The following is a 72,089-nucleotide window of genomic DNA, read 5'->3' as shown; positions in this document are numbered from 1 at the left end:
AGAATAAAGCATGTCATGGGCCCAGCTCAATAACCTAAGGGCTAAAAACCTCACCTTGCATGAACTGGGATCACATATGTGCATCAGTTTGTATCCGAGCTGCCCCACTTCCTATCCACCTCCCTGCTTGTGGCCTGGGAAAGCAGTAGAGGATGGCCCAAAGCCTAGGGAAACTGTACCCATGTGGGAGACCCTGAAGAAGCTCCTGGCTCCTGGCTTTGGATTGGCTTAGCTTCAGCCACTGGCAACCACTTGGGGAGTGAATCAGCAAATGGAAGATCTTTCTCTGTCTCGCCTTCTCTCTGTACATGTGATTTTCTGATAAAAATGTGTAAATGTTAAAAAAAAAAAATGGAGTGTAGCAATAGAAACTTCTGTAGGAGATTTACCATCTCACCTTTTCCCTTCCCGTATATTCATTTAAGCCATCCAAGATAAAGTTTGACTGTTCTATTTTATGCTCAGCCACAGGGAAAACAAAATCACATCCCACCTCCTTGTTAATAACATGCATGAGTGCTGAGAAATTATTTCTCACATGTGACTCAAAGAAAAAAACTACAGAACACTTGAGCCCATCCCTCACAGTGCCTGACCCCATGCCTCTGAGACCAATCCTCAGCAGCGGCCTCTCGCCGGAGCCCCACATGGGCACATGAAGCACTCAGGGTAAGCCAAGCCTTCCATACATTTCCTTGCTCTTCTGAGAACACATTCCTTAAAGGATAAAGGTTCTATTTCAGCTGTGATATGTCTTCTCAAATCTTCCAGCTATCTGGATTAGAAGGTCCTGCCAAGTCCCATACTGGCCACATTGTTGATGAAGAGCTACAGAAAGAAGTAAAACGAGAGAGCTTGGCTGTAAGAGAAAAGACTCAAGAACACGAAATATGTCACTGAACATCCAGTTCCCTCCAAAAACAAACAGGAAATATTCTAAATAAGGAAAAATGTGTACAATTCTTTGCATGTAAAGTGCTAAGGAATGTAATGGTTACTTACGTCGTTATCCAGAGGAAGTCTGCTTCAGTTGCCTGGGGCGCTTAGAAACTTGCTGAAGTTTCAGTGAGGAATCTCCATTCTGAAGTGCTTGGAGACCTGCAATGCCATGCCAACGACGACGATGCTTTTCTTTTTAATCAAGCTATCGCCTCCATGCTTTGTTTTGCTTTGTTTTGCTTTGATTTCTTTCTCTGCATTTCCCATAACCACCTCCACCCATTATCTTTCCTATGTTTTCACTCCTACTCTTCCTTTCTCAAATCTCTACCCCTCCTACCTTGGTGATCAGAGACACTATCAGTCGCTCTCCCTTCTCCCCACCCCCTCCCTCCTGCATCCTTCCTGACCAGCTGATTCCGGAGAGGAATCCGATAGCTTATCAATAGCTCGCTCCATAGGAATATTGGCCAGCATCGGAAGCATGTTTTCTTTGAAGGAGAACAGATCAGAACTTCCGACTCCATGGCAAATGTTTACTCCTAATTCTCCAGTAAATGCAGCCACTTTCCATTGAATATACACAGATTCACTGTATCCTGTTTTCAAGGAAACAGATTCACTAACAAGTTAACAATGCTGGTAGAGATATCTGTGTACTCATTTGTCCTTTCATGTCTATGACTTCTTTTTATAGTGCCCCATCAACTTGGTAGTTAAGTACTCAGAAAAAGATATATTGGAAACAGAAACTTTCGGTCTTCATTTAAGCAACCCTGGCACTAAAACCTGTCTATCTCCATTAGATTTCTTTTTCCCTTCCAGATGAAAGTAAATTTCATTTATGCCAATTTTTTAATTTAAATTTATAAATTTAAAAACTCACAATACAATCTTTTGGAATATATGGGCACCTTTTACAACGATACATTTAGGATTTTAACACACATTTTGTCTAGAGCTGCTTAATGCATAAATCTGATTAAATATAATTAGAGGCATGAAAAGCCTCAAGTTATGATAAACTGTAAAATCTTGTACCAAATATATAAATAAAATCTTGTTCAAAGGATTTTCTTACTGTTCACTTTTGGCATATTTTGTATGTCTATAATATTCTTTCATCAAAAAATCTAAAACATGGCTACTTCTATTCCTAAACCAATAAAAAAAAATGCTTTGTTCAACCCAAGAATTGTATTTTAAGGAAACATTTCAAGAGAACAGAAGTTTTTGTTTTTCAAGACAAAGTTTCTACAAAAACCAACTTCGATAAGATGATCATGTTTTTAAAAAGTCAGATCTGCCACCGTAAATATGCCTCCAATATTAAAAGGACACTTAATGTTGTGAACTGCCAGGTCTGGGAAACTCAAGGAGGAAGACAAATGCTTCATATATGAGCATTACACATTTAGTATAGAGTTTTCTGAATGTTCATCAAGGTTTTCTGTTCATCAGGGTTTCTGCTTACCGTCATGACCATTTAGGGTTCCATTACTGTGAGGTCATTCACTGGTTGGAAACACTTTTTTTTTTTTTATTAATTTGGAAAGAGGAAAAAAAAAAACCTGTATAAAATTAATAGCATTGGCAAATGTTTCTAATCATTTCCCTAAAATAGCAAACCACCAATCTTTATTTACTACATTTTGCTTAGGTACATAAATCACAGGACAATAACAAGCCTAATGTCAAAGAACCTTTTTGTCACGTCATACATTTGAGCAACTTTAGCCGATAAACAGTTTAGATGAAGTTATGGTTTGAAGTATGTTTCCCAGGAGGACTGTGGTTCATAAATTGCTATCAGGCTACCTCTGTCATTATTGATTTGAGAGGTGCTCAAGGTACCCACAGCTATTACTAAGTTTAGCATTACTTTACCTGCATTGTTAGAGAATGATGCTTGGTTAGACAAAGACAACTAACCATCCATCCTATTAGAAACACACAGTTCGCTTGACATCACATATATTTTAAGAAATACATTCTACTTGAAATTCTGACCAATTAAGAAAGGAGGTAATAGAATCCTTTCTCAGGGATTAAGCAAGCCTCTAAACATTTTCATAATAATCTTAAAATTATATTAAATCAATAGTCATACAGTAACCACACTGGAAGAGTCTGTACTCTTAAATATTCTTTGCAGGTAATTAATTTTGATTAGCTAACTGAAAATAAAGAATGCAAAACCAAATATTACTTGCAGAGCATATGTGTGTATTCCTTTCCTTGCCTGTGAAACCCAACTCAACAGTGCTCTCAGTGACCGCCAAGAGTTATGGAACGGTTCACGCTTCAACTCCGCCTCGCCCCGTGCCTCATGGGTTCGGGAAATGTCAGAGAAGATCAGAGCAAGGATCCTGCTACTTTTTATTCAGATCCTCCAGTCTTCACTTTCAAGCAAACACTTTACAATTAGTTATGACTCGATCGTTCTGCATCATGTTTGTCATCGGTGATTAGGATTCCAAACGGCACAGAACCAAAGTTTCGGAAACGGACGTGAGGAGTGTCACCAACTGCCAGAGATGGGAGAAATGTGTAGGTTGCATGTGCCTTGCTTTCGGAGGGCCTGATGAATTAACCAGGCAGAGGTGGAGGTCTCCTGTGAGCTCTCAGGTTAGACAGGAACCACACAAACCAAAACTCCACCTCATGGATGTCACACACAGGGTAAGAGAAGATGTTTGTTTTCTCAAAAAAAAATTTTTTTTTCTCAGCTGCCTCCTTAGAACTCACTGATTTAAAACACTTTGGCTAACTGGAGGAAATACCCCTGGAGCTTCTGCCTCCTATACTTTCTGCAAACTTTCCTAATGTTTCTGTAGCAAACTGCTCATTTCACACACTCACTCACTTAGCTGAATAAAAAAAGAGAATAGATTTTGCTTTAGCAAACTCACATTTACTTCAGCCTTGACCTTTGGCTGGAATCCCTCAGGAACCAGACTGTCTTAGAAGAGCAAAGATCATTGTCCTTATTTTTAATTTACAAGGCTATTAATTTGCTGAACTTGTGGAAACAGCGCAGATGCTGGTGAGCAATGAAAAGGCACCTCAGATCACTATCTTCGCTTCATTCACCCAACCCTTGTTTTGAAAATATGAAACACCAGACCTCTTCTTCCATAGTGTGTTGCCATTTCTAATTAAAACAGATCTTCTAGTTACTATACATATATCATATCTGCCTGTATTTTTTTAAATATATTACATTTACATCTAGGTTATAAACTGCAGAACTCTTCTCTCATAGAAACTTTAGGAAATTTCCACAAAATTAGTTTGCTCCTCTAAAAAGTATCTAGAACTGCCCAGGGTATTTTCCTCTGATAAAGAGTTTCTGACACATAACCATTAACCTCTGAACAAAGGGCCTCCAGCTGTTTTTTGCTCTTGACCTCATTTCCCACAATCCTCTGCTGCAGTCTGGCCTTACTTCAAAGACCTGCAGGCCAGGAGGGGCTGCACTTCTTCTATTTCCTCTTCTTCTCCCACTTCTTCTTTTGTGCTTTTTTTTTTTTTCTTCTTTCACTCTCTTCTTACACTTAAATGCCTTTGCTAGAAAAAAAAAAAATTCTAATCTCTTTATCTTCTTACAACTTTATAGTTCGCCTAATCATATGCTTAGCTTTTTTCTTTTCTCCCCAAGCAAAACTCCAAAATTTGCCTATGGTTGTTTAAAATGGGAAACAGAATCCAAATTTTGGAGCTATCTCTAAGACACCCTTAGGAATGACAGCATTGTAAGTTAAATAAGGAAAACTTAACATCAGATTACCAGAAAAAGCGAATCATTGTACCCAAAACATGGTTTCTTTGAATCAAAGAATGTAAGAGTCCCAAAGGATGTTGGTCGCTTGGCTGCCTCCTCCTCCTTCCATAACTTCAGGCTCACGGAAGCCAGGCTGTCCGTCCAAAGCCACCGAGTGTTTGTGAACAACGCAGAAATCGCCCATCTAGCACAGCACTCTGTTTTGACACCAGAATTTTTCCACTGTAGAAGCAGACTCACTTCTTTTCGTGATGGTTGCTGGAGGAATAATGCCTCCCACCTGTCACTTTTGGACTACAAGAGCATGAATAAGATTGCTGCCTTCACAGATCCATTCAGAGCCGAGCACTTTGCGTTATTCATTCTGCTTTGGCAACACATTTGTTTCTATTCCTTTTCTCCTTCATCCTGAAAAAGAGAAAAACATAATCAAACACCTCCATGAAAGATTGATCTTACAGAAAAATTAAATTTAGGACTACAGGATTTCAGAGCTAAAAGGAAGCTTGAATTCTTAGATTCCATGTCTCTTACTTTGCATTTGAGCCAACTGGTCCCAGGTTCGTTGTACTGTTAGTAAACTGGCTGGCAGCTGCAGGGCGTGTTTATGATCCAGCCTGATTTTCTTTCTACTCACATCTATTGGAGACTCTGGATATTACCACACTTTTCTACTAATACATTTGATTCACCGTGTTTGTGTGATTATTTTTGTATTTCAAGTATCTAAGATATATAATAATCAAAATGTCTCATAAATTCACTTTAAATCATTTAGTTACTCCTAAGTTTTTTCATAATTACAACTTCTCATGCAATGCCTACCACAGTCTCACATATCAAATATCAAATTTATCACTCTTCTGGGCAATAGCCAAAGCATACAGAATTTCTTTGGTGCTATATTTTAAAGAAACTCTTCACTTTGGTTTTTTTTTTTTTTAACTTGTTCTCCTGTGTTAGCCATGGGTAATATTGGCTTAATTTTAAGAAATCTTCTAATAAATGTTTTTAACTAAAGGTTTAAGAATTTTCAAGGAAAACAACTTGTCTCTACTAATGTTTGTTTTCACCTTTGAGAACAAAGTCCCATGAGTCAAAGTTTATAGCCAATCAAAACAGGCACATTACTTTCCCTTTTAATAGTGGAACAGGGACCTTTAACTTTCCTGGAGGCTTTGCTTTGGGGCTTATATGGAGCAGAACTTCCTTAACATTGGTAATCAGACCCACAGGACATGTGTTAATTGTTCCTGACATGTAGAACTATCTACAGTACCTCAGCTAATAACACCACTACAGACATTTCACTTTTGAAAAACACAATATTGAAGCCAATTACACATCTGTTAATTTACCTTCTCCTACCTTCCCAAGACATTAGTGTGGCTCATTCCAATAATGTCAAATTTCTCATTCCAAGAGATCAGCGAAGGCTGAGATGCAGACCAAGTTATAGTGGATGCCAGCTGATGCGACTGTCAAGCCAAAATCCATTTAAGCACATTTGTGTGCCTACAGAAGCATATAACTGATTCATTTCATGTTAGCTGGTAGCTTCAAATAAACATTTTTTTAAAGGGTAAGCTGCTCTAAGTGATTACCATTGACTGTGGTGAAAATTCAATGTAAGATGCTGGTATGTATTTATTCATGGGCTTTGAAATGTGTTACATTAATGAAAGTTCTTGTTACAAGAAATAGAAACAAACTTTATCATGAAAGGAAAAAAGGGGTGGGAGAGTATTGAATAAGGTCCACAGAGGCTTGCAGAATTGGTGGGAACAGACTGGGAAAATGGTCAGGAGCCTAGGATCACATAAGCTAGGCAACCACAGAAATTCCACTGCGGCCACTGCTGTCATCAACGCACCCTCCATCAATTCCTTGCCTTAATATTTGCTCAAAACTTTGAATCCTAAAGATGGTGGTTCATTGCCCCAATTCAAACCACACAGGTGCCTCATGAAAAGGCAGGTGACAAAGAATGTGCCCTTAGCCAGTTGTGTAACTCCCCAAAAAGCTAAACAGTAAGCTTTCCCAAAATAGGACCAGAAACTAACAAAAAGTGAAATTAGTTAATGAAACCTCTCTCCTTCTTTCTCTCTCTCTCTCTCTCTCTCTCTCTCTCTCTCTCACACACACACACACACACACACTTGTTTTCATTTTTATAAAAGCCTTTAAAACAAAATTTTCCTGTTTTCTTGGGTTTTTTTTATTCCTTCTTTTTCCTTCAGTAAGGAACAGGATACAGGAAAAATAATATTCTATTTCTGGGGAAAAATCCATTTAAAGCTTCAAAAATTAAATGCTGTGTGTAGGATGCAAAAATCCCACATGGGTCTGCAATCCCATCACCTATATAACAAACATTAAAAGCCAAACAAATATTATTTTTAGAAAAATAGATGTCCCTCACACCAAGATTATCACTGCAACAAGTGCTATAACACAGTGGTTCCTGGATTTTGCCTAACTCCAATCAAAGAGGGACATGGTAAAGCAAAAACTAACCTACCCTGAGCTCTACCATTCCTCAACCAAAAAGTATATCTTTCAATTATATTCCCATGTTTGGTAATCTTGAGACAACTCTTTATCATTTTTCACATCAGGTGACTCTTGTTAGATTAGCTTGCTATTTGTATAGGATACAAAACATAAAAGCATTATTTGCACATTAACATTTAACAAATGATAGAAAAAAATACAATTGAACATGAAAGTACTACATTTTTGCCATTTCAGTAAACAGAAGTCAACTCTTTAAAAGCTCAATACAACATTTTATTGCATATTGGCTTACTGAAGTGAAGATGCTTCCCTCCACTAGGGAAATTGAGTTTAAATTAAGAATTCTGCCAGAACTTTGCATATTTTTAGAAGATGATAACACCTCTAAAAATGAGGCTCGCTGTGGGAAAGAAGCAGTGAGAACTTACTGTTAGATTTGTTTTCTTAAAGAAATGTTTCTGCACTCAGCACGGTAGCCTAGCAACTAAAGTCCTCACCTTACATGCGCTGTGATGGGTGCCAGTTCTAATCCCCGCAATGCCACTTCCCATCCAGCTCTCTGCGTATGGCCTGGCAAAGCAGTCGAGGATGGCACAAAGCCTTGAGACCCTGCACCCATGTGGGAGACCAAGAAACAGCTCCGGTCTCCTGGATTTTAAATCGGCTCAGCTCCAGCCATTGCAGCCACTTGAGGAGTGAATCATCGGATAGGAGATCTTCTTTGTCTCTCCTCCTCTCTGTATGTCTGACTTTCCAATAAAAGTAAAGCAAATCTTTAAAAAAAGAAAAAATGTTTCCCACAAAGACAATATAATAATATAGAAAGTAAAGCATAATAGTACACATTAAATAACAATATCCTTAATAAATACATACTAATTAAATGAGTAATTATTACGCTTATACTAGATATTATTCTTACCACTTCACTTCATTGCATCCTTACAACAACCTAATGAATTAGATCTTATTCTTACACTGGTTTAACCAGTGAGAAAGCTGAGAAATGAATTTAAGTAACTTGCTGAAGTTTCATAACCACTTTAAGATATCTGGTTCCATATCTAAGCTCTTTTTTCCTAATGATTTATTTATTGCAATGTATCTGACAGATACACATAGAGCAGGAGAGATAGAAAGGTAGATCTTCCATCTGATGATTCACTCCCCAAGCAGCTGCAACAGTCAGAGCTGAGCCAATCTGAAGCCAGAAGCCTGGAGCTTCTTCCACGTCTTCCATGCAAGTTCAGGAACCCAAGACTTTGCTCTACTGATTTCCCAGGTACAAGCAGGGAGCTGGATGGGAAGCGGGGCTGCCAGGGTTAGAATTGGCACCCATATGGGATCCTGGCACATTCAAGGCGAGGACTTTAGCCACTAGGCTATTGCACAGGGCCCAGATCTAAGCTCTTTAATAAAGTATACTTCTTTTCTGGCTACAACTTTTTAACATTTCTATTTGTTTGTTTGTTTGTTTGTTTGAAAGACAGAGTGACTGAGAGAGAGTAGAGAAACAGGGGCCCTTCATTGACTGGTTCACTCTCCAGTGCCTGCAACAGCAAAAAATGAATCAGGCCAATGCCAGAAGCCTGGGTCTTAATCCATTTCTCCCACATGGGTGACAAGGAACCAAAAACATAAACCATCACCTGCTAACTACAAGTCCATTAGCCAAACTATGTATTGGAAGAAGAGGCAGGTGTCAATCTTAGGCAACCCCGGTATGAAATTACTGCCATCCCAAGTAGCAGCTTAACTGTCTGAGTCACAGTACTTTGTTGCTATGGTTACAATTTGTGGTTTTTAAAGATTTATTTATTTCAAAGACAGAGTCAAATGGAAAGAGGAAAGAGAGAAAGAAGAGAAAGAGGGAGAGGGAGAGAGGGAGAGAGAAAGGGATTCTTTCCATCTGCAGATTCACTACCCAAATGGTTGTAACTGCTGAAGCTGGGCTGGACCAGAAACCTGGAACTTGAACCAGGTCTCCCACACGGGCAGCAAGGGCTCAAACACTTAAACCATCTTCTGCTGCTTTCCCAGGTAATGTAGTGTTAGGGATTTTGGTTGGAAGAGGAGCAACAAGGACTCAAATGAACATTCATATGGGACGTGTTGTTGCAAGCAGCAACTTATGTCACTGTGCTACAACACCAGTTCCTACTCCTGACTAGAGATTTTTTTTTAAGATTTATTTATTTTTATATGAAAGGCAAATATTACAGAAAGAGGACAGATAAGGAAGTTCTTCCATCCACTGGTTCACTGAGCCAATCCAAAACCAGAAGCCAAGAGCTTCCTCCAGGTCTTCATGTGAGTTCAGGATATCAAAAACCTTGGCCATCCTCCACTGCTTTCCCAGCCCACAGGAAGAGAGCAAGTTTGGAAGAGGAGCAGCCGGGACACAAACTGGGATCCATATGGGATGCTGGCACCACAAAGCAATGGATTAGCTTATTGCACCACCATGCCAGCCCCTGGTTAAAGACTTTAAAGAAAGGTAAGAAAAGTGCTCGTGTCAACATAATTTAAAGATAAATTATGTAATTAGTTGGGATCATTACAATAATTCTCCACCTGTGCTACAATTTCTCCCCCCCAAATTATACCCCATAAATCTGAAATAATGGACCCCTCCCCTAAAGTAAATATGTTTAGAAAATTGCCCTCAAGGTAATTATACATTCCTTATCCCATAACCAAGGGTGTCTTGTTTTCTCTAATATGAAGTGCATCAAGTTCCAATCTGTGAAATTTTTATCTGGGGTGCTGAGGTCACTCTATCTATTACAGAGTTCCACCAAGAGTTGACCCTCTCCATGGGAAATTAGTTCCAGCACTCTCTGCAGATATCAAAATCCATAGAATCTCCAGTCCATCATAAAATGGAATAGAACCTGAATTCATCCATAACCTATACTCACCCTCCCATATACTTTAAATCATCTCTAGATTACTTGTTTTACACAATAGCATAAAATGCTGTGCAAATTGTTTTTGCACTGTTTTATTTGGAGAATAATGACAAGACTGTACATGTTACACATGGGCACAGTTTCTTTGTTTCAAGTGTTTTCAGTCCATGATTGAAGCTGTAGATGTGGAAACCTGAGATATGGCAGATTCAGTACATGGATAGGTCAGCATGACCTGGTCAGGTGCACTGTTACTGTAGAAATTATTTTACTGGGCCCAGTACATTGCCTTAACTGACTAATCCTCCACCTCCAAGCATCAACATCCCATATGGATGCTACTTCATGCCCTAGCTCGACCCAACTTCTTATTTATGACCTGGCAAACCAGAGGATGACCCAATGCCTTGGGACCCTTCACCAATGGCTCCTGGCTCCTGGCTTCGGATCAGCTCAGCCCTTTGGAAAGTGAACCAGGAGAGAGAAGATCTTTCTGTCTCTCTTGTTTTGAAGCAATCCTTCTAGCAAAAATCAATAAACCTTTAAAAAAAGAAGAAATGGTTTTCATTTTATCCACATCTTACTGTAACTGCTGTAACATTTTTTCTTCCAACTGTTTTCCTTTGCCTGAAACAGGGGCCCAGATGAGACAGATGTTCTCCCTGACTTCTTTGATGTCTTGAACTGCTGGCCTAAGAGAACGAAGCAATATACAAAGATATACAATTTTTTAAAAAGATTTACTTATTTTATTTGGAAGTCAAATTTACAGAGAGGAGGAGGGAGAGAGAGAGACAGATCTTCCATTTGTTGGTTCATTCCCCCAAATGGGCTCGTTGACCAGAGCTGCACAAGTCTAAAGCCAGGAGTCAGAAGTTTCTTCCAGGTCTTCTAAGTGGGTGCGGGGATCCAATGACTGAACCACCCTTTGCTGCTTTCCCAAGCCAGGAGCAGTGAGTTTGATTAGAAGTGGAGCAGCCAGAATACAAACCAGTGTCCGCTATGGGATGCCGGTGCAATAAAGCAAAGGACCAGCCTGTTGACCCACTACATCAACCCCCAGAGACATCCGATTTACAGCCAAGAAATAGCTCAATGCATGAAGAAGGCAAATCTCAGACAACATGCTCAGCTGTGTGTTTAAGTGCCAGTATAGGGAATAGCAGAGAGTCGATCTTAAAAACAAAGAATGTGTGTGCTTTGAAAGTGGACTGAACAGCATCGGAGAGTATAGCAATGAGTGAAAGAGTTTCCAGACACAAGAGAGTTATTGGAGCCTGTTACAAACTCTAACTTCTACCATCAGTTACTGCATTCATTTGTGCCATTGAAGTCTGCACTCAGATCAACTGGAACAAAAATGATGTTTACATTTTACCAGTGTTTTATTTTCAATTAAACATCTTGGCTGCTATTTACATAGTTGAATGGCATGGCATTTATACCATGCAATTTGATGTTATTTCTTTGTAAATATTTCTCCAACGAGAGACCTAAGTTCAAATTAGTTGTGAAAATGTCATTGAAAATAAAATAAACTTTAATTTAACCTTGATCACAAATTACTGTTAAACTAAAGCTGAAAACCTGTAAAAATTAAAAATGGAAGGCCAAAGGAATTAACTGAGATGCACGTGTCCCAGGAAGTGACTTGTTTTTACTCTGCATGGGCCTCTGAGGGCATATACTGACTTAGCCACAGCCCAGTTAGGGGTGGTGAAAAGTGCAGATGCCAAAGGAGCAAGTGCAGAGACACAGTGAGGATGTGACTTTGTGCTCTCATCTCAGACCTGGGCTCCATTCTGAAATAGACCAAGAATAGGATGATTCACATTTCTCATCCACAGGTGCTATTTCCCTCCAGGTTCTTCCATCTGAGACATCCACTAATCTGTATGCATCTAAAACTGCTAGAGTTGGGCTGGTCAGCATCCAATTCACAATGGAAACTAAAATGTTTGAGGGTCTGCCCAGCTTCCTCTGCTTTCCATTCGAAAATATGCTAGGCAGAGATGAAACCTAAGTATAAATAAATATGTTTTAGAACTTCCCTTTTCCAACTTTAACTTGGTTTCTTCCAATTTTGTAGAAATCTGAGCTGAAGAGTGAACGTAAGTCAACTCTATGTTAACCTAAAGAAACATGAAGGCCAGTAATCACAACTACATCATTTGTTTGGTGAGACTTCAGTTATACTCCCAAAGTCATGCCCTCTCCAAAATCTCCAGAGTTTGCAGAGTGCAAGGCATAGTTGCCATCCTCTTTTAAGCTTTCAACTGGTACATTACTTTTCAGTTCAGCATAGATTCCTTTATGAGATTACATTCCCCCAGAGAATGCTAAAAGCAATAAAGGAATAAGAATTTGACAAACAAAAGGAGAAGAATCATTTTTGTATCAAGGATGAAATAATGTCGAAAACATTCAATAATTTTCCAATGTTGCAAACTTACCAAATTTGACATGGTTTGGGGGGAAATAAGATAATCCTTTCCTTCTCTGTTTAGTTCAGGAAACTCAAATGCCTTCATCAGCGAAACAGGTAACATAAATTATGCAGAATGAGTTCTCTGTAATGCAACAGAAGGTGGCAGAGTTTATGATGCATGAAGTAACACAGATAACATCACAAGAACTGCAAACTTTTAAAGTATATGTATGTAAAACCAGCTGGCTGGCCAGTACAGATCTATAAGAAGCGGCTAGTTTGTGATCCCTCATGTGGTCCAGTCAGAATGGAGTTCTACCTAAGAGTGACTTTGTTCAAGAATGTATTGAAAATGTGATTTAATACCTTGGGGATGCTTATTAAATTAAGAGGAGCTAGAAAGAACCCAAGAATCCAACCACCAGTCAGATTCTGCTTCAGATTTTTACATTTTTCTGATAATGATCTTGACGGTGATGCTGATGATTCAAGAAGTCTCTTGTTATGAAGAACGAATTGGCAGCAACTGAGAGGGTTGTAGAGGTAAAGTGCCAACTTAGATATGTGGAAACTCAGAATCAGAAGGCAAAGTGTCCAACAGCATGAAAATAAATGCAACTTTAAATTCTTTTATTTTATTTTCACATCTTCAAAAAGAATATTGACTGTTCCGGTGCCTACCTCAAAATGGTATTATGAATATTAATCATATTAGTGCCTTACAGATACTTTGAAGATCAAAAAAACTAATTAGTATCAAGCCATGAAGTGGCAGCCAAGACATCAATAACAATTAGAGCACACAGGAAGGAGGCACCACAAAGACACTTGGAAGCAATACAGCACTGTATTCGTTTCTGTGCAAACCTTTTTAATAATGAAAGTCTGTGCACTCCTCTTCAGATGAAAAGAGGCTCAACTGTGTATTTAATTAGATCATCCAATTGGAGCACAATATAGTGATAAAGAAGATTTAATAAAGCATTTTGTCTTTTTATTACTTTGATTTGATGCAACATATCTGCTCATCCAAGCAAGATGTTTAACTTCAAAAGAAGTTTTGTCTACCCTACCCCCAGCCAATAAATAACTCCAAGGGGAAAAAGCAGAGTATATTTGGAGCATCCCTACACTGCTAAGTAGTGAGAAGATTCATCATTTTTTTCCTATGGTGGAGGCAATTAGTTAATTAACACTTTATTTTTCCCCTGAAATTGGCAGAATTCATAAGAGTTTAAATTTTGCTAGTAATTGATTAAAACCTGATAAAGTGAATTTGGAAAAGAAAATCCAGGTACTCAACAACTATAGCTATTTCATGTGAAACTAGATATTCCTGTAGACTAAAAACCTGAAGAACAAAATTAAATCATAAAACTATTGGCTTAGCAATCCATATGTAATTACAAGCTTACTCTAAATATCTATTTTTATTAATGGACTTGTGAATACATTCAGTTTTAAATTTAAGAATGTTGTCAGACTAAGCCTAGAATGATGTAAATTATTTAAGAATTCATGAATTAACTTTTGGAATTTATTTGGTTTTTGTTTAGGATGTCTATATGTAAAATAAACTTCGACAAAGCCATCTCAACAAACTGGTGGACACTGAGTAAACAGCCAAGATAAAAATGAGAAGGTAAAAATGAACAAAATAAGGGAAGGAAGCTAATACTGGCAAAGATAGAAGGGGGAGTAAACACAATGCAACCAATTAATATCTATATTACATCTAGAAGCCACTTTGAATTTTTTTATCATTAGCAGACATTTGGCTAAATTGATGAATCCACAGACTCTCACTGAAGATAGCTTGAAACCTCAAGTAAGCAAATGAGAAGAAAATAAAATTAACTCCTCTTGTGAGGCTATAGATCATAATTGTTAATACTATAACAAAATACTTAAGTGATTTCCTAGATTTTTTTGCATGACAAAAACGGATTTAAATAATAGCATTCCCACCAGTTCTTTTCCACAAGAAATCGCTGATTATTTTTTTAATTTTTTTATTTACTCATTAATTTGAAAACCAGAGTGACAGAGAAGGACAGTGAGAGGACAAGAAAAGGCTGTTTTGCTTCCCCCCAGCAGCCACAAAAACCAGGTCTGGGCAAGGAGAAAGCCAGGAGCCAAAAACTCTATCAAGCTCTCCCAGCTGGGAGACAGGAACACACATATGTGAGTCACCATGCAACTGACTTCGAGTGCATTAGTAGAAAGCTGGATCAAAAACAGTACAGCCAGAACTTGAAGTGGCTCTCCACTATGGATGCAGATAGCACAAGCAGCAGCATATCCCACTGCACAACATTGGCCGCTGGTTTCTGTATTTACCAGCTTGAGTTCTTACAACTGTCCTCAAACTTTTGAAGCAGAGAGCCCTAAATTTAAACCCCATCTTTGTCATCAGCAGGGTCAGTATCCTTATCAGTAGCAACACAACACTCCTTGTGTCTTCTGAGGTTGGCCTTCGTGCCAGCATCTTAACAGTCATTGGATGTTCTGCTTCCATTTGGTCTGCAGTGACATGTATTCAAGATGACAATCTAATAAGATGCACATGTCTGGGTGAAATTATTTTCTATTTATTATTCATGAATTCCCGCAATGCAATTATCTATTTATTTGAGGAGTTTTAACCAGATGTTTGGAAGCATATAGACACAGTTTTAAAATGCAAGTTTCTAAGGAAGAAAATATGTCATATGGTAGAACACGGCCTGAATTATCATGCTTCTTGCAAATCAAAGGGTATGAGGTAGAAAATGTTACCTATCTATTCACTGTTGGACAGCTCCTGGGGTCAGGCCCTTCATTCAAGCAATGACAAAGGGGTCCTGCTGGCAGGAAAACATGACATCCAGCCCTGGGCTCCATACACCACACTGTCAGTGCACTAGGAGAACGAAGCCCGGCCTCCATGCAAGGAAGGCACCAAGATCTGAGGCACGTTACCAGAAGACAAACATGAAAGATGAAGTCTTAATCAAAGTTCTTGTGGCGACATGAAACAGAAATCAACTCAATCCAGCTTAAGCAAACAGGAGAAATTTTTGGAAGGAACTGAGATACTTAATGGAACCCAAAGATCTTTCCAGGGCCTGAAAAGCCATTAAGAACCCAAGCAACGAGCAGGTGTTTTGTCTCCTCTCTCCCTCCACTCACCACACATATACTGCCTTTCTGTTTGGTGACAAATGCTTATCCAATAGCAATGTTTGTGTTCCAAACCACTCATTCACAGACTGATTCTGAACATCAGTTTTCAGTTCCCTGGAAGATATTCTGAAGTTTTCTGCTTAGGTGAGCTGATGCTAACACATCTGTCAGAGGCCCAAAGGTTGTCAGAAAACAATCCCCTGGAATCACCAGATACCGCCTAAAAAACAAGAACTGCTCCTGGTTTAGAAACTGACCTAACAGGAAAAAGCTTGTTCTATAAGAAGGGGCAGAACTGGAAGAGGATCAAAGCTGGGAGAGAGTAGAAATGCTGTAAAGTATAGTGATGAAATCAGGGCCTCTGCTGTCCCAGGCTCTATACTGGCTATCTACACAGCTGGGTTTCTCCAGTCCTCCTACCAACTCAGCAAAGTAAGTGATGTTAGCTCATTTTATGGAGAATAAAAACAGAGCTTGGAGAAATTAAACATCTTGCTGGATTTATACCCCTAAAAACTGATTGACCATCATCCATCCTACACCTATCAACCACCATTGTTAGTTGGAATGGATTTACTTTTTAAGCCACACTAGAGTCTCAGCCTTTGCAGTGACTCTAATGGTAAAGTAAACCAAATCAATTCTGTGTCAGATGCAGAACACTTTTGTTGATGCTCGTGAAATACATGCGACAATAAAGAATATTTCAGGACATATTTTCTCCTGTTTGGGAAAATATCCAAAAAAGGAAGAGAGAGTCACTTGTGACTTTACCACCAACACCACTTTTACAAATATATAGACCTAAATGTAAAATATTCATATCCCTCAATCCCTAATTTATTAATTACCAAAACTCTAGTAAATTGAGGCTTAGCTTTTTTTTTTAATCAAGTGAAGATTCTATATGTGCAATTAGGCCAAGACTAAATTAAGGTGTTTGGGTAAGGCCATAGAATTGCACTGTTACAGGTGTTTAGGGAGACAGGGGAACATCTTCCTTATTTTGGATGTAGCACAATATGATACCTAAAAATCCTTCAACAAATGCATTGAATGAATGAATGAATGAATGAATGAATGGCTTTACATCTCTCTAAGTAATCTGTTTAAGAAATACACTTTCTCCAAATCACAGCAAGATTTTTGTGTAATTGTTTCAATTTTTGCTTAATTTTGGCTGAATAAAAATAATCTAAAACAAGTCTGAGAATGTATCATGTTAAAAGTTTTAAAGCAAATTTGTGTTGGGTGCATTGCGGTTTACATTAAGCAATGTACCCAGCCAAAGTAAATAAGCATGTGGCAACAGAAAGCTGAAATGCATTAATAAATGCATTTGTATGCACTGGACCAAGGGTAATAGTACACAAGGTCAGAGGTTAAACAGTTGGAGACCTTGGTTTAATAGCAGACTTCAACTGTTATTTAAATGTCACAAATGTCAGTGTTCGTCTTCAAATGGTATTACAGGAGGATTAGTGTCCTAAGCCTTGTTCCAATTTATGGAGAATCAGGGAGAATGATTCTCGTCAACTTGGTCCAAAGCAGGAGAAGATTGATTTTCCTTTACCACTCAGTCTGCTTTTATGAGTTTTCCAGACCCTACCTTTCCCAGCCTGCACCATGGATGGAAACTGCCAGGTCTGCTTGGAGGCCACATGTGAACAGTGAATCTAAAAGAGTTATGGCTCATTGGTAAAGCAAAGAAGAAAATCCTGCCACTCTCAGCTGCCTTCCCTCTGCCAGGGATCGCTACAATTACAAGAATCAGCAGTGGCTTAAGGTACAGAACAGGTATAGGACCAGTCTGCCCAGTTCTGCCACCCATAATGCTGAAGGCAGAAGTCAGCACAAGGAGGTTAAAGAGCTCCTGCTGCGTCTCCAGCAGCATTGGTTTGATTGCCTTTGCTTAGCTAGGAACAGACAGTATTCTGATGCTCCTCTAATCCTTATCAGAATTTATTTTTATTATTAGGTTAATGAATCAAGTGTATGTAAGCATCTGCAATGTGCCAAGTCAATATTTCTGGCACCTTATCTCCCTCAGTCCACATAGAACTTTGCAAGGTAGGTACAACTGAGCCCATTTCAGTGAGGATGAGGGCCAGCACAATGGCTCAATGGATAAAACCTTGCAAGCATCAGCATCCTATGTGGGCACTAGTTTGTGTCCTGGCTGCTCCACTTCCTATCCAGCTCCCTGCTTGTAGCCTGGGAAAGCAGTAGAGGATAACTCAAAGCCTTGGGATCCTGCACCCATGTGGGAAACCCAAAGGAGGCTCCTGGATCCTGGCCCCTGGCTTCGGACTGGCTCAGCTCTAGCTGCTGTGGCCACTTGGGGAGTGAACCAGTGAATGGATCCTTCTCTCGCTCTCTCTCTCTCTCTTTCTCTCCATAAAGATGATCTGCTTTTCCAATAAAATAAATAAATCTTTTGTAAAAAATGAAAATGAGCCCAGCACAATGGCACAACAAGCCTATCCTCTGCCTATCACACCAGCATCCCACAAGGGTCCCAACTCAAATGCCAGCTGCTCCACTTCTGAGTCAGCTCACTGCTGATGTACTTTGAAGGGCAGTAAATAATGGACCCAAATCCTTGGGCCTCTATACCAATATGGGAGATCCAGAAGAAGCTCCTGGTTCCAGGGTTCAGACTAACCCAACTCCATTTCGGCTATTTGTGGAATAAACCAGCAGATGAAAGATCTTTCTCTCTGTCTCTGCCTCTCTCTGTCTCTTTCTCTCTCTCTCTCTCTCTCTCTATATATATATATATATATACATATATATAACTTTTTAAGTAAAATAAATAATTGTTTTAATGAAGACAACACTAAAAGTCATACAACTTGGCAAGGATCACCAATGTCATTAGCCTCATTGCAATTATGTGAATATGGCAACTTGCAGAAACACAAAAGGCAAAAAAAATTTCATTGTTTCATTCTTTAAAGTAGTGCCCACCAGAAACCAGGTGACCTGGACCAAGGAGTTGTGGCATCCAGGATGTCGGCTTCCATCCAAACACCAGCTGGGAAGAGGGATGGTATCTAGAATATCCTATAATCTCCAAGGATGGACAGGTCAACCTTTGATCCAATCCTTTCTGAACTTTGGAGAAGCCATGGAGTGACTTTCAAATAGAGGGCCAAGTCTTCCCGTCACAAACAGGGTCCAGGGATGTCAGGGGAGGACATGGAGAGTGAAGGTGGGCCTCTCAAAGCTCTCAGAGCAGACAGGCGAAATATTGGAAACCTGGTAAACAAAGCGAAGTAGCCCCTCTCTTCTCCAGCCCTGCCCACCTCCCAAGCTCTGAGATTTTCTGCAATTTTAGAAAGGAAATGAAGTGGTTGTGCTGGGGATTGAGGGTGTGGGGGTGGTGCGGGATGGACACAGGAGGCCCCAGAGAGTCAACAGTAAAAACACTGGAGAAAATGGCCACTGCATGGAAAGAAATTAGACACATATTAAACTCTCGGAAAGAAAACACAACTGCCAGGCCCTTGTCCGCTAAGTTTCACAAGAAGTGCACTATTTATTATTTCTCTCCTGATCTGAGCTTCATCAGATGATGCAAATTAACCAAAATACAGATAGTTGCTGTTGGACCACATTGAGATCAATGAACTAAAACACAAAATACAAATTAATGCCATTCTGTAGGAAAAAAATAGCTGAATGATCAGCAATAACACCCTTCAAAATCTGTAAATGTGAAGTGTGCTGAGTATCAACCAAGTTCCAGGCCTTATTAGGCACTTTTACTTTAGTTAATTATTTTCCCTCACAAAATTTCTGGAAGGTATGTGACTCACCCGCTTTGCAGAAATATGATTGAATCTCAAGGAAATGGCATGTCATGTGTCACAGGTCTGAGACTATAAAGTTCTTTGAATGTAAAAATCTTGTACTCCTTTCATTTCAGCATCCTGGCAGTTCTGCAATGCATGCAGTCACATGAGAAATTTCAAAGATAAGGATTATGACAAGATCATTACTACGTATCAATTTGCTTCTAACAAAACCTTGTCTGGACAGATTAAGCTTACTACCATCAAATAGCGCCCAAGGCCTAGAACTTACAGTTGGAGCTACATAAAGATTTACCAATACAAGTTATTGTTGCCTGCTACTGTGGATGCAGGGGTGAACTTCGCCGTTGGTGAGCGTGTAGGCCAGTGCAGCAACTACAGAAGCAAATATGGAGAGTGCTAAGACAACTGAGAATTGATCTAGCATATGATCCAACTATCTCACTTCTGGGAATATATCCAAAGGAAGTGAAATCTGCATATGAGATATATGTACATGAATAAAGAAACTGTGGTGCATCTACTCCATGAGATACTACTCAGCTATTAAAAATAACGAAATTGTACCACCTTTCACAAAATCTTCCCAACTAGAAGCCATTATGCTCCATGAAATAAGCCAATCCTAAAAGGACAAATATATATTCTCTCTGATATAGGGCAACATTTCTTCAAAATAGAAAACAAGTAGATAGGAACAGGAAATCCCTGAGCCCATGGAGCTGTATCATGAAACATAATTTTGAAAAAAGAACTTACATCGCAAAATATGGATTTGTAGAAAAATATTAACATTCATATATTCTCATCATGAACTGTGTAATGGAGACTAGCATATCAGGAAGTGAAGATAATTGTACTATACAACTCTACTGTCAAATAAAAGAAGTCTCCCCATGAAACTAAAATATAGCTTGATATTATGATACTAGATTTGCTACTTTTTCCTATACCTACAATGCCATGATACACTTAAATAGCAGAATGTTGAACTTGTGACTGTTGTAACAATATGAGGGAAAATGGTGTGGGGGAGAAATGGGGAGGAGGAAAAAGAGATGGAGGGGAGAATCCTTATAGCTACAAAATCATATGGAAAATAATAATGATAATTTAAGAATACAAAAAAAGTTACTGTTGAAGGCATTGGAATTTGCTACCAAAATCAATGACTATTTCACTCAATGCATTTCAAATTTAACTGACAATTTTATCACACTGACTCTGCTCTTTTTTTTTTATTAAAGTATCATTTTCAGACTGGTGCAACAGCTCAATGGCTAAATCCCCATTTTACAACCACCGGGATCCCATATGGGGTCCAGTTCACATCCCAGCAGCTCTAATTCTTATTCTGCTCCCTCATTGTGGCCTTGGAAAATAGTAGAGGTTCACCTAAAGCCTTGGGACCCTGAACCTGTATGGGAAACCCAGAGGAGGTTCCTGGCTTCTGGCTTTGGATTAGCTGAGTTTTGGCCATTGTGGACATTTGAGGAGTGAACCAGCACGTGAAAGATATTTGTCTCTCCTCTCTGTAAATCTGATCTGCCTTTCAAATAAAACAAATAAATCTTTTTTAAGATTTATTTATTTTTATTACAAAATCAGATACACAGAGAGGAGGAGAGACAGAGAGGAAGATCTTCCGTCCAATGATTCACTCCCCAAGTGACCACAATGGCCAGTGCTGAACTTATCTGAAGCCAGGATCCAGGAACTTCTTCCAGGTCTCCCACACAAGTGCAGGGTCCCAAGGCTTTGGGCCATCCTCAACTACTGGATGGCAAGTGGAGCTGCCAGGATTAGAACCAACGCCCATATGGGTTCCCGGTGCGTTCAAGGCAAGGACTTTAGCTGCCAGGCCCCAAATAAAACTTTTAAAAAAGAAAAACCAAGTGTTCAAAAGTATCATTTTCAATAGTCCATGCGTGTACACAAGCCCTACACACGTGAACACACACCAATTGGATATGAGCAAGAGCAGGGACAACACAACTCAAACAACTCTTGTTTTATGTTTTGAAGGTTGGAGTTAGTTCATACTGGTTTATTTATTTTTCAATAATTATTTTCTGAGTTTGAAGAAATTTTGAACCTCCTGTGCTACAGATTGTATACAAAGAAAGCAAAAACATCACATAGCCCACAGATGTGTTGAGAAGAAAAACATTTAAAGCTTTGATCTGGATTTTTATGCTAAGCATGAATATTTGAAAAGAACTGACTACAACGTAATTGACTACTTAGGGGAAGAAGGGAAGTCAAGTCTTTTTTAGCTGGGGTTCAGATGTGCGTTGTGAGCAACCAGAGTTCTATTCTGATGTCTGTGCTGCAGAACTTCATGACTCATCAATTCTTTTCTCCTCTGCTGCCATATTAGACATCTGCTTCCCTACTAAAACGTTTGGGAGTCAATTGGTCCCAAAGACTGAGTATCTATAAGGGTCCTTCCAATGTGTGTTGGAAAATGCAATTAAAAGATCGGGCTCATTCTTTTGTGACTTTTTCAAGGCTCTTCATGATTTTCTAACAAAATGGCGACTTTACTTGTGAGAAGTGGAAACAAAGGGCCAGAGGAGTCTCGTTTAAGGGAAAGAGGTAACAGGGGGAGTCATTAAGAGTCCAGGGGAGAAACTGTTCTTGGGCTACAAAAAGGCTTTTCAGTTTACAACAAAAATCCAATTCAACCTACAAATTAGCTTCACTCAATAGTAATGTGAAAATAATGTCTACATTAAGCTAGGAAGTAAAATCATTCAATTAAGAAATTAAAAATATCAATATGAACTAAGAACTTTCTGATGGTAAACCTACAATAGCTCTTCTGTTAGTTTGTAAAATAAGTCCAGGAAATATTTTGATAGATTAATACCCAAATGAGTAGCAAGTTAAATTTTTCCCGCACAGTAATACAATCTGTTTTATTGAGTACCAAACAGAAGGTTGCAAAAATACCCGCTGGATAACAATCTCTTCTCTGTTAAGTTTTAGCAGGTGGAATTTCAGCTTGCCAAAAATTCAAAATTAGGAAACTGCTCTTCCAGGCATCTCCAGACTACTAATTCTTTACTTGGTGAACTGAAAACTGTAAGAATATTGTCTTTAAATATCTGATCAGCTCTTGAACCAATCCTTTGTTTTCCACTGCATTCCAAAGAAGTTTTTATGCTGGGCAAAGAACTCAACAATACACTATAAAATATTGAGGGCGGAATGACAGAATGTCACTAAATGTCAATCAGAAGATTTATAAAGCCGGAATCTTGCTTTTGCATATTTATCCAGTTTATTTAAAAGGCAGTCATGTGAATTACTGGATAAATCAAAGAGACGCATTCCTTTATTGAAGGAAATAAAGTAAAATAACTAGGCAACACAGAGATTCACTTCACTAAAGTTATTTTCTGCTACTAGTATGTCTTAAAATATTTTTATTAAAATATTAAATTTCCTTAAACAAAACAAAGAGGGGGCTTTTTTGCCCTTCATGTACACACATACAATCATAATTGCTATGTTAGCTCAATGAGCCATGAAGAGCTGTAAAACATTTAATATAAGACCACAGCGATTATTCACAACTGAATAATGAATTACGTGTCACACAATGCATGATAGTTATCTTTGTTGCTAAAGTTATAGCTGAGGAATTATTGGTCTCCCTTATCTGAAGGGCCAAATGTAGTGTGAGATCAAAGAAGGCAATAATTGTGCAGGAAACAACATCTTTTTTAAAATTCCTCTGAGAATGAAATTCTGATTTATAAAGTTCAAGATTAATAAGTGCTGAATATCCAACCCGAGACCAAACATTTTTAACTATTTTGGACAAGTCATTTGCAACAGATGCAAACACTAAAAAAAATTCCTCCTGAGGACTAAATGAAAGAGCATATGAAGCTACTTTCAGCCATTTACAAAGCATGGGAACAGTCCATACAACACATGCAACACTATTCCATAAATCCACTTCATTGACAAGAGAAGAAGACCCTTGAAGTCTACTCCAGAAGCCTGCCCGTCTGGTCCCTGCTGACTGATGACTCCCAATATTTTCTAAATCAGCATCCTTTTTTGACTCAAATGTAGACACAAAAAGCACTTGAAGCAGATTGATGCTCGGTTCAAATCAGCAGCTAGTCATTGACTCAGGACCAAGCTGGATTATTTTAACCCCTTACCAAGGCAGGCCAGCAAAGAAAACTTTTGAAACTCATTAACAACTGATTACAAGACATAATTTACTACTACATTTAAAGATCTCCAGAGGCAGGGAATGCCTCATCATTGCTCTCCCATCTTGCATGGAGTTCTCTAGCAAAAGCTTCACTCTCCAAAGAAAACTTTTGCATTTAAACTTCAATTAAGGGTAAATGAGAAATTACCACACAAAGATTTGTCCTGCTGGCCCCTTAAGGCCTGAAAAATCATTTGGTTTAGCCTTGCCAAGGCAACCAGAGGCAGAACTCGAAAATCAATAAAGCTATATAGCAGCCTAATTTTTTAGGCTGAAAAAATTTTATAGTCCTCAAATCATGTTATAAATATTCAAATAGCCCTGGTCAGGGGAAAAAAAAGTTCCCTACCCATGCAGTAAACACTTAAAAGTTAGGCTAGCCAAGAAGATAAAAAAAAAGATTAACAATGGTTATTAAATGATTAAATAATCCTTAGTTTCTTTTTAGTTTTTTTCTTTTTTTTTTTCCTAAATGAGTACAATAAGTATATATTACTTTTATAAAATCAGGGGAAACACTTAAGGAATATTTGTAATGGAGACTTTAAGTATAGATAATAGATGACTTTTCATTCCTCATTTTACTTACATTTATGTTCCCTTTCCAAACACAATCGTGTTTCTAATAGTTTCCATTTCTCTCTGTTGACTCTTTGGAATGTTCTATGAGCACTTGTGCTTCATTTGTTTTGCCTACCAATGGGAAAAAATGTGTGGCTTCATTGTCATGTGGCTCTACGTTAAGACTTTAGTAAGCAAGTGAGAATTTGGTCTCCCAAAGATGCCTACAGGATAAGAGTAACCAATACTTTCCTCCAGACTTAAATATGTAGGGTTTTATTTTTTTATTTTCATATTTATTATAAAGGAGATTATTATGGTCAGCTTTTAAGACCATTTACCTCCCAGTGAACTAAGAATGCAACTTTAATGCTAATTCCACATACTTCTTAGTACCCAGAAAAATCATTTCCAAACATCACTTCCTTTTCACATTTGGAAACTCTAATGATAATATAGCTGATGACAGTAAACATATAAACATTTACAATTATCAAACAAATCAATCATACAAAATGAACTATGAATCAGAGGTTTGTTTCATACAAACCACTGACACATTTGAATAACATTAGTGCTTATACTTACTTTGTTAGATACTTTAATATAGGTCAAATATTGTCCTTGAAGTTATCCATAACAGCTTACCCCCTGCAAGCCCCCCTAAACTTTTATAGCCCTACCTGGGGTTTGCTCATTGGTCCATGAACTGCCTTGTACCTCTGGCAGTTATATAAAAGGGGTGTTCAAAATGTCCTAGAAAATGTGCATTGGCAAGAAAATACACACTAATGGATTTCAAAAAATAATCTTATCTTTCATTGCATTTTCCCCACATTTATTTCTGAAATGTTTAATTTTTTTTATTTGAGATACAGACAGAATGACAAAGAAAGAGCCACAACACGAGCAAGAGTGAGAGAACTCCCATCTGCTACCTTACTCCCCAAATGCCCACAATGTCCACAATGAGGCTGGAGTCTGACGGAAGCAAAGCTTGGATTTAGGGACTTAATCCAGATCTCACACAGTGTGGCTGGAATACAATTACTTGTACTATTACCACTGCTTCCCAAGGCCTACGTTGACAGGAAGCTAGAATCAAGAAACTGAGCCAGCAATCAAATATAGGCACTGCAATGTAGTACATAGACATACCAATCAGTATGCAACTATTGGGCTAAAAACCCGTCATTCCACAAACTTTTTGAACTACCCTCAGCAATATCCCCATATTGTTTTTTCAAAAGGATTCTGTCATCATTATGCCACTTTTTTCAAGATCTACTAATTTACTTATTGAAAGGCAAAAAGCAGGGGGCAAAGGGAAGGGGCTAGGAACTCCCCAAATGCCTGTAATAGCTAGCACTCTGCAAACTAAGGACACAGTCTAGGAACTCCATCCAGGTTTCCCAGATGGGTGACAGACCCAAGCCTTTGAGTCACCATTGGCTGCCTCCCAGGTTCATCAACAGGAAGCTAGATTGGCAGATGGAGTCAGGACTCAATCCCAGGAACTCTGAAATGGAGTGTGGTTGTCCCAAGCAGCAGCTAAACTTACAGCACAACAATGCCCATCTTGTTTACACCACATTTCAGTACTCCCTCCTTACCTTAATGCCTGCCAGCATGTTCTGCAACTGTCTTGTGGATGGTTGATTGGAAGGTAAAAGCTTAGCCTTACTGGATCAGTGCACCCACCCAATTTTAGTAGATCAAACTGTGGCTTTGCTGTCAGAGCTGGAGAGATGGTCGAGTGGAATCACAAGACCACAGGTTCCGTGTCCGGACAGCAGCGGCCCAACCTCCCATCTACCCTTGGATAAAGTGCTTCACCTTCTGGGGTTCAGTTTCCTGCTTTGTAAAAACAAGTACCAGAGCAGGTAAACTGGAAAGTTATTTCCAACTCTTAAATACTGTGATTCTACATGTTCAGCCCCTTGTTTGGGGATGTGACTCCCAATAAAGTGGCTACTCACTAAGATGAAGGGACTTAAATTCAAACTTGAATTAAGTAAAATCAGACAAAATTTAGTATTTAGATCCTCATTTGTATTAGCCCCATTTCACACTACACATGACTAGTGGCTAATGTATTTGATCACAGATAACGAACTGTCATACGGTGGCTGGATCCATGTTCTTGTCTCAGGTGCAAAGCAAGAACTAAAGGACAAGATGTAGGTAGAGGACATCAGATAAGCCAGATTTATTTGTATGCAGAGAAGAAGTACACACTCACAGAGGAGTGCCAACATGCTCAAGAGATGGCTGCACCCCATGAGGTTTGAGTCCATATATTTTTATGAACTGAAGACTTAAGGAGGCAGTTTGGGTGGGACTTGGCTGCTACCCATTTCTTTGTCCTCTTTTGGAAAACTTGGAAATGTCATGGTGTCAAGTATGCCATGGGAATAGATGAGTCAGCAATGATAATTGCTCAGACATGACCTTAGACAAGAACTGAAGGTCATTATGAGTCATAGGCAGCTACCATGTTGGTTGTTTTTAGCTGCCACCAATTGCAAGCAACAAAGTTATGGAAGCCAGAAGCTTCAGATTTTCCTGCAAAGATGAGAATTAAAGATTTGGACATGCAAATGGGGCTGCAGTGCAGGTGAACTTGGAGGAACCCCCAGCTCCTCCTTACTAGACATCTCCCTCTTGCCAATAACCTCCCTGCCCTCATCGAAACATGTCTTTTCTGTTATTACCAGAAGTTGAAGTGTAAAGACCTAGTGTAGAGTAATATTTTAAAAATCAGTGTTTTCTTTCTCATGGTAGTTTAACAGATCCAGTTAAATTTGTTACCCTCATTGTTAATTTTAATATTCAGGTCCATATATTACAAATGCAACATTTGCAAACTACACCTGTCTTTTGTTCTGGGAAAATGTAACCAAAAGCATCATGGGTTTGCAGCAGCAAGTGGAACAGTAGAAGCCTAAGATTACCATTCCCATAGAAGTTCCCTAGTTGCTGGGCTGAACTGTTTCCCCACGTCCTCACACCTGACAATTTCCTGTATGCACACCTGTGTGGGAAGCCATGCAGTTGGGTCGGGTGGCATGGGTCTGTGATGAGCACCACTCCTGGGTTTAGCAAGGCTACAAGGAGTTTCTGGCTGGGTGGCAAAGCCTGGCAGAATGTCTCTGGTAACCTCATTGCTGCCTCACCCCATTGTGTGGACACTCAATCACCTCTCTGATGTTTCATAGAATTCTCCTGAGGGTGTTGTTATTATTTTTCTGCTAATGTAAAATGATTCCTGTAACTGGCAAAACACCTCAAACTAATCAATCATGTTATGATAAAAATGTCTTTAGTGACATAAAGCAATGACACAGAGCTAAAAGCATACAATAGTACAATTGAGCCCACAATGCCTCCAAACATTCTGTTATGTGCCCACCTTTGTCTTGGAGCTTGCCCTGATATAAGTAATATTTTCCTTAAGAAACGGCTTGCTAATATCTTAGAACAGATGGCAATCAGGGAGGCACAAAGAGGTGTACCATGTGCCTTGAACTGTTATAACACATGATGTGACGTATTTTGATTTCTCACCATGGAAAGCAGAAAGTATATGGTTTGACTGGATTTGTGATCTGTTATTTTAGTATGTTCTGTTAGCCTGGTCCCTGTATACTGCTTTGATTGGACTTGTGATCTGCTATCTTAATATGTTCTGTTATCACCAAGCTTGGTTAACAAAGACTCCTTAATAAAACCTTAGTCATGTCTGGTGTGATCTCGCTTGCACCAATAACATCTTCTAAAGGGAGACAAATGTGAACCCCCCAAAAGTGGCTTAAAATTTCTACCTCATATTGGCACTTATATTTAGGGAAAGAAAACAGTTTATAAAGATAAAAGGAAGTTTCTTGTAAAGGCCCTTTGTTTGTAGATTGGCTGAGTTGCCCTGATCCCTTTCACTGCCCTTTAACAAAAGAACAAAAAACAATTGAATCAGCACTAGGTGAAGGTGGTGATAATTAATGCATGATCGATTATAGGATTTAATAAAGAATCTATGTTATATGCTCTTATAAATTCCTTTCATTTATGATCTTTTCTTTTAACTCTGTACTTTTGATATTTTAGGCAACATAATTTTGTGTTTAGTGAAAATTGATTTTGAATATAAGTAAACCACTTGTCACTATGTAACTGAATGTGCGGCCAACTTGGGAGTTTCTGGCTTCACCCAGGTCAGTGCAGGTTTGAATGAGTAATAGCTTACTGAAAATATTTTCTCTGAAGCAAAACAATAATCATATTTTTAGGATTGATTTTGTAATCATTCTTTTATAATGAAGTAAAAATGAAACAACTGGATGTTGTGCAAAAGCTTGTGATGATTTATGTATAAAGAAGGCAACTTTTCTGAGTTGTCCATTATGAGCATCATGCCATAGTGGTCCATGTCTCTTCTCCTTACCGTCTCGCTGATCCATGCATCCTTTGCAAGCTCTTGAGTCAGCCGGAACTGGTCTCCAGCACACCTGTGCTGTGCTATCTCTTGCACTCACATTCAAGTTCAAATTCTCCATGATACTTTTTACCATTAAGTCATGGCAACATCTAAAAGAACACCATCCAGATACAGCCATGTCAGCTTAGCAAAGAGCATCAGAATGGGAGGCTTAAAGAGTTGAATAAAAATTAAAAAAAAAAAAGAGTTGAATGAGGAACCTGCGCCTTAGCATAGTAAGCTAAGCTTCTGCCTTCAGAGCCAGCATCCTATGTGGGCACTAATCCAAGCCCCAGCTGCTCTACTTCTAATCCAGCTTCCTACTTATAGCCTGGAAAAGCAACAGAGAAATGGCTGTGTTCTTGGCCCCCTGCACCCATGTGAGATACCTGGAGGAGGTTCCTGGTTCCTGGTTCCTGGCTTCAGATTCGCCCAACTTCAGCCACTGCAGCCATTTGGGGAAGTAAATCAATGGGAAAGACATGAACCAGAGAAACTGACAGAAGGATTCCTCATTTCCCAGCGCTAATAAAAAGCACTTCTGAAAATTATTCATAACCGAAAAGTATTCACAGCCAAACATTTCACCCAAGCAGTTGTCATGGGCTCACATTCCTCAAATAATTCACTTTTTATAACTTCTAATAACCTATACAGACTTTTATAACTTTAAACATATTGGGTAATCATAACCCCTGTCACATTCCTCTAGTTTCTTTGCTGAATATTTCTAAACCATTTCTTTCAACTGGATAATCTTCTACCTGCAAACATGATATCCCATGGGTGCTGTTTCATGTCCCAGTAACTCCACTTCCCATTCAGCTCCCTGCTTGTGTCCTGTAAAGCAGCAGAAGATGGCTCAAAGCCTTGGGACCCTGAACTAAGTGGGAGACCTGGAAGAAACTCCTGGCTCCTGGCTCTGAATCGACTCAGCTCTGACTGTTTTGGCTATTTGGTGAGCCAGAATATGGAAGATCCTTCTCTACTTCTCCTTCTCTCTTTCCTTTAAAGTAAATTTGCCTTTCCAATAAAAATAAATAAATTTTAAAAACAAAAGAATTAATGTCTTTCAAATCTCAAGTAGAAAATAATTATTATAAAATATGGACTAGGCATAAAAGGAGCTTGAAAATGAAAATATTTCCCTGTGTAATATAATGGCAAGTATCTGATTAATTTTGCCTCATTGAAATTTCAATTTTTATTAAAAACTGATTCCTACATATTATGTCTACATGTTCACTTGCACACATGTATTATACGTACAAAAAGTTACTAATTATAACATTGCATATAAAATAAGAGATTAGAGACTCAGAATCCACCAATAAGGGCTGAGACAAATCATAATGGAATTATATGCAAATATTAACAAAAGAATGAAAATGTCTTCTACATAACCTAGCACTTCACAGTAATTCATCACATTCATGAAAGGAAGAGCTGAAGCTATATCTGCATAAAGAAATTTTGGAAGAATACACTAAAGACTAATGAAAATGGCTAGACACGGGAGGTAGAATTGGGTACATAACGAAGGAGAGAGCAAACTTCTTCATTGTACCACTTTTTACTTTTATCACATGAATGTATTGTCTATTTTTAAGTTTTTAATATATTTCTATTATAATTGCTATAATGTGTAGTTAATAAATAGGTTTCAAGAGAATCCCTGATATATAATTCTTCATATCATTCTCTTGTCAAATTTCTCTTCTGTTCTCTGCTGCCTTCCCCACCTCCAACCACACATACACCAGACTTTTCAACACTCTGGAAGACTCAGCTGATGGGAACAGCTGAGGCAGAGCACTTTGGAACTGAGCTAGTTTTGATCCAATTTGACGAATCCAATGCTAAATAATAAAGGGCTTTGGAAAGCATGCTTGCCCAAACATGAGAGCTAGAATGTCTGGGTTATGCAATAGCCAAAAATGTGAAAAAATACAGCATTAGTTGTGCATGCTTCTCCTTAACATTTAAGATTCTGATTATCAGAAATTCAATAAAATATTTTAATTAATGAATGAAGGGAAAGACTCTCAACCTCTCTCAGAAGAGTTCATGTGCTTTTTGTTTCACTAGTCTAATCAACTTTTAAGAAACAAAGAAGGTAAAATAATAGCCACAAAAACTTCCCTTCCTAATAGTAAATGACAAATATTTAAGTCATTCATCTGTATCGGAGAACTTGCAATCATCTGAGGTCTTGCTCAGTCTTCCAATATTTAGAAATGAATCCACACAACAACAAAAAAAAAGCAGCAATGCTTAAATTTGGTGTTCAAAAGACTCTGTCCTCAAGAGGTAATAAAATGTCAACCTCATTTAAATGAGACATTATTGACCCCCATTAGTAGGACACGTGCTTGGCTTGGCTTTTCTAATGGTGGTGACGGATTTGCTCTTGTCCATCTATACACCATTGCCCTGTCCTCTTATGACCTGGGGCAGACATATGCTAGACAGCTGGCTGGACCCGGTCTGTGGCCACTGAACAAAGCAAATCTTGCTGGCCCACACAAAGATTGAACCTGTGACCTTATTCTCATTAGTTCAATGCCCTAACCACCTGAGCTAAGCAGCCACCCAAAAAAGTGGGTGTAAATTGAATACTGTGTAGATAGAGGTCTGTGCATGTAAAAGCCAGATACAAAAGAATACACAACAATGGGCATAAAACTGGTATTTAGACATTAAAACAGGTTTATATCCTCCTGTAAGTTTTTTAGCTTGTATTCCATGACCCAGTGGCATTTTTCAAGCTGAGGATCAAAATGTATTCACCTTAAAAAAATTTTTTTATTTCAATTCTGTGTCACAAATCAGTATAGCATCAACTCTGAAATAAAGAATCTGTCAATTGATATCAGTAGTTAGCATTTGATTAAGGTCATTCTGAACCTTTGGCTACAAGGGGAAGCTGAGACAAGATAATACTTGATAAAGCTAGGAATAAGAACAAAAGCCTGGAATCTGTGACTAGAAGATGAAGAAGTTGTTTATCCAAGCAGTTTCATAAAATTAGATCTATCATCAGTCAAACTGAAACTTGGATTGTGTATCCATTGCATCGGTATACCTCAAGACCTCTGTTTACAGACATCTGTAACAGGAAGAGAAACTTCATTCCTAAAACAGGCAATATTGGAGAAAGCCACTGAAGTCTATAAATGTAGATTCACAAGTTTCTCCTAAAGCCGTAGCTCCCTGGCATTCTGATACTGATTTCTAACAGTCATTACGTCTATAAGTTTAAAGCAGAATATTCCAGATTAGATGCGAAATTGAACCACAAGTGAGACAGGAGCAGTTTCAATGCCGGATTTTATCACAAAGAATGAGATCCCTCTGTTTCACTTGAATGCATTCTATCCTAGTCACATTGTGTCTTCATGTTAATCTGCAACAACCAGGAGACAGCAATTTCACTCACATCTGTGAGAATCTATTCCACACTAACCACCCAAAAATACCACTTTCTTACTCTTTTCTTTGGAAACACACACGTCTCTTTTGTTTAAAACTCCAATGCCTTACCTTGAAATTCAGCAGAAATTCAAGACTAAGTCTTCTTCATATTTGCATTCCCAACCCAAGCAAAGTGCTTCCCACAAAAAAGGCAGTCAATAATTTAATAAACAGAAACACAAGCAAGTGACAGGATCTGATTTCACCTCTCTTTCCACATTATCTTACTGCATTTCTCTTCGTTCCTTGTCACCTCATCTTATCATGACTCTCTCATTTCCCCAAGAACATGGCCTGCCCTCAGCCTTCTGCCTGTTAGCTCAGTACATCTGCTCCAACTGAGGGGATTCTCCATTATTAAGCACAATGGATGTTATCCCACTGAACTCAAAAATAAAGTAGTAGTCATTAGTACATCCACTTTGCAGAGGATATCAGAAAAGCTGAATAATTTCCCACAATTGGAGTGATTTGTCTCCAGATCTGTCTAGCTGCAGAACTCTCATCTCTAATCATCAAATTCTACCTTTCCAAATTCTCTCCTTCTCTCTCTATCTCTGTGTGTGTGTGTGTGTGTGTGTGTGTGTGTGTGTGTGTGTTTGTGTTTTGTGCAAACTTCAAGCAAAGGAACTCTCTTGGCCACTCCATCCCACAGCTGTCTTTCACTCCCTTAACTTAGTGTTATGAGCTTAATGTATCAGATAACAATTAACCACGGTCTGCTTCGACACTCCTGTTGTCCTATTTCCCTTTTAACTTTTCATTAGCTCACTCCTTCTCAGTCTAACTAAATCATTAACTGACTAAGCATAGATTATACACATAGCAAATTGCTCTCTCTTTCACATTCACGGAAGAGACTTCCACATGTGGCTAGCACTCAACAAATACATTTTGACTGGTTAATGTCAACGCCTCCATCTTCCCCAGAGAAATCTTTGCACCAATGCCTATTATTATAACTAAATGCTCCTTGAAGTTCTAATGTAGTTGTCATAAAAAGAGGAAGAGACAGAAAGCTTTTAAAAAGTAACTGTATTTTTTAAAACATTTTAGTTTTTAATTGTTAAACCTCTGGAGCATTCCTGTTTGTGAGAAGTCTGCCACATCAGTGCAAGTGAGATCATCATGCTAAGACTTTCCTTGCTTCCTTCAAATTCCCTCATTTCAAATGGTTAATTACCTGGTTGTAAAAGTGCACACCAGAATGAAATTTAACCTATGAGTTCTCCATCCTGAGGTGAATATTCTTTGCAGTTTTTTTTTTCAAAAATAGAGAGCCATCTGTTTAACCAATCTAAATACATTCTTATAGAAGAATTCTAAAAAATAGGAATACAAAGGTACATGTATTTTTAGCACTTCTCAGTATTTGTAAAACACATTATGACTTTGATGCTTGGAAAAAATATGAAGTGGTGTTTTCAGCCATAAATCGGCACCAGCAAATAAAGCTGGGCTGGAAGTGGGGATATCTTTATGATAAAACTTTTTTGATCATTCAAAATGTTGATCATTTGTGGGACATAGAAAAGAAGGATTTATTATTTTTAAATGGTTCAATTTCTTAGGAAGATAAAGAGCATATAATTTGAGAAAACATCAAACAGAATGTGGTTCTTATTAATATCACATAACTTTTCCTACAAAAACCTTCCCATATCCAGCCTTAGCTCCCCTTAGAAACAAACTGAACATGTTGACAGCTACAAGTTAGAAGCTGTTAGACCAATAATCTCCCCTTTTGAAAAACTGGATCATAAGTTCAATATCACTTTATTAGTTTTCTTCAGGAAGCAAATACATAGGGACAGACTCTATTCTGCAGGGCTTAATCATGCACAAGTGATGAAACCACAGAACACAATTCTTAATAAGTTGAATTTTCAACCATGAACCACTTTGATATATAATAATCAGTAAGAATAGAATTCTAATGTCTATATATTTGGAAAAGAATAATCTCAATGTTTGTGGTCTGGAATGTTATCATAAAAGCACAGTCTCATTATCAAATATGTTATATACACATGCATACATATGCAAGCATATAATCAGAATGTTTAAGAATCAAACATTCTCAAAGGGCAGTGCTGTAGGACAGCCAGTTAAGCTTCCACCTGCATTGACAGAATGCTATATGGATGCCACATTGAGCCCTGGGTGCTCCACTTTCCAATCCAGCTCCCTGCTAATAAGCCCCCAGAAAGCAGCAGATGATGGCCCCAGTTTTGGGGCCTCTGTTTCTGTGCAGGAGACCTGGATGAATTTGCTGGCTCCAGGCTTCTGCCTAGCCAGCCCTGGCCAATATGGCCATTTGGAGAGTGAGCCAATGAATGAAAATCCTCTGTCTCTGTGTCTTCTTACATAACTGGTTTCACTTAATTCTGACATCAAACCCAGGAACAAATATTTTCAAAGACTCAGAGAGAATTGGTTAGGCTCAAAACAATGTGACTGAATCTTTAGAAGAAGTAACCTGACCCTAGCTTTCTATAAGAGGGCCACTGAGGCTGTCGCCTAATCCCCTCCTGAATTGGTGACTCAATTACCAAATTCAAGAGTGAATTGATCATACATGGAAATAAAGGAATGATTCAACACCCAAAATACACACTAACATTACCTCACTGCAATCCCTACCACATTTCACTCTGCCACAGTATATGCCACATATCTATTATTTCTAACACCATCATATTCAGTGGTAAACTTACTCAGGTATCCTGGAGCCCCCAAGATACCAAGAAAACAACAAGGCAGGAGCCTGACATTGAGGTCTCACACTTAAATGGGCTGACCTTCCTACCCATTCAGACAGGAAACAGAAGGCAGAGCATAAAGAAAGCCATGTGAAACCCAGGCTGTTTCTTTTTGGGAGCTTACATAAAAATCAACATACTACACATAATACATCAGGAATTCAGAAAATCAATAACACTCAAAACATCATCCAATTAGAAATGGGGGTACTGATGTGATGGTTCAGTAGCTAAATCCCTGCCTTGCATACACAGGGATCCCACATGAGCGCTGGTTTGAGTCCCAGCTGCTCCACTTCCCATCCAGCTTCCTGCTTCTGGCCTGGGAAAGCAATAGAGGATGACCCAAGGTCTTGGTACCCTGAACCTGGATGGAGACACAGAGGAAGCTCCTGGCTCCTGATCAGCTCAGCTTTGGCCATTGTGGCCACTTAGAGAGTGAACCAATGGGCAGAAGATATTTCTGTCTGTCTCTCCTCCCTGTAAATGTCACTTTCCAAAAAAAAAAAAAAATCTTTAAAAAAAAAATTTTTATTTTCAAGGCTCTGGACAGTCCTCAAAGGAAGAAATGAAAGATTCATAAAGTTACAAAGAAAAGGCCCAATAGCAACACCTATCAAGAAAATTCCTATTAGAATGACTATTATAAAAAAAGAAGAAGAGAAAAAACAAGTGTTAGTGATGAAGAGGAGAAAGGGAGGGACACTCTCTATTCACAGGAATATAAGTTAATACATCCACTAAGGAAAACAGAGTGAAGATTTCTTTAAAAACTAGAATTAGAACTACTGTTTGTATGACCCAATGACTGCACTCCTGCGTGTCCATCCAACAGAAGCACAGAAGCAACAGCATGGTATCAAGGTGACACCTGGTCCACTGCAACCACACAGCAAATGTTCTCAAAAGCCAAAACATGAAATCAACCAAAGTGTCCATCAACAGATGAAAGGATAAAGAAAATGAAATACTCTTCAGGCAGCAAAAAGAAAAAATGGGATTATGTCATTTTTTAAAAAAATGGATGAAACTGAAGGACATCAGGTCAAATGAAATAAGCCAGGCACAGAAAGAAAAATAGTACATGCTCTTCCTCATATGTGGAAACTTAAAAATAAAACTGAAATTGAACACAGAATTATGATTGCTACAGGACATAAGCAATAAAGTCTTAGTGTTATATAGGACAGCATGGAGACTACAGTCTACATAAATTTATTACATTAACAAATAGGAAAATGATGCTCCAATTTGCCAATCATAAAATAATATCAGAGAATTGAGAATTTTGATGATCCTGCTTTAATCAGTGCACATTGTATGCATGTATTGAAATATTGCACTGCCATCCATAAATCTGTACCATTTATTGCTAACAAAAAAATGTTAATTAGCATACCATAAAAATAGTAATACCTTTCACAATGTTCTGTTCTGTTTTAAAGATTTGTTTTATCTATTTAACGGGTAGATTTACAGACAAGAGGGAAACACAAAGAAAAAAAAAGAAAGATTTCCATGGATTGGTTCACTCCCCAAAGGGCTACAATGACCAGGCCTGGGCTAGACTGGAGCCAGGATCCTGGAACTCCATCTGGGTATCCCATATGGATAAGGATCCAAACACAAGCACTTAAGCTATTTTCTCTTTCTCCTCCTCCTCCTTCTTTATATCTGTTAGTTTTTATTGAGAAGACAGATTTACAGAGGGAAGGAGAGATAGGAACATCTTCCATCCACTGGTTCATCCCCAAGTGGCTGCAACAGTCAGACCTGAGCTGACCAAACACCAGGAGCTAAGAGCTTCTTCAGGTCTCCCATGTGGGTGCAGGTCGCAAGGCTTTAGGCCATCCTCTACTGCTTTTTGAAGCTACAAGCAGAAAACTGATGAAAAATAAAGCAACCAGGGCACAAACTTGTGCACATGGGATCCCAGCTCATGCAAGGCAAGGATTTATCCACTGAGAGCCATCATGCAGAGCCGTCTTCTGTTGCTATGCCAGGTACATGAACAGGCAACTGGATCAAAAATAGAACAGTATTCATATGAGATGGAGCAGCTTAAACCACTGTGCCATAACTACAACCTTATGTTCATTTTTTATTATTGATTGATTTAATTTCAAAGATAGTGATATAGTGAGGAGTAGATACACACACACACGCGCACACACAGATTTCCATCTTCTGGTTTACTCTTCAAATGCCCATGACAGCAAAGGTTGAGCCAAGCTGAAGCCAGGAGCCAAGAACTCCATCTGGGTCACCCTCGTGGGTGACAAGTACCTAAGCATTTGAGTTCTCTTTCATCCTCCCAGGCACTTTAGCAGGAAGCTGAGTGGAAAACAGAGGAATGCATCAACACTTCGCATTCTGATATGGGACATAGGCTTCCAAGCAATATCTTCACTCACTAAACCACATTTGCTTCATGTTCAACATGCAGAAAGTTGTAGCTTTATATCCAACAAGCTGCAAGCTCAAAGAAGACAGAAACATCTACCTGAATCCACCAAAGTATTGGCCAAACAAAGCCCAATATTTTCTGTATAGTAGAAGCCTAATACGTTTTTGGTAACTGAGTGAATGAAGTGGATAGGAAAATATACTAAAGTGTTAGTGTTGGTTCCATTGCTGCCTGCTTCACCATATGACACTTCTTTGAGACTCAACTTCTTATCTATAAAAGCAGAATAATAATGATATCTGAGAATCAAAATGGCAGAATAAGGTAAGGACATATTTAAACAGACAGAGAAATATTAGCCAGTGTGAAGCAGAGAGGGCACATTCCAGGAAATAGAAGAGGACAGAATGACAGTAGAGGAGTACCTGGAGACCGACAGACACAGGAAAACAATGGACACAACAGTGTGGAGTTGCAGTGACTGATACCCCAGCGGCATTCAGTGAACGGTGATCTGAACTCCACCAGCAGCCAGAACTCCACCAGCAACAAGGTGGGAAGGGATGTTTACTGGGAGTTCCAGAGGTGAACCTAGACAAAGAACTGCATGTCCTGCTGTTCTGTTTGATTTCGCCAGGAGCAGAGACAGAGCAGCAAGTCCCAGATGGGCAGTACAGGAACAGGGTGCATTTGGAGAGTCTCCAAACTGAAGGAGGCAGAAGAAAGAACCTCAAAATTGGAAGATTTTTCCTGTCATCAGGGGGAAACAAACAAAAAGCTGGAAGCAGAACTGGATCAGGCCAAAGAACATATTCAAGAATTGAAGGTCACTATTAAAAGGCCAAATATAAGAGTTATAGGAGTCCCAGAAGGTGCAGAAAGAGAAGCTGGGTTTCAAAATGTATTTAATAACAAGGGAAAATTTCCCTAATCTAGAGGAAGAATTGGGAAACAACATTCAGAAAAGGCACAAAACTCCCAACAGGTTTGATTAAAAGCAATCTTCAACAAGATACATGATAATCAAGCTCAAGTCGAACATAAGGAAAAGATCCTTAAATGTGCACGTGAAAATAAAACAACTAACATATAAAGGAATGCCAATTAAACTCTCAGGAGACCTCTCACAGGAAACTAACAGGCAAGAAGAGAATGGAGCATGTATTCCAGATTCCAAAAGCAGAAAATTGTCATCCCAGGATAACGTGCCCAGCAAAGCTTTCCTTTGTCTTCGAAAATGAAACAAACAAAAAAATAAAACAAAATTCACCCACAGTAAAGAAAAGTTAAAAGAACATGCCTCTTTCAAATGTGCCCTACAAATAATACTGAAAGATGTTCTCTTGACAGCGAAAAGGAATAACGCCCACCAAAACCAAAGGCAAATGCGAAGAACATCCCGGTAAAATAACAACAGAAGTCTAAATCAATGAACAACCCATTACTAAAATGACAAAACCAAATTACCACCTATTTCTGTTAACCCTGATTATAAACGGCTTAAACTCATCAATCAAATGACATAGATTAGTAGATTGGATTAAAAAAGAAAACCCATCTATTTGTTGCCTACAAGAGACACATTTCATCAACAAAGAGCAACAGAACCTGTATCTCATGGATTTTGATTTTTTTTGTTAGTTTCATCTCTTCAAAACACTTTCTTCTGATTAAATTCTTCAATGACTCATAGATCATACAGTAGCATTATTTTCTTCAAGAAAGTTCTTGACTTTCTTTTTCAATTCTTCAACGACACATTAGTCATTCAGTAGCATGTTATTTAACTTCATGGCATTGTAAATTTCTATTTTTCTTCCTGTTGCTGATTTTGTATTGTGGCTTTTCATTTAAGGAAATGTATAGTACCTGTGTAATAGAGACTATCATACCCAGATGTAAGAATGCAATGCAGTATGCATCTCTACTTCCAGTCAAAAATGGATTTCCAACGAAACTGTTTACTATATCTTGACAATAGGATGCTGGATTCTCTGCCATTGTCCATGCTCACAATGATGGGCATATGATTGTGTATGAAGAACTATACCTTAGTAATGATATAGGGGAACTCAGTTGGGGGAGTATTTGGGGCGGAGATAAGGGAAATCCCATGATCTATGTAACTGCATCATAAAATGATAATAATAAAAAGAAGTAAATTTTTTAAATTAATGAAAAAAATAGTGCATGGATGGCCAACAAACCTGTGTCCAAGTGGGATATTGGCACTGCAGGTGGAGGCTTAACATGCTAGACCATGGTGCCAGCTCAAAAGTAGCTTTGAAAATAAAACATTAGTATTATGTTCTTTGTGTATCAGGAATTAATGATGTTTGGCAGAAATAAAGATGAATGCAAGAAAAAAACAATATAATGATAGGTTAGTGGGTGCTGGCGAAAAAAAAAATGAGTTACTATGAAAAATGTACTTTGACTAGGGCCTGGCTCAAAATAAGCACTATTATTATCATTATTATTACTATTGCTATCACTAGTTACTATTATTTTTACTGTTCCCATATTATTGTGACCTCTACTTTCTGATGCAGAATAAAGTACAGTTTTAACCAACCTCCAGAAACTCCTGCAATTCTCTAATTTCCCTACAAGAATGTTTCCTTCCACAATAAATCATCTTCCTTTTGTGAATAAAAGTCAAAATTTCACTACCCATCAAAATGAATTCCTCAAAAAGCCTTAAATTTTTGGACTCAGCGTGATAGCCCAGTAGCTAAAATCTTCACCTTACACATGCCAGGATCACTTAAGGAGTGAGTCAGAGGACAGAAGATCTTCCTCTGTATCTCCTCCTCTCTGTATATCTGACTTTCCAACAAAAAATATATATATTTTTTAAAAGCCTAATATTTTGAAATGCTTAGAAAGATCCTCCAAAGTGAAAATCTTGTCACCATCCTTGCTCTTCAGGATTTAAAGACGCTCTAACTAAATACCTAGCCAAAGTCCGTTACTGCTTATCAGGCACAAAAAGAAATCCCTACATGTATAATTTGCACAAAATGTCATCAGTCTGATCTCAACAGGTACAAGGAGACTCCTGATATTGCTAATTTCTCTCTGAGCTCAACTCTAAGTGGTGAGTCAGCTGGATGCCATACAAGATTTTATCGTTTCCTTTTCCCCTGCCCTAGTTGGAAATCTCGAAGGGATTTACAGTTATCTAACAGGGACTATGTGCCTGGGCATGTGTACTTGTGTCGCAATGAAGGGCTAAGTGGAGCAGGAATGGTAACATCTTAAACAGAAACAGCTGCTTTAGAAGTGGTTGAGGCTCTGCTGCAAAGTAATAGCTGCTGTTAAACCCCACTTGGAGCTTCTCTCAACTTTGATGAATTCTTGCTTCCTCTCAAAAGTGTATCATTCTTTTCCTGACTTCAAGACAATCTGCTGAAATCAGCCCGATTTCTGTTTGGGTTCTTATTGAAGTTCTAGATATTCTGTTGCAAGTTTCTCATTTTGGATTGTCTTACCTTTTTGGTTTTCCTTGATCGTTTTTGATCAGAAAAAAAAAAAAACTATAAAATGAGGTGGACCAGCCACACTAAATTCTCCTAACGGAACCTGCCACTAAGTGTTTTTGTTTCCCCATGTTCACCTGTTTCACACCCCTGCCCTCCTAGGTACTTCCTCTTAGTAAGCACCTGGAAATGCCTATATCTGCTGTAATTTTTTTATTTCCAGGCTCTGGTCCCAGTCTCACCTTGACACCTCTCCACTGCAAACCCATTGACCAAGAAAAATCTCATTTCCATATCCACCAATAACATTTACATTTAAGTAAAATTTATAATTCCTTATTTTAAGAAAATGAAATTTTAAATGCATCATTGTAGAACAATTTTTTCATTCTGATAGCTCTGAATATAATTTACTTCAGTTTCTGAAAGCAGTCCTGAGGTCATCTAAATCTACTCTTAGGGAAATTATTTAATTAAATATTCACTATGTTATTATACCCTAATTTCACCATTGTATTTACCACAACCTTTTCTTGGGAAAAAATTAATAAACCATCACTTAAAGATTGCTTAATGGCTTTGAAATTAAGCCTAGATTCAGCCAGACAATTCATTGGGACTTTTTCCAGCTCCTAACAACCACCTGGGATTCATCTCAATTCTCTGATTCTGTGTTTCACATCAGCCACTCAAAGATACTATTTGCTGTCAGCAAGTCCCCTGATTTATTTAATCCTTCCCAAAAATGTCCTGAAATTCTCACAGTTTAACCCCTATTTGTCATGCCAGCAGTTCCCCTACAATGACTAAGTTACTCTGTAGTCTTGTCAGGTGTTCATAAATGGCTCTGTGATGACAATGGTGGCCTAGAAAGGCATGACCAATCATATAACATTGCTATGACTCTATCTTCTCAACAAATCACCAATAAATTTTCTAAGTAACATTTATAAGCTTCATTACTCTTTGACAGAAATATCACCTACACATACTGCATGAATTTAACATTGCAGACTCAAGGTATCTTTATATTTCACATTTTAAGAATGGTGTTATTAATTTAGCAGTGTACATCCTTACTCTCTTTTAGATTAGACAATATAGCATGGGAAACTATGAGCTCAAACAGACTAAAAAGAAAATGAAACTAATCAGGAAGAGATGAAAAGACTAGAATAGTAAAAGATAAAACTTCTCTGATGTCTTTAGAAATAGATTGTGACAATCAGACCAGTGGACTCTAATTTCGACTTCTAATTCATAAATATGTCAGACTTAAAACTCCTACAAAAAGTCTCTCTGTGACAGAGAGGTGGCAGCTTTTCCTTCTCCCACACCACCCCCCCCCAAAAAAAAAACAGTAAGAATGTACACAATCATAATAAGTAGCAGAAGGAAAAAATGCCAAAGAATTGGAATAACATATCAAAGTTTATTTTTAAATTTGGGAATCCTATTCTCAATCTCATACTGCTCCTATTTTGAGATCGATTCTGGAAGGCATGGAATTGGTCTCCCTGAAGATCAGTTGGCTTTATTAATAGGCTTTTGTAAGAATTGTAAGAAACGGCAGAGCTTTCAAGCAACCTCTACCCAATTTCTCCCTATGTAAAGATAGGATAATATCAGGATTAGGAAAACAGACATTGATACAGCTAAGGTACAGAACACTGTCATTACCACTAGGATCCTTGTTCTTTCCCTTTTATAACCACACTCACTTCCCTTCCACCCCCACTGTTCCTGAACTCCACTTCTCTCCTTTTCTCTGGTTTTGTCATTTCTAGAGCATTATATAAGTGGAACCCGACCCTTTGGGTTTGGCTTTTTTCCCTCAGCATAATTCCCTAAAGATTCATTCAGGTTGTTCCCATTTATGAATAATTTATTCATTTATATTATTGAATAGGACTCCAACAATAGTAGGACTCCACATAGGATACTATGGATATACTATGATTAATGTTACATTTATAAATGGTAACAGAATAGTTATCAGCTTGTTTTCTTCATTTAACTAAGAAATGCTCAGAAGTACAATTGCTGCGTAATATGACAGCTGCTTTTTTAGTTTTCAGGAAGTTACTAAACTGACAGAGGTTATACCATCTTACATTCTTGCCAGCAGTGCATCAGCAATCCAGTCTCTGCATTCATACCGACATTTGGTGATGTCATCATTAGTTTTTTAGCCCAAGCTAGAGAGCCAACATGGGAGAAAAGAAAAACTGGCAAGAGACATTAACACATATTCTGTTTTGTTATTTTAGCATTATCTAGATGCTTAAAATATGTGTGTTTTCAAATTATCAAATGTTTTTGGCTTAAATTTGACAACTTAAAAGCTATACCCTTCAGGCAAATTATTTAACTTTTCTGATGGTTAAATTCCATATATGTAAAACTCTCAAAGTCAAAAACTGTGCATAAAGAACATAGGACACAACAGGTGCTTAATGACAGCCAATTCCTTTCCTCTGCATTATTATTCTTGACTCTTAAATACTCTGATATATGAGCTTCCTCCTTATCATTCCCAGCACCTCACAGAGCCATCACTTCTTCTCAGTTTAACAATTCTGTCTCCCCTTTTTTCAGACAAGTATGAATATTTTTAACGTTAATGAACTGGGCAGCCTTTTGGCCTAGTGATTAACACATCTGTGTCCCACATTAGAATGCCTGGGTTCATACATACCTGGCTCAAGCTCCTGCTTCCAGCTTCCTGCTACTGCAGACTCCAGTAGGCAGCAAGAAACGGCCCAAGTAAGTGGTTCCTGCCGCTGATTTGGGAGACTAGGATTGAGTAGCTAGCTCCCAGATTTGGCAACACCCAACCCCAAGCTTTGCAAGCATTTAGGGAAATGAACCAGCAAAGGGAGCCTCCTCTGTCTGTTTTTCTTTGCCTCTTGAGTGAATATTTTGAAAAGCAAAATTAGATTTTGGAGACCATAGCAAGTTAAGCCACTGTCTGCTGGTTCTAGTCCCAGCTGCTCACTTGCCATCCAGCTCCCTGCTTATGTGTGTAGGAAAACGTGTAGATCTGGAACAAACCCCTGCTCCTGGCTTCAGACCAGCTGAGCTTCAGCCATTTTGGCCATTTGGGGAGTAAAATAGCAGTTGGAAGATCTCGCTCTTTCTCTTTCTGCAATTCTACCTTTACAATAAATAAGTATTCTTAAAAACAAAAGAATGTAAAGATAGAAAAAATAAACCTTAATACGTTCTAAGTCTAAAAGAGCAGGTGCACCCAGAGAGCGGAATTCTGGAAGGTTATGTTAGAAATTTCCTATTTATTTTCACATAAACAATAAGAAATGAATATGTTCATATTCAATGTAATCACTGGTATCAACACTCCCACTTGGTCCTATGTCAACAACTGTCTTGAGCAACAGGTTGTCCCCAAGTCAGGGCAAGACCATGTCTGGCAGAGGGCTTGATAGCCACTTGCTGCAAAGTGTGCAGGAAAGACATGTGTTACCAATGTGTGTCGCTCACTGAGGGTCGAAGCAGACTAGTTGCCCAGTTTTAACCAAACTAATATTTCCCAAATGGGCAAGAAAGGCTTAAACTGATTCTTTCAAAAAGCCTTCAATTAATAATGCAAAATATGTGAGCAGAAATTATCAACAAGAAAGTGACAGAATTAATATTATACCTCCACATAGGTAAGAAGTTTTGTCAGTTATAGAACAAAACAGAAACACTGCTGACATGCATTCAACAGGAAATCCACCAAATCATTTTTAAACAAATAAGAATATTTGAAACTTGGATTTCTACTTACCATTTGTATCTTACAGCAAAGTGTGTAAACCTATTATCTAATTCCTCTTACCCTCTTTTTTAGTTCATTTTTAGAATAATTTTCAGACTAATATATTTGTACTTAAACTGTTTTAATGCTGACTTGCATAAGAAAAACAATGACTGGGTTATTTACTCTATTGCTTTAAGGTATTATATTCCCTGGTTTAGACCTTAGTGTCAAGCACCCAACTGAACACACCACAGATGAGGACAGAATAAAACTAGATGTCCACAGCCAATCTGCTGGATTGCTATGGATTGCTATCCCTGCAACTTCCCAGAGCCTCAAAAGCCCCAAATTCTTGTCTTCATCCTGTCAGCCCTGAGGTCTGGAAGGCAATGCAGGCTCCTTGTACACATCTCCGAAAAGTACGTAGGCTGTCAACATCCCCACACTTAGTGGCTCTTGGGAAGCTTGCTGTGGTGTGCCACTCTAAAATCATAGAGTGATGCCAAAGAGAATAGCTGACATTTATTAAGCACTTACTCTTTGCCAGACCTTCTACCAAGAGCCCCACATGAGTCATCTTACTGCATGTTCACCATGACAATGTGACAGAGCTTACAATTATGATCCAAGCTTTCCAGATGTGGTAACTGAAGCTGACCATGGTTAAATAATGTTCCCAAGATCATCCAGCTAATAACTGTTGTAGTCAGGATTCAAAGATAAGATCTGGCTTGAGGGACCCTTACTTTCCTCATTCTGTTATGCTCATTTACCTGCATGGTCATAGCTTTATGAAATACCATTATTGATATTTTTGATAAAGAGTAAAAACTAATTTTAAAAATGTGTCACATTTCAAATGTGATTTTAGTTCCTCTTGGGATCAAGACTATTGATTAGAACTAAACACTGAAAGTAACTTACAAATTATATTTACAGGATTTCTCTAAATATGTTTTGAAAACATGTTTTGCTAATTCTTGAAGCAAATATGTTCAAGAAGCAGAACCAAGTAACAGTACAATACAATGTATAGGGCTTATTATTTCTTCAAAGAGATGGAGGTTATATGTTAGAACTTCTGGCAACCAGGGCAATCAATGGATGTCACCCAGTCATTTCCAGATATTCAGACCATTGTTTAGAAAAAAAGAAAAAGCGAGGACAATTTAGCTGAACATCTCATTGTCAATGTAACAATATTACTACTGTGTGATATTAAAATACGAAAGCAGAGAAAAGCCCAGGGAATTGCAACAGCCACTGTTGATCTTTCAGTTTGATAAAAAAAAAAAAAGAAAAAATGATACCAAGTGGAAATATTGCAAAGAAAAAAAAAGAGAAATGAGAATGTTAGTAGAGAATTCTTTGTGAGGTCAACTTTCAAAAAGATTATATGTTCTTAGATGTGTACATTACAAACCCCTGAATTTCTTTTCTTGGATTTTCTGCTATTACAAATACCTGGATTGTATTTTTTAAAAGCCATAAGAAGTAAAAAGCATAAACTCAAATGCTGCTTCATTACCACAACTATTTTTGATTAGCCACCATAGTTATCTTTGCAAGAATTTCATAAATGTCACCTATCTGAAAAAGTAAAATTCATTGTTCCAACAACCCAGTATAATATATAGATTTTATAATAAAGCAAAAAAAAGTCACTTGATTAGATTCTATAATTTTATTATTGACATCATCCTAACTTGAATAGCACAGGATGCATAGCACTTAACAACATTTGGAAAAGCAAGAAAAACATTACTGACAATGCAAGAAATCAGTTTCTGCTTTATTTACTCTAGATTAATAACAGTTAAGCTGCTCAATTGTTTAAAAAAAAAAGACTTCTACATGTCTTTCTCTGAAAGTTGAAGTTCATCAAAATCATGTCATGGATACACATTATAATTCCAGTTCAACTTCCATTTGAAGAAAATTTGACATAAATTTTTATATTACACATTCATTTAGGAAGAATAATGGCACAGTAGTTAAGGGTATTTCTATTTTAACCTAATATTTTAAATCACAGTAAAATAATATTTTCCCATATGCAGAAATTTACATATATTTCCTTGGTTGAGCCTCTCCAGCCAGGAGAGATTCAGTTTGAATGTCATTGAATCCAAGAAGCCAAAGGCAATATTTTAGGTTATGTAGAACCATTCTTCTACCAGATCCTCTCAAATAAATTCATATTTTGTTTCTGAATGTTTGTTGCAGTCCTCCTAAGTCATCACTTAACACAGTTAGAAAAATAGTCACTCATCTTTGATTTTACATTTTAAAACCTTAATAGGACAAAATCTTTTCAATGAACCACAGGCAATCTCATTTACAAAAACCCTGTATGCTGGTATGTCCTGCAGAATGTAGGCAGTCTGTCTAGGACACTGTCCGTTTGTCACCCAACACAAATAGAGACTCCGATTACCTACAAAGGCATTAGGAAAGTGCTCCCAGCTGAAAGCATTTATCCAATTCCAATTGTTTTTTTGAAAGTCTAAAATACTAAAAACGATATTGTTCCAGGAGCTACTGTTGAAAACAATATAAGGCCTGTTTAGGGTGAAAAAAAATCAGTCATTGAAAATCTGAGTTGGTTTAAAAAAATCACTGTGCATCCAAAAAGGAATTCCTAACTAAGCATTTATATGCCAGGCACATGTTTTTTATTTTAATAATATTGGCTTACCTAAATAAATATGTAGAACTTAATAATTGTTCTTTATGTGTTTATACTTTTTAGCATTATTCTATTTTAGTGAGTTTGCAAAGAGGCTAATGATTAATAACGCAGGAAAAATATGTATCTGTCAGTATCAAGTTGCTGTGGTTTACACTCATTGCAAATGTTATGCTGAAAAATGGTCTGTTTAAAAAGTAACTGAAAATTGCTCTGATTTTAAAAGAAATGAATGTAGCCATTCCCTTATAGGATAATGTCAGATAAAAAGTAATTGTGTTCCCTCTACAGTTGTGTTTGTTGGCGTTTATATGAGAATAATGATGCTTTGAGATTATTACCCTACTTGTTCACTTAACATGGGATTAACATCAAACTCTTCCTAATTATCTGCGATCACCCATTTGAAAGTGTGTGGTAAAACACGCTAACAGTTAAGACACTAGCAGTTTTAATATTAAACATTAGCACACATGAAAGTAATATTATAATTTGTGCATTGAATAATATGCCAGGCCAATTTCTTTTGATGAAAAGATTATTCTTATGAATTCTTTCTAGCTATATTAACTTCTTAGCTCTTGAGTTTCTAAAGTAATCAACTGTGAGAAAGATACGTGAGTAAGCATGACTACACGGATTTAAAATATTATTCTGTGGCCTTGTTGTACAATTTAATGAAACAATCATTTCTGATATTTGCTTAAATAAGAGTGAGAACCAAAATCTTACAATAGAAGATTGACTCAGAATAGTGAAGCCCAGGTGGGATTATAAACTAAAGAAAGAGATTGAGTACTGGTTAGAACAGCTGTGAATTTATCACCATCAGCAAACAAATGTAAGTTTACACTTTACACACCCTTTACAAATAAAACAGTACATTTGAGTATGTACTCAAGTCTCACAAAAATATTTCGGTGCCTCAACTTCCCACTCCTTCAGAAACTGACAAGTGAGAGAAATGAGTATTCATTTAGAAACTAATCTAAAATCATAAAAGAATCACGAGTCACATCTCTGTCTTGAATCCACCTGAGAAATACATTTCACATGCCAGGTCTTATCACACAATGGTTCCTCTTGTTTATCATACTGGTTGGCGTAGAGGGTGAAACCTCTGAAACTACACTGAATGTAACAAATGCAGGTGCTCCCCCCACACACACACAGAGACCACGGAGAATGTGCAAAAGGCAGTATCTGTGTAACTTCAGCTGTGCCTATAAAAGGAGGTGGGGTGTCGGACATTTAAATCATGTTGTTTCCACTTATGCAGAGAGAATCCATAAAAAGAGATTTATTATCATATTTTCTTTCTGAAATGTAACATTTGTGTGGTTTTTTTTTTTACTTCAAAAGTTCTCCTCTGTATAGAACAGAGTAAATATTACAGTTTTGTTCAACAGCAGCCAAGATTTAATTGTCTGTGAAACGTAGGCTTAAGACTTGATTTAACTACAGTACCGCCGATACACACTGGGCTGGCCCGCGCAGGGTCCTAAGGCACCGCAGAATGATTTACTCAGAAGAGCTATCCCGAAAGAATTCCAAGTGGGCAGGGGGCAGCCGCACGCCTGCAGCCACCCCATCCAAATGGCTGCGAGCATTACTCGTCCTGCAGCAGATTTAAAAGGACTTCGTACAAAAAGTCAAACAAGAATAAGCAGCTATGGAAAATATAACAAATCATGTTAGCAGTTTCACAGCGCGAGAGAAGGAGCGATCCAGTCACCGCTAAGCCGCAGAGAAATGCAACGCGGCACGCGCGCGCGAGAGAGGGGGGGACTTGCGGGGAGGGGTGCAGGGAAGACGCCGGGAAGGCCACGAAAGCGACTCCCACGTGCGAGTTGGAACTTCGTGGCGTGGCTGCACACACGGCCGGCGCGGTCTGCGCTGCGCGTCCTTGGCACCCCGCTTTGGCGCTCCCACGGCCGCGCGTCACCTGCAGCCGCGCCACCCCCTCCTCTGCCCGCAGCCGGCTCCGCGGCTCGCTGCCTCCACCCGCCTCGGGTGCGGAGCAGGGAGCAGCCGGCTGCAAATTGGCCCCGGTGGCACCGCAGCCACAAGCCAACCCGTAATTGCTAAGCAAACAAGGCTGAAATATTGGATTGGTCTCAATCGTGACAAGATCTACGCTTTTGCCGCCAATTTGTTTGTGCAGCTCTATTTAAAGGCACTTGATTGAGGAAACGTTGAAAATAGCGGTGAGGGTTTCCCTAATGAGACCTCTGGAGGGAAACAGTGGCCTTCGCCCAGCACCGGGGGCTCCGAGGTGAGGGTGGGAGAGGGGCGCGATTAACCCCTTCTTGCCCGCCTCAGACGAAAAGTTCTTGGAGATGCGCTGCCAGGAGCCGCGGCTGCCTTCGGAGCCGCGACCTCCCCCTGGCTTGTGCTGCGGAGAAACCAACTTGATCCAACTTTAAGGGATGGGGGAGGGGAGCAAAAGGAGAATTTAACCAGGATGGAAGAAGGGGCGGCCCCGCAGCCCTGGCAGTGTCTGCAGAAAAGGCGGTCTAAATGCGGGGCGGCGTCTCTGGCCGCACCCCCGACCCCTAGCAGTGCGCGTCTCGTTCTGCAGCCCCCGCGGTCCTTCCAGGGCCGACCCGGCCACCTCCGCCAACAGCATTTTTGCGGGGCTCCAGGGAGCCTGGGAGGGGCGGTTCGAAGCGGTGCAAGGAGCCGCCCGGGGCGGGAGGCGCAGGAAGGACACACCTGTCGGAGCTGACACCCACCGCTGTCTCGCTGGTCCTCCGAGCAGCTGAAACAAAGGGACAAAAGGAAGGGAAAGCTAGATATTGAGCACACCTGTATATCTGCCGCCTCTCTGGGGAGGGCGCCTTGAACACATCTCCCGCAGCCTCCGCACACGGAGGTAAACGTCGTTATCGCCACTGTTCATAACAGGGAAATTAAAACCTGGACTCAAGGACAGCTTGTCTGTGAGACTCTGCCACTCCAGGGCTTGAGACCTTCGGAATGGGCGCACCAAAGGGCCAGATCGGGCGAGGCCTCCGAAAAGCAGGCCAGACTGATCCCCCGGAACTTTCTAAGGACTTTCAAAATAAAGGCAATGAATACCCCCAATGCAATTGGGATGCTTGGAATTCACTGGGTTTCTCTAAATTATCTGTTGAATGCAAGGCTCACTGAGCCATGTCCAGAGAGCTGCAAAAGAGAATGTGGGTACAAGCACCAGAATGTTCAGCAAAAAGATTTGATGGGCCGAAAGGGATGGCGGGGGTGGGCGTCAAGGTTGAGAAGCAATTTTTGGAAAGGATTCCCAGAGGAGGTGACATGTAGCCTGGGCCTAGAAGTTTAAATGTGGAGTCTCTCGCTCCAGTTGGGTTGCCTGCTAGAGAAGGCACAGACGGGATGTCAGGCCCACCCTTGGCAACAGTGCAGAAGTTGCACTTTACCTACCTGCTACCACCTTCCTATCCCTCCAACTTGAAGAACTTCAGATAGATACAGCTCTGAGTCAAAGTTCTAGTCCCTCTTTGAAACAGAAACCTTGGGTTTGGACGTGATATACACGAACCCACTCCGGAGCGGGACTTGAGCCAAAAACGACTGTGGAAGGAAGGAGCAGGAAAATGGCGCTAGGGGCGCTCTCACCTGAGCCATAACTACCAGAGTCACACCGTCCCAAGGTTTCGCAGAGGGATCTTGCTCTGAGATGGCATCTCGGCCAATCTAAAGTTGGCCTTGCTGAAGGCATGGGCAGATGTAGACCGAGGAAGTGAAGACCCACGGGGGAAAGGAGATGGACTGGTTTCAGCTGTCCTTCCCTAAGAAGTGCGCCTAGAAAACAGAGTCAGCAAAATAAAGCATCAGTCACACCGATTTAGTGAAGTCTCCAAATGCGCCTCTGCATGAAATTTTGCCTTTTCTGTATGCAACCAATTCCTTCGTTTGAAGTCAGATGCTTTGCAAGCAGAATTCCGTGTGTGTGTGTGTGTGTGTGTGTGTGTGTGTGTGTGGTGTTCCTCAGGCTCTTGGTCTGTGTTAACTTAAGTGGGAACTCACACAAATACTAAAAAGAAAGCCATTCTCTTCTGATATATGGAACAAAGTAGCGCCTCTCCAATCACAGTGCAGATATATAATCTGTAACAACAAATTAGCCTCCTGGTGCTGCGCATTCCCAGCAAGCATCCTGCTTTCTCTGTTTATATTATAACTTCTCTGCCTGCAATTATTTTTATTTTAATTTTCTGTCACTTTAACAGAAACCAGAGCCTTTTCTTTTAATGTTTTGTACACAACATGTTCATTTTGATAAGATGTTCTTTCCTATCCTCTTTTAGCTTGCCTTTCCTTGTTTAGAGTTTAGTATTGGGAGTTTCTAATATTTCTCCTTTTTTTTTTTTAAAGAACTTGTCCCTGTCTTGCTTTATTTGTTTGTGTGAAATTTAGTTTGAAAGGAGATCAGAGAGAGCAGGAGGGGTTTGTAATAAGAGAATGACCGAATGACCCAAAGACTGATTATCTATCATTAACTGGAGACTCGGTGTACCCAAATTACCAGGGAGACCTCAGTCTGCCGGATCCTTACCCCGCCAGCCAGAGGCGAGGGTGGAATGCACACACAGAAACAGATCATGCCATTGCAAATGAGGACACTCTGCACATAACCCTCTCTTCAGGAGTTTCCTTTTAAAACTCAAGTTTAGTGCCTAGCTTTATTAGATTCTGATATGCTGTACACAGGTTCCTATCTCTGCTGAAAGATAAACTTCAACATTTCTGTAACTAGTTTCTTGGTGTTGTTTCGTTAGCAGCCAAATTGCAGTTAATTGTCTAAGCTCCAGAGAATATGGAGAAATCAAGCCGAGCTGCTTTTGATCTGCGCATGCCACTAAACCCAAGTCTTGTAAAAATCAAAGTTTGCCATTCATATTGACAATAAAAGTGTTTCTTTTTGTTAACCTGAAACCTTAAGCATCCTGGCTCAAGTCCCTTGTCTCTAAGAAAAGGCCCTAGAAGAATGTAGGAAAGACTTGGAGAAACTGTCAGTGTTCAAGCAATACATCTACCTCCATGAATTTGTAAAGGAAACCACGGAGCAGGGCTTCCCAGGAATGTGACAACATGCCACTTAGACCTGGGAATGCACCAATCTCAAGTCATAAGCAAATTTTTAGCCACATAAGCAGCCAACCCCAAAGACCCATTGGTTAGCTTACTATTTACACTCATATTTTATTCAAGACATCAGATTAATGCTGCAGCCTAGTTGGAGTCCATTCCTCTCTATTTCCTCCCCCTGAGCATATATCTGAAATCCCAAAGATGTCCTCATCTGAATATTGAGTATGTTCCTCCCGGCTTGGAAGAAAATATTGCTTTGTGCAAGTAGCTTGTTTGAAGCAAAACATGGACGAATATTTACCATGCATGCTGTGTGATACACTATGTCTTAGGCCACTTCTGTTTTAACTCTGTATTTTACTGCAAGTTAGCCAAAATCAGACTTATATGCCTGGGTCATGGTGCATCCAACAAGGCTACTCCACAACAGTGCCTTGAGCTTCCTTTAGTCTGAACAGATATTGTAGCTTTTCAAACCGACCTGAATACCTGGCAGAGTATTTTGTTCTCCCTTATCAGGAAAAGTGCTCCACAACAGTATGATCTCCATCTCTTAATGTGAGGATGCGGACATTGGTGGTTTGTAGGAAATGAAAGGTCTACAGCTTATAATACTGAACATTAAGATTTTTTTTCTTAAATCATTTGAGGATGGATTGACATTTCATTTTTTCCATACCAGTCTCAGGTTCCATGACAGGAAAAAAAAAAATCCTTGTAGATCCTAACCTTGCTGAAGGGCAAATTACAAAGAAGGGGAGGCGTGGGAAGGAGGGAGGTGAGAGAGAGTGAGCAAGGCTAGTGGGGGCCAAGAGAGAAAGGACAGACATCCAGCAAGTCCTGATTTTTCTGCACTGATCCTTTACATTTCCAAATCCTTGTGAATATTCACTTCCAGACTTAACTAATTCCCAATCAGTCCCTCCCCATTCCAGCTCCAGATTTGCAGTGGATGAGAAAAAGGAAGGAAGAGGGTCCCTTCCCTAAAGACCCTGCCCCCAACTGCAAAATCTAAAGAGGAATTGTTCAAAAGAAATAAAACCACATGAAAGTGTAGGGCAGCTTTCCCTGCCCCTCATTTTTGAAACAGACATGAAAGTCCAACCAAACTTAAGTCTGCCTTGTGGATGGGCACTGTGAGCACCACCACATTTCCAGAGCCATTGTCACTTGTCCGATCTGCATACAACGATTTCCCAAAAAGAAAACAAGAAAGAGAGTAACCGTAAAGCCCTTGAGAGAGGGAAAAAAAAAAAAAAAAAAAAAAAAAAAAAAAAAAAAAAAAAAAACCTTTCATCACTCAGTGTTCTGCAAGTCCTATACATCCTAGACCAAGTGGTTAGCTTGTAAGATGAATTTCTCAGCCTAGGACAGAGCCATCAAAGTGTAACAAAAATTTGCTGTCCTCAGAATAGGCAGGGCTGAGATTACAAGTATCTTCAGGAGCACATTGCTTTATGTGTCACTTTCCAGGTTTGATGTTCTTTCTGGAGTTTTCTAGTGTGTTCTGTGTCTCACCTAAGTGCATGGTAGTAGCTGAAGGGAACACTCTGCATTATTTCTACAGGGTTAGGAAAATAAGGTAAAATGAGATTCAAAGATGATGAAGGGAAGTAAACCCTAATTCCTGTAAATAGAAAATGTGTGTTTATGGCCTCTGGCCTAGTTCCTCCCAGGTCCAGTTTATTTTGAGTTCTCATGAGCAAAACACAAGATTCAAAACCGCCCTTGCGTTTGAAATAACAAATACCGCCAAAGATCTGAATTTTCCCTAAACCAGATTGAAGTTTAAAAAAATATTTAGTTTAAACCAGATTGATTTTAAAAGTATATCTTAGAAGACCAAAGTGTTTCCAAGGGAGTGCTCAGTCTCTCCTCAGGTTCTTTGAATCTTGTCCAGGGGCAGCAGTAAGAGTGACGGAAGGAGACAAGAGGCATGGATGCAAAATGCTGCTTGAATTGGGTTCTGTGTGTGTGCAGGCAGACAGAATGTGCAGCTCAGTGATGAACACCATCAACCACCAGGACGGAAGACTGTGCACACCAGAATCCTGCCAAACCCAGGCTACCTCCCTGGGAAGCAGTCTCTGGATCCGGGGACTGAGGGCTGTGGCAGCTCTGTCCCCAAGCCTTCAGTCTCAAGCCAGTCCTGTCCTCGGCCAGCATCTCAGCTCCCTAGGCCAATGAGTATCCCAACCAGGAGCCTGATTGGCAAGCAGCACCCTGAAGCCACTCTGACACAGCACAAGGATGGGTTTTCCAGACTATCCTTTTCACCCTTTCTCCTTACTCTTTGTTCCTCATCATTAGCACCCAGCTCTGCTCCATCACCTCTCTCTCTTCCACCCTCAACAGACCACCTAAACTGAGGGTAGATTGGAAACTGCAAGCTGGCCTCACCAGCTTTTCAAAACCAGACATCCTGGGAGAACTGGAACACAACAAGCTCAGAGACAAGAAAAGGGAAAGCATGATGGATGCACGCAAAGAAATGAGTCTTTCAAGGCCAGTTCTCCACCAGGCAGTTACCACATTTGTGAACATCCCCCTAATGTTTGCCGTTTGTCCCCTCTTCCTAAGCCACCTACCGCTGGCCTGCCTTTCTATGACCAGAGCCCCTGGTTTGGGTCCCTGAGATACACGACGAGGCCCTAGACCCTTGGACTGTGGTAATTAACTGATAATGATGCTGTCAGTGAGAACTGATGTTCAGATTAGATCTTTTATGACTTTAGCTATCCCATGTTGTCCGCTTCTTTTATCGTTTGTGATGCCATCTGGAGCCATGTAGTGACTCACATCCCCCACCACCACCTTTTTTTGGCTTGTTTGCTTCAGTTACAAGGGCATGAGAAAGGTTCGCAGTGGCCAGTTCTGAAGCTTTTTCAATGGAGGCTACTCATCTCTGGTGGACAGGGCATCCCAGTCCCCGACCCAACCCTCTTCAGAATTCTTCTCCCTCCCATGGAGCCCCGAAACTCTGGATCTGAAACGTCAATCAACCACTGTCCCTGATGCAACCATCTTACTTCTACCTGCTACCAAGGCCTAAACGAGTTTTTATAAACAGACTTTTAAAAATGTATCACATTTCAGAGGCTCGAGCTACCAGTATTTACACATGCAAGGTTTGCTTCCCAGGGAAAATGTAAACAGTATCTCCACCTCCACCTCCCCCCCATCCCCATCACACTACCTGTATTCTTTCCTGGAAGAACCGCGTCTTTGACTCTCCCAACCCAGAGACTCAGAGCTGTGAGCAGGTCGCTATTTTATTCTGAGCCCAAACGCAAGCCCCAGGCGCTACCCTCGGAGCTTGGTTTCATCCCTTCCGCAACCCTTGCTCTCTGCCCGTAAGACGTTCTGCTGGAACATGCCAGGAAACCCGTCCCCAGCCCAGAGGAAAAACGGGCCCGGCAAGGGCTCCCGGGCTGGGCTTTTACCTCCCTCTTTTGAGTTCCTTCCCTTCTCCTAAAGCCCAGCCGACGGAAATCCCAAGTTCTTTCCGGGGCTCGAGCAACCCCGAAGCTGGAAGTCCTCCGGGCACTCTGATCTCGTTTTCCAGTCCGAACCACACCATCGGCGGCGAGCAACCGGCCGGCACACACGGGGCCGCCTCGGTAGCTGAGGCTGCTTCTGCGGCCTGCGGCTGACTGCCTGCCTCCTTCCAGCGACGTCTCAGGTGGAGTCTTGGGTCACCCTCTAGCTACCCTAGCCCGGCCCAGCGGCCAGTCCCAAGTTGCCTCTGCCTTTACTCTCCTCTGCACCCCAATTCCTCACCTCCCTCCAGCTTAGGGCCCGGGCCCTCAGGGAGACCCCCTTTCCACATTGAAACCTGCACAGAGGGATCATTGCGGACACACCAGCCTCTCTGCTCCTGGCCAAGCCTCGGGGTGGAGGGCGATTTCAGCGCTGGCCGGCGACTCTCCTTGCCCCATGGTGCCCCCCAACTCCCCAGACGCGCAAGCTACGCGGGCGCCGCGGCCCCGGGTGCCCCGCGGCCCGGTGACTTACACAAGTGGAGATGCCTTTTCCGTCCTAATGCTTTCAAGATCACCGGGGGCCGGCAGTCTAAACATCCACGAGCCGTCCTCCCGGCCTGCCTCTTAAACGGGTGTTTAATGGTTCCCCTCCGATCACTAAACCTGCTTTCCACAGATGCCCGCTTTTATGGGCGAGGCAAGAATGCAGAGATGTATTTATATGTTTGTTCATAAAAACGGGAAAATACGCTCGGAACACGCTGTAAAAAATATTCAGTTACTTACCAAACAGGCTAGTTAAACCGGGGGGCACACCGATACCGCCCACACCACAGATTCGGGGAACCCAGGTGCCCACACTTCGAATCTGCCCGAGGTCTGCGCGGCAGGCTGCTGCCCTGAAGAGCGGCGGAAGGACAGTGTTGCTGCCCGACTGGACTGGCCGCCTGGGGGTCTCCTGCGAGAGCTCCCACCGTGGCCACCGCTAACAGGAGCCCCCGCCCACACATACCCCCTGCTAAAAACCCACCCAGCTCTGGAGGGGGGTGGGGGAAAGCATGGTGGGTAAGGAAACAGCTCGTCAGGGAGGCGGGCGTTTCCAAGCCGGTGCCAGGTGGAAGAAGCGCCCGGGGCCAGCGTCCGCTGAGCGCCGGGGAAGGAGACCGTGCAGAAGCCCGCGCCACTCGCCCCTCGGCCCCGGCCCCCCAACACCGAAAGGCAAGAGGCCGCTGCTCTCCCCTTATCGCTCCTCTTACCTACAAACCACTTCCAAAAGGACCCTCTGCTGGGTTTTTTTGTTTGTTTTTGTTTTTGGTTTTTAACTAGAAAAGAAAAGAGGAGATACTGTACCTGGTTTGAGATTCTTCAATATTTGAGACGGGGAGGGGGGGATAAATATTTTAATAGTGAAGCATCTGTTAAACACTTGCATTAACCTCTGGCTGATAAAAAAGTTTTTTTAACCCGCCCCCCCTTCGTTTTAATTATCTTATGGTTATGAGGGAGCAGCCAATCCTGGAAGAGGACCTCGGCAATTAGCGACGTGAACATCAAAAAGTTTTATTGCGGAGAGCGCGAAGCGCCGCCCCCGCCGCCCCGGGATTGGCGTGAGGAGCCTCTGACGACATATATTAACCCGAGCGGCCCTAAAGATGTAGCTGTACATGGAGATCTTGCTAGGAAAATCCGCCTGCTCCTGCGTCCAGCCCAGCAAAGCCGCCGCCGACACCCGGGAGCTCCGTCGGCCACCGCACAGACCCGCTCCGAGAGCCCGAGCCGCGGACGCCGAGCTGCCTTTAGGGCCCCAGGCCCCTGCCCCCCCAAAGGAGAGGATCTGAGAAAATGGATGCGCTGAGACCTCTCTGAAAACCCATCGAGAGAGCCCGGGAGGAGCGTGGACACGTTACTCGCAGCCAAAATCACATTCAAGGACCAAAACAACAACCAAAAAAAAAAATTCCATTAAAACAATAAGCGCCCAAGAACCCAGATCGGGCTGTGGGGGGAGGGGAAGAGGCGGGAAGGGGAGGGTCGCACGGAGGTAGCTTTGCAGAGAGCAGTCGACCCCGCCGCCGCTGCCGCCTCCGCCGCCCCGCAGAGCCGGGCTGGCTGCTCCAGCCGCGCCTCGGACTCGTCGGTGGATTCCGGGCTAGGTTCGGCGGCCAGCGGCGCATCCCGGCGTGGAGTCCTGGGACTCCCGCGAAGCCACCTCTCGGGAGCCGAGGCACCTTTGCATGAGCACCAGAGGATCCTGCCTCGGCGCAGCAAACGGGGAAGCAGGAGCCGACGCGCGGGCCTTGGAGCTAGGCGGGAACCGGCGGCGCCGGCGGCGAAGGCGGCAGCCCAGGGCGCACCGTGCCGGGACCAGCTCGCCGCGCCCCATGGGGAGCCGGCAGCCGCAGCGCTGCTGAGGCAGGCCCGGCTGGCCAGGAGGGGGCCCGGGGCCCGGGCTGCAGCAGCCCCCTCTGCGGCTGCCGAGCCGGCCCGGGCGCCCGGGGATTGGGGGGTGGGGGGTGGGGGAGGACGCGGAGCGCGGAAGCCGAGGCCCGGGTGGAGGGCGCGGCGGGGCTGCGCGCACGCTGGGGCGCGTGGAGGGGCGCGGAGGGCGAAATGAGTCTGGTGGGGGGCTTCCCCCACCACCCGGTGGTGCACCATGAGGGTTATCCGTTTGCCGCCGCTGCCGCCGCCGCCGCCGCCGCCGCCGCCAGCCGCTGCGGCCACGAGGAGAACCCCTACTTTCACGGCTGGCTTATCGGCCACCCCGAGATGTCGCCCCCCGACTACAGCATGGCCCTATCCTACAGCCCCGAGTATGCCAGCGGCGCCGCCGGCCTGGACCACTCCCATTACGGGGGGGTGCCGCCGGGCGCCGGGCCCCCGGGCCTGGGGGGGCCGCGCCCGGTGAAGCGCCGGGGCACCGCCAACCGCAAGGAGAGGCGCAGGACTCAGAGCATCAACAGCGCCTTCGCCGAGCTGCGGGAGTGCATTCCCAACGTTCCCGCCGACACCAAGCTCTCCAAGATCAAGACGCTGCGCCTGGCCACCAGCTATATCGCCTACCTCATGGACCTGCTGGCCAAGGACGACCAGAACGGCGAGGCGGAGGCCTTCAAGGCGGAGATCAAGAAGACAGACGTGAAAGAGGAGAAGAGGAAGAAGGAGCTGGTTAGTACCTGGGGCTGGGGGGGTGTGGGGGGCAAGCGGGTGGTTAGAGGTTTTCAGAGGATGGGTGCTCCCCCGCCGGCTTTCAGCCGGGCTGAGGAGGCGCATCCAGTATTCTTTGGCTGCGTCCCGCGCCAAGATCGTTTGCACCAGGTTGTGGTAGGGTTGGCTTCCTGCCTTACTCGAGGAGATGGGGGAGGGCGTCTGCAGAAGGAGATCTTAGGAGATGCTTCTGCACCAGGGATCCAGGATTTTCCCACTCCCCAACCCGGGTGATCGCTGCTCCACCGGGCACTAGGGTCCAAGCCTTGCTGGTCCCCATCCCTGCTCTGGGCCACGTCGGGCCCCAAACCCTGATTCCATATCCGTTGGAGCCTTTACTTGCCCTCCCGATCAGTCTTGCTTTCTAAAGTAACTCAAAGTTCTGCATTCGGATTATTTCATTGTGGAGCTGGTTGCAAAACGAGGCTGCTGAGGCTGCCGCAGATTCCGAGCTCTAAAAGAACTTTCTGCTCCTTCTTACAGCTGTGACCGGAGGTGTAAAGGTACATAGAAAAGAAGCACTTTTAGCCTCAAAATACAATTCCAGTGTTTCTTTGGCTGTGACGTAAAAATGCAGTTTACCATACTAAAATGTTCCATGGATATTTCCGGTTTTAGTTAAATGAGCCTGCACATTTTTAAAGCAATAATATTCATGGGACAGTGGCTATTGTTAGTAAGATTCAACTGCATGCCGGCTGGTTAGGAGTCCTACAAGTACCCAGAAGGCTGTGGCACTCCGGACAGTGCTACCTCCACAAAAGGCCTGAGGTATCATTCCATTTGCTGAGTTCTTGGGGGCCTAGGGTCCTTGGTCACCAGTTGGTGACCTTGAAAATAACGGGAGATTTCCCAGGTATTACAGGAGAGTCAGTACTGGGCCGGAGGCTGAGGCCCAGGCCAGAGCTTCCAGGCCTGCCTGCACCCCATTTTTCCTACCACATGGATCTGGGATTGCTATTGAAAACAGAGAAGCCAGATTTAGAGCCGACATTCCCCCCCCCCCACACCTCTACATCTGGAGTTAGAAACAAGGCCCCCAGCTCCTCCATAAACGACTGGAAAACGGTCGGTTGTTTATAAACTTGCCCATCCGGTAGTTGAGCCTTTCGGCAGAGAGGCCTCCGTGGAAGCCAGGGCAGCATAGCCCTTCCTAGATTTTCTGCAGGGACTGCTAAAGGAGAAACATCCACCCACCCCACCCACCAGTCTCTGAGTCTCTGAGACTTTCCTCTTTACAGCCCAGGAAGTACTAGGGTGACTTGGGAGCAGGTATCCTCTCTGAATTTCTCTTTCCACTCTTCTCACCCTCGCCTCCTCCCTGCCCAGAATGAAATCTTGAAAAGCACAGTGAGCAGCAACGACAAGAAAACCAAAGGGCGGACGGGCTGGCCGCAGCATGTCTGGGCCCTGGAACTCAAGCAGTGAGGAGGAAGAGGAGGTGGCGGAGAGAGTGAGTGAGTCGGAGCCAGGGTGCCAGACACAGACCCAGGACTCCGGGCCAGCCTTCGGCACTCCCTCCGCTCTGAGGACTCCTCGCATTTGGAATCATCCGGTTTATTTATGTGCAATTTCCTTCCCCCTCCTTTCATTCCCACCCCCCACCTCCTTTGAAGCATCTGCTCCCAGCCTCCCTTTCAAAAAAAAAGTGAATATTTGAAGAAAAGCATTCCATATTTTAACATAAAGAGGACATGCGTGCCTGGTAAGGGATCCCATCGTCCAGTATATTCTGTGTGTGTGAATGTTTCCTTTTGGCTGTGTAGACACCAGCGTTACCCCTTTCCCACCCACCCAAGCCCTTCCAGATAAAGACAGCAAACACTAGTGCCTATGTGAAGTGTATCTTTAATATTTGGCCTTTGGATATAAATATTCCTGGGGATTATAAAGTTTTATTTTAAAGCAGAAAGCAGGGCCGCTAACATTTCCATTGGGGTCAGTAGCTAGTGCTGTCCCTTCATCTGTGAGTGTTCCTTCTTCGAAGACGTTTCCAACAGCTACTTGTTTTGTGCACTTCCGTCCTCTAAAACTTAAGTGGAATTTAATTAATATTGAAGATGTAAACGTTGTAAGTATTCAATAAACCACTGTGTGTGTTTTTTTTTACAAAACCCTAATCTTTTAATGGTTGATACCTCAAAGGAGTTTTGAAAAGAATGCTGTTATACTTGTTTTCATAATATTTAAAATATTCAGAAGTAAACTAAATTATCAGAATGGCCTCTAACTTTATTTGAAGGAGTCACTAGTTCCTATCCATCAGGGTGACCTGAGACCTGGGCAGGAACAGGAGGTGCTCTTCCAGGCAGGAATGTTGGGTGAAAAGTCTGCCCTGGGACCTGGGCCCTAGCCCAGTGGCCACTTCCCTCTGGCTGCTGCCAGCAGACCTGTGAGTGGTAAATAAAAAGAGGTCTGCATCAGAACCTCCTTCAGCTCAGCCAGAGTCACCTGAAAGGGTCCCCCTCTTCTTCCAATCAGCCAAATGTCCTGGGTACTTGGGTTTTTGTTTTCACATTGCTTTTTCAATATAAGGAAGTGTGAGAAGGATTCCAGGCGGTATCTTGGTATCATGCTGCAGCAATTGGGCAAGGGTGTTGAATTCAAAATACAGGCCTTTTCTCTACAGGGAAAGACAGGGGGTGGGGTAGGCACAGGAGAGAGAAGGAGAGAAAAGGAGAAAGGAGATTCAATTGTAATCTAGTTGGGAGGATTCTCATTCCAGCTTGCTGGGGTAGGATGGAAGACTTTGGGGGAAAAGCCCATGACTAGGTAACTTTCACATCAAGTAAGAAATCGAGAACAAGACCACAAAATTAAAAGGGGAGGGCAAGGAGCAAGATAGATTTACCAGCTACAAGCCACTCAATATCAAGCGGTGGCACAGTGGTGGCACAGCCCAGGGAAGCCACTGGCACCTCCCACAGCTACCGGTTGCCGGGACTACCCTCAGCCGAGGGGTTTGCGTCTCTCGGGGTCCCGCACCTCCAGGAAGCAAGTCCCTGCGGCCGTTTTTTTCCTTGGTGGCCTTGGCTGGAGCCCGAGGCTATGTTCTAGGAAAGGAGAGAACGCCCAAGTGCGGAAAAGGATGAACTCTGCAGGAAGGCTGGGGGAGGGAGCCCAGGCAGGGAAGGAGAAAGGTGAAACGTATTAAAAAGCCGGTTGTCCCGCGAAACGCCACTTGTGTAAATCTGGTGTTGGAGAGTCTTCCCACAGGGCTTCCGCTTCGGACCCCACCCTGAGGTTGATGTTTGCACCTGGGCTGGGGGCGCAATCCCTGCTCGGTTATTCTGGGGGTTCCCCCCTCCTGTCTGGCGCCCACTCTGACCTCGCCGCCGGCTGCAGACCTAATCAGACTCGCCAAGGGCGAATTGGCAAGTTCCCGGGGACAGACCAGCAAGTGGCTCTGCGGACTTTTGCGGGCAGCTGACAACGTGAGGGCGAGGGGTTAGAACAACTCGGCCAAAGCGATCTGAACTTTCTCCCCTCGGGTCAGCAGGCGCTGGGCCGACCTGGTGGGCGCGGGGCTGTGTTTACAGACACTTGCCTTTTGTTTATAGCACTGGGGGTGGGGGGAAAGGAGGCACGCCCTGGTTTTCTGTTGCGCTCTGGATCCTCGCGAGAGGCTCCCGTCCTCTCCTGCGTCCTGCTGCCTGGAAGAAAGGAGTCTACTGAAGCGTTTTGAACAGTGTCAGCCTCGAGATTTGAAAGCTGGTTCAGGGAGTTCTCTTCACTGTACGCTTGCCCGTGCACTCGCAGACAGAAGCTGTGCGCCAGCCAGGCCTTCACGCATTTCTTTTTAGTTAACCTCTCTTTTGGCTTATTAAACACAGAAGAAAGGAACCAAAAATACGTTGGCGCACCGACGCCGTGGAACAGCTTGCTACTACACGCGCTTTTAAATCAGCGCTGCAGACACCCAGCCTCTTTGACCGGAGCCGGGCGCTGCCTGCCTCCCTCTCCCCCCGCTGCCTGCTTCCCCCAGCCCAGCAGTTGCAGACCCCGCCACCCGAAACCCCAACCATCCGAAACCCCCTAGACCCCACACTCCAGTCCAGAGGAAAACCGCAGCCACACCGACCCACCCACGGCCAGGCCCCCTAATGCGACGTTCACACCGACTGACCAAGCACTTTTACCCGCAGGACATTCCTTGTTACCCACGTCTCAGCTGCCGGGACGGCCCAAGCTCCCAGCTCTCCCGGGCACTCAACATCCCTGCCCCACGCTGTCAAACCCGGGGTCGGGGGACGCGAATGGCGGGATAGGGCGGCAGCGAGGGGCTGGGGTGGTTCTTTCGTGCTCCAGAAATACTCTTTTTCTGCGCACTTTCCTCCTTTAAAAAAAAAAGTTCCGTAGCTCCTGCTTGAAAAGCCTCCGTTTTAATTGCTCGGATAATGTGGTTGCTGCCATTTTGTTAAGAGCAATCACTCCTGCAGCGAAATCGCAAGCGCTCTAGACAGGCCGGAGCCGACAAAAATGTAGGATTTGACGTTAAAAGCTAAATGGGAAGCTGGGGCGGCGTAAGGTAAATTGATGGTAGATCTGGCTGTCAGGGCTTGGCCCCAGACCGCCGCGCAGGCGGAGAGCTTGATAACCCCGGAGCCCCCGCGGGGCCAGCGCTTGGCCGCTGGCGGAGTGTGTGAGTGTGTGTGTGTGTGTGTGTGTGTGTGTGTGTGTGTGTGTGTGTGTGTGTGTGTTGAATGCTTGTGCTTCTGCAAACCCATTATCCGCTTGCGAAGGAATTTGGGGAACTCTATGGACGGATACCCCAACTCACTCTTCACTTTGGACTCCCCAGCCAGGGCCTTCACAGCTGCTGTAAGGGCCTTTTCAGGCCATCAGGCTGGAATGACCGCAGGGCCACTTGGGGCTTTCCAAATCCTTGGAGGGGAATGGGGGACAGGTGAGCCGGGAGGCCAGAGAAGGCGGGAAAGGGGAGCCTCCCGGCCCAGGCGCCAAGATCAGGTGTGGGAGGACCAGGAGTCCTGCTTCTTTTCCCTACTTTGAAACCAATGGAACCTTGCAGCAAGCAGAGTGTCGCTTCTAGTTCCGCTTGGAAAGCGCGCGACAGGAGGATGGAGGGTGACTCATTTCTCTCCCCCACTTACGACGGCGCTGGTCTCTGCCCGGGACTGGCGAGGATCCTGGACCTACTGTCAGCTGGCTTAAGGTATTAGGACGAGAGTTGAGTGCAGGCGGAATTCGCAGCAAAGAGGCCTGGAATTCCTTCCCAGTCTCAAGCTTCACAGAGGGAACCCGGGCCCAGTGGCGAAGCCCGGGGTGAGTATGCAAGAGCCGTAAACGAACGTTTTGCGTTGCTGCTTTATAAAGCGCGGGAAAATGCTTTCTTACTCCTGGTGCTAAAACCAAACGTGGTTACTAGGGCGGAGCGCGCTTCGTGGTTTTCTCTTCGCCGCCTTAAAGTCGGCCTGCCCAGAAATGCCTTCCGCGGGTCCGCATTTAGAAAAGGGAGCGGCCCGGGGTGCCCAGCGGGCAGAGTTTGGAAGGAGGCTTCTGGCGAGATCTAGGTCTAGGTCGAGGGCTGAATGTGGACCTGGCACTGCCCGCCTTTCCAACGTCTGTTGACCACTTCCTCCAACCGACCCGGCTCCTACGGTTCGGCTTGAGGAAGGGACGCTAACAAGCCCCCCTGCACACACAGGACTCCTAGTCCTTACGAACCCACTGACCCCTGTGAGAGCAAAACCCCAGAAGCCGAGCTCGGATTGGAGCGCGGTTGGACGCACCGGCACCCTTCCCCCCGAGGAAGCTGCTGCTTGCAATGAAGCGCTGCTGTGTGGGTTAGTCTTACAGGGGTGGAGGAAAAGGGAAACAGCTCCAGGAAAGGAAACCAAGCCCACGTTTCCGGGGGCTGGCCTGTTGCTACCGCACGTCGCCCACCACCCCGCCGCCGCGTCACGCACACTCCCGCACCACTGTCTGCCCAGCTCTGATTTAGCCCAAATCAGCGGGCCGGCTGCTGCCTGTCCGGCCGAGGGAGACTACAGTGCAGTAGGTATCTGACTTGCCAGTTAAATGTCTCTCTTTAGTCTTCTTGCTCCACCCAGCCGGTGTTAGTTCCCATCCAGGATCGCGCCCCCTGCCGCTCCCCCAAAATCAGCCATCACCATACTCCCTTCCCCGCCCCCCGCAACTCCAAACCCGACCCTACACGCGCATTCCCTTCAAATTCTCCCGGCATTTGGGCCGCTTTGATGATCAGATGGTAGAGTCCTGATTACAAATTTATTCCCGGCCGCTCTGTCCGCCTTTATCTCCGCTATTAGGGACATCTGGGAGTGATTAGCACTGCGCCCGCGCCCGGCTGCGCTCGCCTATCTCGCCCCGGCGGGGCCCAGAGGCTGGCTGACGTCAGGGCAGACGGCTCGGAGCCACCCCAACCGACTTGGGTGTAATAGGCCGCCGCGCGGCCAAGTCCTGCCTGGCCCAGGCCGCTGGAACGCACGGCCTGCCTGCTCGCGGACGCTTTCTAAATATGCATTTTAAACCCGTTTTGTTTTTTCCTGTTTGTGGTAAGGAGGGGCTTAATAACGTTTCGAATGCCCCCTACCCACTTTAAAATTGCCATCTCTTTGCACCATCTGGCGCGTTCCACCAGAAAAAAAAAATTCCTCCCACGAGCAGTCCTGAGCGTCACAGGTGCTATCCTGTGACAGGGCACTGTTCTCCATCAACAGCTGTGGCTACCAGTGGCTGTGCCAATGCTAGCCCGGGACGTGGGGCTGCCAGAACACGCACTCCGCCCCTACGACCCTTGGGCAAAATAGTGGGAGTTTCAGCCCCAGCAGCGACCCAGTGGAAACTGATTAGAGAATTCTAGCATCCACTATCTTTCCACCTGCTGTTAAAGCCCGCCTAATGGATCCCGGTAGCTGAGGCCCCAGAAGTCCTTTCTTCCTCTTACTTCACCCCACCCCCACTCCTAGGACAAATCCCGACGCTTTCCGGGTGTCCTGGTGTTCAGAATAAAGGCTGCTTGTGTTTGTATAACGCCTGGGTGAGCAATTAGAAGTCTCTAGGGCTCTAATGCTGGTCTCCTGCTCTTTCCTGGGTGCTAGGATCAATGGCACACTTGAAACCTTTAGGTGGGAGCTCTACACTCCCAGGAGAACTTGTCAAGTTACAAATTCAAACGCTATTCCATCCACTTGTTCTGCTTCAAGTCAGTTCTGATTCAAGTTAGGTTTTTAAAAGTTCTCTGGCAGACTCCTGACTTGAGACCAACACCAACCCCCCCCCCCCCACACACACACACACCCTACCCCCAAAGAACTCTCCCTGGCCTAGGGAAACATTGCACCGTTGTAGATAGGGGTGGCTTTATCAAAGGGAGGGACAGGGGCTCGGGGGCTCGGAGGCCTGCATTAGAATGTTTTAAGGGAGAAAACCTCCCCTATAATAGGTCAGCCCTACACCTTGATGTAACCCCATGACAAGAAGATTGTAAACAACCCCAGAAGGTGCTATTTCTGCACAGACTGTAAAGGATAAACTGAATGTTTCATCAGACACTACTGTGAATTCAGGACAATGAAACCAGTTGATGACTTGAACAGAGGGATGAGGGTAAACTGGAAATCCAGTAGAGAAACACATTTGGTTTGATGTTTGACTCCACCTCGGTCCTCTGAGGCAGCTCTAACGCAGGACTCCAAAGGGTCTTGATGTGATCCAGAGCAGAAAGGTAACATTGCTTCCTAACTCAGGGGGAATGTCACGGTGACAGCGTAGCTCCCCCTCCCACCACACACCATCCTCTGCCAAAGAGAAAGAAACGCTGTGCTTGGACTGAGAATGAGGATTTTACCAATTACATGTTAATGACCCCAGTACTCTGGCCTATGGGAGCCTTCAGAGGGGAGTGGGGCAGAAGCGGCTACACAATCAGGGAGTCTACTTGGGCAAATAACCAGAATCAATTAGACCACTCAGACACAAACAACAAAATCCACATCATTTGTGTCTATAATACATTTCTTCTAGAATATAAATAAACTTGTGTTCAGATTGGATGCGATGAATCAGCACGGGCCACAGGCCCAGAGAGTTCCGGTGTCTATTTCTGAGCAAAGCAGACACATAGACTTTCAGGCAGCTAAACATTTTATGAAAAGAATCAGTCTCCTCCCCCAAGTAACACCCCAGTTGCTTCTCAAAGAATGATGCTCATGCAGGCCAATCATGAACAATCCAGACACAACCAACTCTGTGCGTCCCCATGACCAGAAGAAGCCTTTCAAAATAGAATTCATTGTTACACCAAGTCATCTCCCAGTCTCTTGGTGACCAAGGACAAGCGAGGGAGACATTCAGCAAAGGCATGTCGTTGGCTGTTCCACTTGCTGCAACACTGTAGAACACACTACAGTAAGGAGAAGAGGAGGAGAGAACTTGCAGCCGGCATTAACTAACTGCACTACCAACAGAAGAGGCCCCCAAAGCACAGTCCTTAAAGAGCAGGGAAACTAACGTTTCTAGAAAGATAGAAGCCAAGTAGATGTCTGGGCAGCTTCCCTTTCATCAGTTTGAGGTGGGCTGTGAGCATCACTGCCTGGGGCTGGCTTCTACTTGTTTTTGGTTTTAGGGGGGGGGGATGTTTTGTTTTGTTTTGTCTTTAGGTTGAGGCAGAAATTTTGCTTTTGTTTTTGAAAAGGAAGAACCTGAAAATGCAACCTGAGTTTGTAGCTAGTACTTGAGGTTATTTTATTGGGGGGGGGTGGAGGGAAGGAATGGGGATGGAGGGCGTGGCGGTCAGGCCCCCTGACCATGGCCTTGGCTTTGTAAATCTGGTTTTCATATTCTCGCTCAGTAATCACCCAAAGTCATAACTGTCTCTGAAATTATTCATTAAAGTCATTTTCAGGGATTCTCACAGGATGACTCTTTTACGTTTATGATCTTCTGAGAGCAGTGACATCAGCCTCTGTCTTTTCCGCTTTTAATTGATGGGCTGGGTAGAGCCGCTGTGTGCGTGGGGAGGGGCGGGCCGGGGGTGGAATCCGCCGGCCGCTCGGCTCCCGGCGCGGTCAGCTGAGCTCGGGCGCGCAGACATCCTTTGATTAAGGAGGGTATTTCGGGGAGTGCAGCCTGTGCGGAAGATCACGGCTGTGCCCTGTGGTGCTGTCAGCAGTGACACATCCCAGATGGGGCCGCTACTGTATAGCAGATTGAGTTTCTCAGCAGAAAACTCACCCTTCCTCCTAAACGTCTTCAAAAACCTTCTCCAGATACTGCAGGTCGCTTCGTGTGAAACTGAAAACGTCCAACCCCAAGTTGGTTTTGAGTGCTTGTGTGTACGTTAGAATTTTTTTTCCCCTTCCTCTTCTTTTTTCCCCCTGCACTTCCTCCTCTGCCCAGCATCTCCGACTGGCAGGGTTACGCGGCTGCTGGCGGAGTCGATGGGGCGGGCCTGGGAGCTAGCGTGCGCCCGGCTCACAGCGCCAAGCCGACTACACAGCCCTGAAGGCAAGCCGGTGGGTAAGGGCGCGGGGTCCAGGGCGCGGTGGCATCTGTCGGGCGAAGGGGTGGATTTCGGCGCCAAAAGCTCTGAGGCAGAGACCAGGAAAAGCTGGTGGGGGTGGGGCACCAAGGTCGAGGCGCAGGGTATCCCCATCTTTCTCTCCCCCTGCCTTCCTCCCTCCCTCACTGCTGAGCTCCTAAAGAAAACTGACGGGGATCGGGCAAGGTCGGGGGCGGGGATAGGCGGGCTGACTGGACCCCCAGGGATGCAGTGGGGTGCTTGGTGGGGAGACACAGGGCTATGAAGTCGGGACCCCCTGCCCTGGCACCCTCCCAGGTGAGACCCGTGTTTCCGTATAATGCCTCTTGGCTAGTTCGTGTTCCTCAGCGCACGTTGGCTCGGAAACGATTGCCGAACCAGAAACTTTTGGCTTGGTTTTGACCCTGAAAACGCGCCGCACCCGAATTTACACACTTTTTAGGCCCCACCCATCCCTGTCCCGTCCGTCTTGACTGCGGATCCTAGTGTGATCCCGAGGGCGTAAAAATTAAAAAAAAAAAAACAAAGCCACCGAGGAACCAGAAGGGGAGGAACCTGGAGGGTGAGAAGTTTACATTTTCGTCTTCAAACTTCCCCCACTCCGGCAGCGACCGTGCCCTACTCCAGCACCCCACTCCGGGGGAGGGCGGGCCGCAGAAAATCTCTAGGGTGTTGCGTTTACAAAGGAGCCTCTAGGGAGAGAGGCGAGAGGGAGTTAAAAACAAAGCAGCCACGGGCCGAGGTCTGGGAGACTGCGCCTTCTGGTGCCGCCGCCCCGCGGCCAGCCGGCCGGTTCTGCGCCCTGGGCCCGAACCCTTGCTAGCTCAGGGGTGCACGGTTGCAGCCCCCACTCTCTCCGGCTTGTTCTTCCTTCTCCCTGAGCCTTGACCTGCCTGTGCGGGTCGGTACTGTAGGAGAAGATCTCCAGTCCAAATTCAGGTGACGATTAGATGCCACCTTATTGACGCTTTCCAATCTGTCCTCTCTCAAGACTTGTTTTTAGAATTAAAAAAAAAAAAAAAAGAAAAAGAAAAGAAAGAAAAAAAAAACAGGACCAGCAGACCTTATTTTGTGTCAACAACAACAACCAGGTCACACAAGTGTTCCCTTCGTTTTGTTTAATGGACTGGATAAATGTGTATAGTTGATTGCAGTTCTCACAAGCTGATGGGATGGGGCTCTGACGGCTTTACTACATCCTCCTGTGCCCCCTACCCCTGCCAATCTTCCAGGTTTTGTTTTGTTCCCCGCCCCCCATCCCTCCCTCCGTTATCAGATAAAACGCCAAAAACAACACACGCTGGATTTCAAAACTCCCGCTCGCCTTCTCGAAAAAGCAGCCTTTATTTTGACTGCCTGTGCGTGCTGGATGCAAGTGTTTTATTTTGATTTTTTTTTCTTGTACCCATATGCCTTGTAAAAGGTTCCTGTGCACGGGCCGGCCCCCCTCTGATGACCACAGGGCCTTGCTTCCAGACTGCAGTCCCCACCACCCGGTTTTAAGCCAGCGCCAGGAGCCTGCGTGTAATTGTGACCCCGCCCGAGGCGGGAGCCTCCCGCGGGGACGGTCGGCCCGGCCGGTGTGCGGGACTCGGACCTCCCAAGTGGTGGCCCAGGCACCAGGAGCCTGATTCTCGGCTTCCCTCGCCTCCTCCCTCGCCCTCCCCTGCGGACTCTGCTAGTTTGTTCCTGGGATCCCTTACCCTGCTTCGCTACTGAGCCCTCCACTTTTCTGTTTTTTCCCTCTGGACTGTTACCTCTCCAGCATCTGATTACGGCTCCCTCGGTCGCCTTTACTTGGAAATCCCAGCTCCAGAGAAGCCGCACGGGGCTCGGTGGGGATCCGGGGTGAGGCTCGGGCCCTTCGGCGTCGCGGCCGAGTCGGGACCGGAGCGCTCCTGCGTAGCGTCAGAGCGCAGGGTAATTTACCTTCCCTGGGCGTCTGTCAATATGACTGATTTCCACAGGGGTCAAAAAGCCCTTCCCCGGCAGTCCATCTCTGAGCGCTCTCTTATGCGGTAGACTCAGCCGGTTGTTTTGTTTCCAGCCCTAGAAATAAATACTCTGGGAGGCATCCCTGCCAGGGCAGCCGGAGAGGAGCAGAGGAATATACAGTGTCAGTTACAGGCAGTTTTCCTTAAACTACGAACTGTGATTGGGCTTAAACGACAGCGACCCGCGTGTCTTTTAATACACATTCCCTAATTCGTCCTTGCTACCAAAGCTTGCTCTAGAGACAGAAATACCGACATGAAGGAAACAATTACCTACTCAGTTCTCTTGTCGCGTACCAGTGCCGCGGATTGAAACATTTTGGCCGCATCTTGGGGTGTGATTGAAACTTGGGGTATGCGCCCGCGTCTTGCTAAACTGGCATGATCAGATAGTATATCATCCGAGTGGTGCTCTGCAATCGTTTTGAAACCACCACCGACTTCGAGGTGTGAATCCACACGGTGGAGTGAAACATGCCTTGGGCCTCGTCCGAGGCAGCAGACTCACTCGGAGCAAGGCGCTGCAAGAAACCACAGCGGCTGGCAGAGACAGAGCGATTCCTCTCCGCGAGGTCCTCCCGAGTCCGGACCCGCGGGCGGAAAGGAAAACTCCCCCCTGGGGGCACTCAGCGGGGCTTCCTGGGTGTGGGAGGTCGACCTCTCCCCATCCATCTGGGCATCTAGAAGTGAAAGTCCTAAAACAATCCATTTCTCTCCCAACTAAGCTCAGAAACTGAGGCGCCAAACTAAACTAATGAACTACCCCAACCTAAGTTCTTAAACTGGGGCGTGTGGGAGGGAGACACATTTGTTGTTTCCCCACCCCTTCTCGTGGCCTTTGGGACTGGGTTCGTTAGGAGCTGCACTGGGACCCACAGAAAACCCAGAACCTGTACAGTGAAGCAGGAGCTTAGGAAAAGCTCAACGAGAGAGCAGCCTCAACTCCCCAGGCACTGTCTGCGGGCGAGGTGGGTAGCACTCTGGGACCCCACTCCCTGCACTGCCCAACCTGCGTACCTGTGTGGGCACGTGCACCCGCGCGCGCGCACCCACCCACACACACACACACACACACACACACACACACACGCACACTCACCTCTCTTCCTCTCTCATCTGTTAGTGCATTTACGACCTCATGAAAGTATATCCTTTAGGGAAAAGACTGTCTATAAACGTGAAATATGAAGAACCCACTTGGATATTCCCATTCCAGACCAGGCCCCATCTTGATTTCCCCCAGCCCCCTTTTCTCAGCACAAACACTTTGGCTACTTCTGTTGCTTTTACAATAACCCGGTAATTCTTCAAAGAGATGACAATTGGTTCTACATGACCTCGGTTCATTCCCTGCAGGAGAGAAGAAGTCTCCAAGATACA

The 72,089-nt window shown here is 43.0% G+C and overlaps 1 protein-coding gene and 1 long non-coding RNA gene across 2 annotated transcripts; one reads left to right on the top strand and one right to left on the bottom strand.

Annotated features, from left to right (window-relative positions):
• Nucleotides 1–24,390: 24,390 nt before the first annotated feature.
• Nucleotides 24,391–57,503, bottom strand: LOC121146672. The gene is made up of 3 exons (XR_005882237.1): nucleotides 57,334–57,503; nucleotides 56,775–56,879; nucleotides 24,391–24,493 (listed from the first exon to the last, which is right to left on the bottom strand). It is a non-coding gene; the product is annotated as an uncharacterized LOC121146672 (long non-coding RNA).
• A 141-nt stretch (nucleotides 57,504–57,644) lies between these two features.
• Nucleotides 57,645–61,393, top strand: HAND2 (heart and neural crest derivatives expressed 2). Its single transcript, XM_040966305.1, has 2 exons — nucleotides 57,645–59,153; nucleotides 60,522–61,393. The coding sequence occupies exons 1-2, from the start codon at nucleotides 58,599–58,601 to the stop codon at nucleotides 60,618–60,620; spliced, it is 654 nt and encodes a 217-aa protein (XP_040822239.1). The 5' UTR covers nucleotides 57,645–58,598; the 3' UTR covers nucleotides 60,621–61,393.
• The last annotated feature ends 10,696 nt before the right edge of the window (nucleotides 61,394–72,089 follow it).

This window comes from Ochotona curzoniae, unplaced genomic scaffold, assembly GCF_017591425.1.
Source record: "Ochotona curzoniae isolate NIBS_2020 unplaced genomic scaffold, NIBS_Ocur_1.0 scaffold_4505, whole genome shotgun sequence".
In the NCBI taxonomy this organism is placed as follows: domain Eukaryota; kingdom Metazoa; phylum Chordata; class Mammalia; order Lagomorpha; family Ochotonidae; genus Ochotona; species Ochotona curzoniae.
Note: the sequence above shows the minus strand (reverse complement) of the source record. Positions and strands in the feature narration are given on the sequence as shown.

What these genes read in the sequence shown, in the direction of transcription:
- HAND2 (XM_040966305.1), top strand. Translation starts at nt 58,599, where the DNA reads ATGAGTCTGGTGGGGGGCTTCCCCCACCACCCGGTGGTGCACCATGAG. An exon ending in AGAAGAGGAAGAAGGAGCTG is followed by an intron (nt 59,154 to 60,521) that starts GTTAGTACCTGG and finishes CTCCCTGCCCAG; the next exon opens with AATGAAATCTTGAAAAGCAC.